The 60948-nt window shown below is 42.7% G+C and overlaps 2 protein-coding genes across 9 annotated transcripts in view; one reads left to right on the top strand and one right to left on the bottom strand.

Moving 5' to 3' along the window:
• Positions 1-738: 738 nt before the first annotated feature.
• PCYT1B (phosphate cytidylyltransferase 1B, choline) lies at positions 739-32094 on the bottom strand. Of its 2 annotated transcripts, none has more exons than XM_069035391.1 (8): positions 31925-32094; positions 20133-20232; positions 18687-18803; positions 15373-15524; positions 14371-14449; positions 11115-11257; positions 8743-8931; positions 739-3725 (listed from the first exon to the last, which is right to left on the bottom strand). In XM_069035391.1, exons 1-8 carry the CDS (start codon positions 32024-32026, stop codon positions 3519-3521), a joined length of 1089 nt encoding a protein of 362 aa, XP_068891492.1. In that variant the 5' UTR covers positions 32027-32094; the 3' UTR covers positions 739-3518. The 2 variants fall into 2 exon arrangements, with proteins under 2 accessions (XP_068891492.1, XP_068891576.1); XM_069035475.1 differs by lacking the exon at positions 739-3725 and adding an exon at positions 4045-4573.
• A 13639-nt stretch (positions 32095-45733) lies between these two features.
• POLA1 (DNA polymerase alpha 1, catalytic subunit) overlaps positions 45734-60948 on the top strand; it is a 188026-nt gene continuing 172811 nt past the window's right edge. For 4 of the 7 annotated variants that reach the window (XM_069034547.1, XM_069034969.1, XM_069034884.1 and 1 more), the window contains exons 1-12: positions 45734-45811; positions 47265-47389; positions 48370-48466; positions 48944-49024; positions 49795-49910; positions 50164-50226; positions 51656-51754; positions 52628-52823; positions 53033-53222; positions 54124-54302; positions 57751-57863; positions 58334-58450. In XM_069034547.1, coding sequence (XP_068890648.1) covers positions 45781-45811; positions 47265-47389; positions 48370-48466; positions 48944-49024; positions 49795-49910; positions 50164-50226; positions 51656-51754; positions 52628-52823; positions 53033-53222; positions 54124-54302; positions 57751-57863; positions 58334-58450 — 1407 coding nt within the window. In that variant the 5' untranslated portion in view covers positions 45734-45780. Of the gene's footprint in view, positions 45812-45907; positions 45928-46324; positions 46676-47264; positions 47390-48369; positions 48467-48943; positions 49025-49794; positions 49911-50163; positions 50227-51655; positions 51755-52627; positions 52824-53032; positions 53223-54123; positions 54303-57750; positions 57864-58333; positions 58451-60948 lie in introns of those variants that run through there. The other 3 variants (XM_069034628.1, XM_069034801.1, XM_069034718.1) reach the window with 3 other exon arrangements.

Genomic DNA, 60948 nt, shown 5'->3' with positions numbered 1-60948 from the left:
TGAAATTTTCTTATTCTGTTATTAAAAATATCTTAACTAGGAAGTCCTGAGCTGCCATTTGCTGGCTCAGCTTCTCCCTGCCTGAGGCAGGACTGTTGAATAAATAATCTTTACAGCTGCTGCAGGTACTAGCTTCTTACAGAATGGACAAATGGGAAAGAGCAAAGCAGAATATTCGGACACCAGACTGACTTGGCTCAAGGAAGAGTCAAGTCCAAAAGCCAGTGTCAGCATTTGTCCCTAAGGCTCATGTTTGCTGCTGCAGTTTTCCATCTGGCACAGCCATGCATCATCTCGGCACCCATGAGAGCAACTCAGTTGCTGCTGGGGGTGGTTTTCAGCAGTGGAACCAGAATGGCTGCAAAAGCATGGTCTCTTTCTTCCACTTTGAAGCAAGAATTCTAACAGTGGCTCCTGACTGCACTGTGCTGGACAGAGAGTAAAGAAGGTCTCAGACTTGTTGATGTCTAATGCTCCACCCTTCCAGTGGGGACAGCATTTCCCCACCTTCACCCACATTTTTCTGGCGGCAAGGTAAAGGCAAGGAGAGGTGATTCTGTCTGTGCAGAGAGCAGCAAAACTCAAGCAGCAGAATTTTGGGCATGTTGGCAGAGCTGCTCTCGTGGCTTTGTGGGGTACCATGGATGGGGATAACAGGTACTGTGCCATCACTGGGGGTTCCTCTGCAGGTTGTGTTCATGTGTCCGAAGATGCTGTAAAATGAAGGGGAGAGGCAGCTGTGGCTGTCATACACTTTATTTTTCACTTGGAGCTTGGCTGATAAATAGGACTCAATTAAAGTAACACTTGTGAAAAGTAAAACCCAACCATGACTCAGAAGTGCAAAATTGCCTTTCATGTGTCCAGACACCATGAGGTTCTGGTTTGCTGGAGACAGCACATGAATGTACCAGCAGGGCAAAGGCTTCAGCTTACTGATATCCTAAATGCAAACAAGACACCTGGTACAGAATATGGCTTTGTTGCTGGGTAGCCACCTGTGACCCTGAGAAACAGCTTCTGTTAAGAACTGGTCACTGGTGAGTTTTTCTCTAGTTACCATTTACAAGTCATGGTGCTGTCTCCACTCAAACCACTGAGCAAGGGCTGCTAAACAGTTAGTGCTATGAAAGTAAAATGAACAAAAAACAATGGTAAAAGCCAAGAACAACAAATCCTTGCCCACCTCCATTGCATTTGGACATGGCTCGTCTATCAACAGCACCAGTAGAAGCAGGCAGTTCCTGTGGTGGTGGAGTGGTTTGTGATGGCAAGACTTAAGACTTGCAAAGGATCAGAAAAACTAACAAGTGCATCCCAGGTATGAAATTACAGTAACAGGTTGCCTAAGGCTGAGAAAGGTTTTAATTGCATTGTCCCATTGGGCGCACAGCTGGCGGCAGCTGAAGTAGCTGTGGCTGTCCCTTTGCACATTCCACCCTATTTCCTGCTCACCTGTTTTTGCAGCTCTGTGAAGGAACTAGCTTGACTCTGGAGGACAAAGTGTGGCACGAGATGCAGTGTACTCAGTCTTGTGGTAGTCTGAGAAGTGTCTGGCATAATGTTCCCAAAGAAAAATTAGTTACCTCATAGTGGGGGATGGAAGAAAGCTGTAGGGAGTGAGCAGAGTGTGGGGCAAATTTGGTGCCTGGTACCAAGGTCTGTAATTTACCTGCCCAGAGAGTATCTGGAAAGGAGTTTATCTACCAGTGAGTCACCCAGCAAGGCAAGAACAGCAGCCTGGGGGCACTGCTGCCAGCAAGCACAACCACCCCACATGCTCAGGCATCTTGGTCCCTCAGTTTTTTTCCAAGAGCAATGTGGAGCCCTCCCTCCCGCAGCATTTCTTGTGCTGCCTGTGCAGGGAAGCAGCCAGTGCTGACTGGTGCTGCCTACAGCAGCCAGCGTGTCCTGGTGGGTTTGCAGTTCCAGGCAGCAGTGGCACAAGAGTGATTCTGTGGCTGCAGCCCCCTTCCCGGACTGCTCGAGGCTGTGCCCAGCAGGCTGCCCATGAGATAGGGGCCAGTGGCAGCCTTTACCTGCTGGCCTGGCACCACAGCTGCTGCTGGGCTGGAGAGCCTCAAAGGTGGCCATGTGCTGAGGCAGCTGTGCCAGGCAAGCCTGGGAGCCAAATGGCAGCAGTGGCACAGCCCCACCCCAGCGCTGGGGGCTGGGGGTTTCCTGCAGCTGTGAGGCAGAGCAGCCCCAGGGCTCAGGAATCCTGCCAGCCCCTGCAGCCACTTCAGCAGGTGTCAGCTGAGGGACTGAACATGGAGCCAGATGTCAGGCAGGACTCGCTTTGCCCAGTAGGAAGATCAGCATTGAGGGGAGAGCTTCACCTGTGCTACCCTCTGTGTTTCTGCTTGCGGCTGTACAGGTGTCATGGATGGAGAAAGAAAAGAGTTGTGCCTAATCCTGTTCAGAAAGTTTCCTTTGGTTTTTTCAAATTTTTTTCCTCCATATTAGTGTAGAGGAATAGGTTTGGGATCCTCTGCAGGGGCAGTGTGTCTGTGAACACATCCTGTTTAGAGTTTGATGAGAAGTTTGTTTAACTGGCTGAATACCATGTGACAACAGCACTGTTTGCTTATCATTTGCTGATACATAGCTGGGAGCAGCAGGTTTTCCTAGGAGGCCACATCCCAAGGCCTTGGGATCTTTTTAGAAATTCACCAGTAAAAACCACCAGCATCTTCAAACTGTCTTATTTCTTACACAACCACATTCCAGCTAGGGCTGTCTTTTCATTTCCTTTCTTGCCTTCAAAGTGCAAAGCCAGGGAGCAAACCAGAAGTGATCAGGCAGCTGTTCAGGCACTAGGAACGTGGAGAGCGATTTGATAAAGCAAAAAGCCAGACTCTTTACATACACCCCACACAGAGGCTTGGTCAACAAGCAGCACTGAATATATTAAATGGATTTCCACCAACTTGCCTGGAGAGCTCTTCATTTCAGTGCATGATTTGGGCTCTGGGGCAGATGTTATTCAAAAGGAAAAAAATCCAACTTTATTCCCTGTTTCTCAACATACTTGCTGCAGCAATGCGGTTCCTTCACGTGCCAGAAGAGCTCAAGGTCAGCAGGGTACAACGGCATCTTCCTCCCTCTGCAGGCTGCAGCCGGCATTTCCCTTCCCTGTGTGCTGGGTCCGGATCAGGAGCCTGCTGGGCTCCTCCTGCCAGCCCCCCTCGGTGCAGAGCTCCCACCGGCCTGGCCTGGAGCAGCAGCTGGAAAGCAGCAAGACAGGGGCAGGAACCTGCACATGGGTGTGTTTTTCTGTCAGTCCCTGGGGCTGTGTCTGGCAAGTGCTGCCGGCTGGGCCTCCAGCACCGCGAGAGAGTGGGGATGGGATAAGCTCTTCCTGAGATCTCCCTTGCTGTGCTCCAGTTCATTTTTGACATCGCCCAGAGCACGATCCCTGGTGTCAGAGATACCCCTGGTGTTCCTCATGCTTCTCCCCATCCAGTGGTTGAGTTCATAGCTTGTTCTTCTGTCTCATGGTTAAAAAAATATATATTTTATTTTTCATCCTCATCTCCCTCGCTCATGCTGCTGAGAGAGGCAGAGGCAGCTTTTGGAGAAGAGGGAGGGGAGGTCTTATTGATGACCCAAGGTGGAGATGGAGAGCGGGATGGAGAGCGGCCTCGCGTAGGACTGCTGTTTGGGCTCTGCCGGGGAGAAAAAGCCTGGAGCATTCGGCCACTTCGTTCCTGGAACATCTGCTTCTGCAAAAGCAAAGTGAAAAGATGCTCTTTGAGTAGTGCACAGAGAAGGCTGTGGGCAGGCAGGGGCTGTACTGTGCCTCTCACCCCAGGGAGTGAGCCGGGAGCCAGAGCCCTGGAGCGTGGCTGGTTTGCCTCTGCTGTGCTCATGATAACCTGGTCCTTGCGTGCAAGTTTTTACCTCAGCTGGGCCACCTCCTGTGTGAGAACACCCTTTGTACTGGCCCGAACCACACAGGGGGGACTTCCTTTGTATTTTTTTGTATGTGTTCATCAGCCTCTTGTCTCAAAAGGTCAACATTCCTACTTCCCATGGCCTTTTCCTTCTAGAATGTTGGGAAGGACCACCCATCTCTTCCTGAGCTTCCTGGCTTTCCCAGCTTTTATTCCTCCTTCCCTTCCCAAGGGAGACAGCCTGGTCCCTGCCAAATACTGGCAGCCACTTCCCCAGCTCTCTGGAGCAGGCATGACCCAAACCCATAAACTGAGGGTGGGAATGTCAGAATTCGGATGTCTGTTGAAAAGAGAAAACACTTGCAGGCTCTGTGTTCTGCTTGGAGCTTTATTGTCACTTTTGCTTTGTCAAGCTGAGTGGAGGCCTGCCAGAGCTGGTGGAGTGGAAGAGACACCTCTGCATTCAAGCAAACTGCTACAATAAGGCAAGTGCCTCTACTCATTAGTAGCAGTGTGGCCTTGCGTCATGCTGGGTTATGGAAGATGTGGCATGTGCTGCAAAGGCTTCACATGGAAAATGCCAAATCCGAGTGCCCTGCTGCTCCTCCTGGGGATGGGGAGCAAGAAGTCTCAACCTTGGCTGAAGTACTGGCAGTCAGGTCACAGGCGATGCTTGGCTGAAAGGAAGATCCAGCCCCAAGAAAGTTACGTTACCACTCAGGTCTGAGAGGAAAATACTTGTGCAGAGTGCATGGAAAGGTTTGCTTGTTTGGGCAGCTGCAAACTTGACCTCAGCTAAGTTTTCATCTTGTTCCTATTCCCTTTCCTGCTACTGTGACTGCTCTGTGCTGACCTTCCCCCCAGCCACAGAGCATCTGGCTGCCCATCTTGCTCTTTCTCCTCCTCTTTGAAACTCAGTATTCCCTGCCAGTGGAGAGGGAGAGGCTGGTTTGCCCCTCAGGTTTCTGGGTGTTCGCTAAATCCCAGGGCTTTAAAATCAAGCACAAATACTGAACTTAGCTGTTCTTCTGTGAGCTCCCTCTCCTAATTTACATCTTTATCCCATTTGCCTTTATTGACTTAGTTTTAGAGGCTGGATGTTGCTGCAGTGTGGAATGGCAGAACAGTTCCTGCCTGGAGCTACACTTACCAAGGCTCGTGCATAAAACCCCATGGTGTGTAACCTACCCCTGCACTACTGCTAGGTCAGAATTAGTAGAGACTTCCTAAAATCTCAATAGTTAGCAGATGGTGGTTGCTCCTGATAAATGGTGCCAGGAAACATTCGGAGGGGGAGGATTTCTGCAGCTGAGAGCTGCAAGGATGGCACCAGGGCTGGCAAAGCCCCAGGGCCCATTTGCAATTCAGTGGTAGGGGTGCAAAATTTCTCTGTAGATCACAGAAATGTGAGGTTCTGTGAGCTTAAGTTGTTTCACCCTCTCACTGAAGATAATCTCCGATAAAAACCCTCCATGTTTTATATGAAATATCTTTTTCCTGGCCAATTGAAATACTTTGACTTCCTTCTGTTACTTCAAACAACTCAGTGGCACAGTGGTGCTTCATGGGGGAGTACCAGTGCTGGGGGACATCCAAGTGTCCCATCTTGGCTTGGCCTGCACCATCCCAAGTGGCAGGGGTTACTTGACTGTACTTTAGTCACAGAGGGCAGGGATGGAAAGGGGAATCCCACCTTCCTGCTAAGTCCCTCAGCCAGGCTGCAGGACACCTGCTTCCCAGGTCTTCAGTGAAGAGTTTGTTGCTTGAGCAAGCTGACGCACTCACACCTTCAGCAGGGCAAGTGCCCGGCCCCTCCGCGTTGCCTCCTGCATTAGTGCTGGAACCACCAGGCTGCTGGCTCAAACCACAGCTCTGCAGGAGGAGGAGGTGGTGTCATCCACCTGCCTCACAACACCTCTTTCTCTCCAGCTGTGCTCCTTTGCAGGCCTCAAGGAGCTCCTTGGGCCATTGGGTACTGAAGAAGCAGAACAAGTGTTAATGGCTTCCTTGGAGTGCTGGAGGGTTAGACAAGGCTGGATGCACTGAGGACCTCTACCAGAGGTAGGAAAATCATTTCAAAGCCTTGATTCAAGCAAGTTCAGGTACACCCAACCAGTTTAGGGTTTGTTTTTGGCAAACTCGCTACTGGGAAAAAACATTTTTCCTTTTTCTGAATTTTATTGCCTATATGTTGATACCCCTTTGCTTTCCAAAGAAAATGCCAGCTGGGTGTTAAGAGAAGGCTTCTGCTTTTGAGCTGCTGATTGTTCCAAGGCCATTTTAGGTCCACGCTGCAGACAGGTGGTGTGGCCTAAACACTATCCCCAGGTTCTAGTTGCAACCTGTCTCATCTGAGCCCCTGCTGATGTCTGAGGTGATGCAGCTATTTGGAAGGCAACCTTCCCTGAGTGCCCCTGTGTGCTGGGCAGGGGGAAGCCAGCCCCTTGAAGGGATATCTCATTTGAAGGGACATTTCTGAGGGAGACTGGCACAGAAACCCTGGCCTGTGAGCTGTGCTTTCTCTCCACTGCCCTCAGCTGTAGGTGCCTGCTTGTACATGTCTGAGAGGAGGTGGAATGGACACCTGCACCCTGGAGTGGTGTCTCTGCCATTAGGCCCTGTGTGCCAGGCTGCGTGGTGGTCCTGTCTCACATCACAGAAAAGCTTCATGCCACATTAATCATTGTTTTTGACCCTGCTGTGACTATCTTGCAGAAAACATATGCACAGGGGATTGCACAGGTGGGCAAAATTGCCCATGAATTATAGACATCTAGACATTTGAAAACTGACGTTTTGACCTCTTTCACAAACGGGTGGTTTTTTTGTGGGTTACATGGCCCTTACTTTTAGAAAACTGATGCTAGCATAAAGTGTATTATAATAATTATTTGTGAAATAATAATAGCATATTAATGGCATGCAAATTACTGATCTAGAAATCCAGCATGCCCGTAACGATTCCTGTACTTTTAATGTCAACATTAAAAGCAACATCTAACTAACAGTGATAAGGCAAATTAACATTAATAACAGTTTTGACACTAATAGTAAGTTATCATTATTTTAAAAGTCTTTCCTGTTGCCAGGGCTCAAACTGATTTTAAAAAAGCTACACCACCTCTCAGCTTGCTGTCACTGATGCTCTTCCTACAACACTGTGAAGAGATTTCACTCCTCTTGTTCTTAGCAAAGGTCCCTCTGATTACACCAGATTTCCTACTCTGTGGTCAAACACTTACTCAGAAAACAAGAGTTTCTAGATTTTAAAAGACCTTTGCAGAGCACCTTTTCCTTAATTGAATTTGGTAAAATGTTTTATCAGCAAAGGTTTTTAAAAATGCCATTAGTGTGCAGTGTTGAGTGGGTAAAGTCAGGAAATGGAGTCAATGCTTTTAAATTCTTCTCCTCTCTCTGCACAGCTAAACTCATCTCACCTCCTGTGGCTTTCACGTGCTTTGTTAGCATCAGCTTCAGTTATTCAGCACCTATGGCCACAGGACCATCCCACATGGGGAACACACACAAAGCTCTATGGGCAACAAGTCACAGAGGAAGCTTCATGTGGATGTGGACAATGCAGGAAGACCTGGGCATTTCATCAGAAGAGTTACCTTCTTGCCCTCCCCCAGGAACGTGACAGTGTCCATGAACAAACTGTTAAATAAGCTCATTGTTCATGTGGCTGGGGCCTGTGTTGTTCACTGCCTTCAAATGGACACAAGCAGCTGTAAGACGACAAAGTCTCTGCTCTGAAGCCTTCACAGCCTAATTTTAGGTTTTCCTCAACTGAGTGTAATCAACATGGCAAGTCAGTGCAAAGATGAGAACTCCAGTAACAGACAGGTACTGCATGACTTGGTGGCACTGAGTTGTGACACAGCACTGATGTGAGCTACTTAATTCACAAAAGCTCTGTGACTCTTCCTATGTGTTTGTTTACAAACAAAAGCTCTGCTGAGTTCATTCCAACAGAAGGAAATTCTTTTTCACTGAGAGTTTGCAAACAGAGCAGCGTGTCTGAGATGGTGCCTGCACTGAAGGGTCTGGGCTTTCATCCCAACACAGATAAATTCTACGTTCCAATTAAGCTTTGTTACTGGTTTCAATGCAGCAAAACAAAGTCATACAAGAAAACAAAGCTTCTTGAGGTCTGGCATGCTATCAGAACTGGCAGATGGGGGCCAGGACTCTTTTGGGGCTCTGAAGTGCCACCAACTCACCAGTCAGTGCATGAGTTTGGTTTGAGAAGGTTTCTCCCCAGAAAGATGCTGTTGCAGATTCTCAACTGCCTGTCCAAGGCACTTGGGGACCTTTAAGTAAATGGGTCTGTGAAGCCAGCACATACCAAGCAGAGCTTTGCAAGTGCTTCAGTCCCACCTGAGCCTTCCCTGCTGTCAGTAGTTTTTGAAGTTAGAAAATTATAATTGTCTACTGCTGAATACAGAGCATAAAGAGAACTATTGAAAAGCTTTTCAATGGTCCTGTTTTCCCTCACTACCTCCAGTGTATATCCCTGACGTCAGAGTGGTTGCATTTAATGCTAACAGGGCCAACAGACTGTACTGGCCTGTTTGCTTGTGTGGTGCTGTGATGCAGCTCTGCTGAACACAGTCAGCATAACACCTTCAGAAAATACAGATATCCCAAACAAGCAACAGCCAGAAGCAGCAAATCCTTTTGTTGCAGTATTGGTATGCATTAATGGCTTCAGCAGCCAGGTCTGCCATTATCTTGCTGTGCTGGCTTTTGAGACTAAGAATGCAGCAGAAGCATCTGCTCTTGACCTGTGTTAGAGAGGAGAAATAAAAACAACTCAGACTTCCTGGGATGGCAGAATACCTACCCAAGCTCCATCAGGTCCAAACAGCTCTAAAAAGTTGCCAATAAATTCCCTGGACTTTTCTTCCCACTTCTGAATGAGGTCATGGCTCTTCTCTTCCACCTTGTAAACAAATTCTTTTGACTTTTCCTCCACATTCTTGACTTTTTCTTTCATTTTGTCCACTTGGTTTTGAAAGCGATATTTCTTCTCCTGTTTTAAAAGTGTGTTCAGAGATTAATAAAAAACTTGGAAATAATCAGCCACAAACAGTTGATAAGACAAAAAAAAATTGCATTAATGCATCCTAATAAATATGGCCTTGATTAGCTATTCCCATGTTATTTTTACAAATGCAAGTTTAACGTTTGTGGAATTTAGTGCAGAAGGTACATATTGAAAAGACTTCCTCTGTGACTACTGTGTTTAATCCACTACATGAATCTTTTCTGTATTCTCAAACTGAATGCACCTTGAAAATGATATGAATCTTGTGAAGGATATGAGTGAGAAATGAACAGCTCAAACAGTAGGCAAAAGGCAAATCTCCCTAGGTTTACTAGCAAATGCTGCTGACTTGCCAGTCTAGATGTTAAATTGGACCAAAATGTAACTTTGGGTGGATTTCTGCAGAGCAGAAGGAAAACTCTCATCAACTCTGAGCCTGGCTAATACAGGCGCTTCTGGCTGCAACACAGGTGTGTGTATGTCAGTGGCTTGTGGCCAACAAACTTCATAGAAAAGAGAGCAACTCCTAATTGCTAAGTCACACAGAAAAGGAGAGACACAGAAGATAATATTACAGAGCTCCTGGCAAAAGCTTCTGAAATACTTCAGGATTAAAGGGGTTTTGTCTTGAAATGCTTGTGCGCTCCACAAATTTTTGGTACAAGCAGATAAACAAGACATGCTCTTGAAGGTGTGGTGGTCTGTGTAGAAGTACAGATCACTATTGGCTTTTAATTCTCTGTTAACTCCATTTAATGGCCACTTGAATTTACTTTAAAAACATGCACTGTAGTGGGGTTTATTCTAGCTCACAAATCACTAAAAGCACAGTCTTTGCAGGCCACAAGCACAAACAAAATCCCCAACGTCCAAAGAAACCCAACTCACTCTGCACCTAGAACGTGATCAGCCCTTCCTTTAATGAGGAAACCAGTGCTCTTCTGCCTTGTGAAATCATGGGCATTTAATTTTGAAACACAGTCTCTGGTGCAAATCAGCATTTCTGCATTTAAATTACTGTAAGCTAAATAACCACATGTCAGGAGGTTCTTCAGAATACAACAGTGTCTGAGACGGGGTGGGGGAGGGGGGAAGCACAACTTATGCAACAGTACCTTAACCTCACAGCTGCTAAATAATAAATTTGAGAACCTTCAAGGCATCCAGCATGCCTTATTTTAATGGATATTTGCAATAGTGATCCTTCTGGGTGGAGTACTTACAAGCAGGGTTTTTTGAAGGTGTAGAAGACTTTATAAAAAAGCACAGTGAAATAAATATTTATGCCCTGTGATCTGGGGTTTATCTGCCAGACTTCAAAATAAGAAAGAGATAAACAGGAAAGAGATAAACTAAACTCTAATGAAATAACACAATTCAGTCCTTCACAAGGAGGTTTCCAAGATCCAGGGAGGGAAGGTGAGAGATCCTGCTGTGAGCCATCTCAGTCACAAGGGAGATTTCAGTTATGTGGGTTATCTTGAGGTTTAAGTCAAGACTGGAAACCGACAATGAAGAAGGGTAAAGTCTAATTTCTGTAAAGTGTTTACTTCTCACTGGAGGGGCAGGTCTGCATGTGGAAGATGAATAATCTGAGCAAGTCTTTCACATGGCACTCTTGCCATTGTGGCTTCTGAGCTCTACAGCAGTATAATTTATGCACCAGCTTCCTAGCATACTTCTTTCTTTTTGAAAACCATTTTAGCATTCCGTAGCAATCTCACTGCTTTGTGATTGGTTTTGTTAAGAGTTTTTTTGGGGGTTTTGTTTTGTTGGTTTTTTTAATCCTATCACGCTTGAGAGAAACTCTGGATTTCAAAATCCATGCTCTCTGGGCTGCCTTCTTGGAATAGGAATAAAGAAAGAAATTGTGTGTTGGGTGAGTGGTTGAGCAACCTCTGGTGGGAAGGTGGGCTCCTTCCTAGTGTGTTTTTGTCACCTACAGCTCAAGGAGGAAGGGGGAGCAGCAGCTTTGTGAAAAGCGTAAGATGGAAATGAGGCTTCTAATTAATAGGAGCAATTAAAACTACCCTCAGTGTACCAGTTTCTTTAAGTTCTTTCCAGCTATTTTAAAAGCAGCAGGAGGAAGATATTATTTCTCAACCTTTACTTTACACTCAGGATGCTAGGAGAGAGCTTGAGGAGCAAATGCAGATCAATGTACTCACATTTATAAAACTGACATTCAGCTCTTTGGCGGTGTATCCTCGCTGGAGGTTGCGCCGGGCATACACGTCATAGTCCCGCACGATCCGTGTGATGATATCCGATGTGGAGATACCTTCGGTTCTCTGCGTAGGTACAAACATTCCTGAGCAAAGTGGGAAAAGAAAGCCTGCTGATAAAGCTTGGCAGGACCAGGCACTGCAGTAGATAGCTGAGGATGAACACAAAAATGCCTGACCAAAGGTAAAAGGCTTGCAGTTCTGCCTTATTCCTAGTTCTCTCCTGTCCTTTCTGTCTGAGTTTGGGGAAGGCAAGATTGCTATACTATTAATTTTTTCTAAAGTCTTTAGAAAGACTAAAAATTTCCCTCTGTACAGTGTCAGCTGTGGTGTGGAAGTTATTAGACTGGCAGGGGCTCCCAAGCCAGGAAGGCCAAGTTTCACAGTTGTGGCAATTCACTGAGCAGTTCTTTCCATAAGCATAGCCTTTATTTAATGTTACATAAAGGAGCAGGGACGTTTGCTGCTCTCCTTTATTTCCACTCCTGTGCTGCACCATTTGATAGACTTTGTTCTGCTGAGTAGAACAGACCAGTGTCTGGCCTTGACCAAAGCCAGGAAAAAGATGCATTACAGTAACTGGAAAACACCCTGGAGGTTCCAGTAGTTTGTAACAGGAAGGTGAAGTGTAATGGTAATGTTTTGTGTCTACCCAGCCATGTCAGTGGCTGCATAACCATCCTCCCTGCTCTGACAAATCAGTCCCCAAGAAATCTGGCCATTTTTCAATACTGCTTGTATTTTCCTCAACACAACTGAGATATATGTGACTTTCTAATTGCTCCTCACCAAGGCAGAAGCACCTAAACTGTTAACACAATTCACAAATGTAATAGTAGCAGAGTGCTGGCACACCTTGCTTTAGTAGTTATTGAGAGCTACAAAAAATTACTACTATCACTTATATGGAATTGCAACATGAAGCTGCTGATGACAAAGAGAGAGAGAAGACTGGAGATGGTTTGGGAAAAAACAGGTAGTGCTTTGTCTTAAAATGGTGTTAGAGCTACTGGAAAATTAATCCTCACATGTTCACTTGAAGTAAGCAGGCATTGGTAGCTAATTTTACAGGGTTAGAAAAAGACTCGGAGAAGGAATCAAGAAGCTTAGCAGTCTCTTGTGACTAAATGCTATGTGATATTTTTTTCTTTCTGATCTCTAATTAATACCCTGCTAAAAAAATAGATTACTTTAATCATGAACAGACATGTTTCCCCAATCGTTGCTTTTCAGGCTTGCAGCAGTCACTCAGGAAACTATTTTTGGAAGTGGTGAAACCCACTTTGAGCCAGAAACCTTCATAGATAGGAGTTACAAGAATACATGAACAAAATTTAAACCCCACCTTTGTTAAGCTGAAAGTTGAACTGTAGGTGAACATTACCTTTAGCTATTGACTTTGCTTTCATATGCTTCATGTATTGGACTGATCCATGTTTTCCAAGCTAACTGTTCACAGACGTGCAGAGGTTTAGACAGTGCACTGTTACCCAGCTCACCATCACCCATTCACCCTCCCACCCACTGAAGACAGTGGGGAATTGGGAGCCCACGAGAATCTACCCAAGGAGCTCCATGGTTCACATCTGCTTTTCTGCTCTCCAACAACCTGATGTGGGAAAATGGGAATACTGGAACTACTGAAAAACGTGCAAATGTATCAACAGTACTGGTCTATTTAAAGCAAAACCCCTAGGACAAAGGAGAAATTCATTATTGTAATAATGCTACTCTGGAGCATTAGGGACTATTACAGCACTAGATCTCAAAACTCATCACAAGTAAGTTAACATTATTCCCAGTTGCTATGTAGCAAAATTCAGCCATACAAGACTCAAGATGCTTCTCTGGTATCTCGTGGTGACAGCCACAACAGACCCTAAGTCCCTGAAGCTGCAAGTCCGTATTCTCTTCTGCAAAGTTTGAGTTTCTCATAGGGTTATGTGTGTACCACACCCATGCCCAACGACAGCAGAGAAGGGTGTGCCAGGTTTGAGCACTCTCACACCCAGTCTGGTGTTTGATAATTAGGCAGGATAATTGATCCAGTGACACCAAGAGCTCCTGTCATGTTGTCCTGTGCACTCAGCACCTTACAGAAGTAAAGGAAAATAGGTGCCTGTCCAGCATGTGTGCAGTATGTTCCCTGGTGACCCAGTCTTACCAGAGGGGCCTTTTTTCACTGCCTACTGAAGGAAGCTGGCGTTGGCTCTGAAACTGTAGAACAGTTGTTCCCAAAGGAAGGCTGTGGGTCTGATACCACAGGGAGGTTCATAAGTGGAAAAAGATCAAGAACTGCTGCTATAAAAAGCTCATTCCTTCAGCTCAGGTCAATACCTCGTCTATAGCTGTCATTGTATAGCTTGGGAAGGTCACTTTGCATGACATATTACCATCAGGCAGATTGCTCTGGAATTTTTTCAAGCCTCCAATATACATGTTTATGCAGAACAGAAAGAGGCTGGATTTGCCAGGGTTCAAAGCAGCATCTCCAGGGAGCTGGAGAAGAAGGATGTGATTTGTTCCTCCTCCTGCACTGTTCACTGTGTTAGGATAGCTACTGCTGGCAAACAGTGGCTTAACGTTACCTCCTCAAATTTAATTCATCTTCATTGAACCAAAGAGATACAAACTCCTAATGAGTTCAGCATCTTCATGTTCAATGTAATATGGTAGTCAATAAAACTGCTAAATAGTCATGGCAAGTTAATTACTCTTGATACTGATTTAAACCCTCTGGCAGTGTAATGAAAAGGACCTTCAGTGCAAGTGGATCCTAATGGCTCCTGAAGGTTGCCTTTGCTTGCCCATATTCAGGACTGGTATGTGTCAAAGAGCCATCAGTCTGTGGTTATCAAAAACTAAAGTTGGCTGGGCTGCTGTGGAAACTGAACTCGTTTTCATCCATTCAAAAGTCTCAGTCAAGCACCACAAAATTGTTTTAAAAACCCAGATGGGTATATTTTGTGCTCAGTCTGAATGGTTTCCTTGGGATTATGGTAGGAATTCAGCCAAGGATGTCCCTTGAGGTTTTTTTCAAAGTGAATTTTTCTGCTCAAATCAGCAGTACCTACCATTAGGGTGTAAGACAATGTGATATTATCTCTACTGCTTCTCTCCCAGCAGTTGTGGTTAAAAGACAGTAAAATTTGAGCTGAGGCTGAAAAGGAAGGTGCTAAAAATGTAAAGCTGCCCTTACCTGCCTCCTTTATATGTTTGTATACATCATCCGATCCAGCGGAAGAGTACGGGATGTCATCATGTGCTACGAAGTCAATCTGCCAGTGAACAGAAGAATAACCACATCCCACCATCACTGAATTTTGGTTCACTGGGGAATTGTTATAATAACGAGAGTTATCTCTTTCCTTGACTTCAGCTAACTTGCTTTTGACATTCTCATCCTAAAGCCATCACCTAGTATATTGGACTAGATTTGGGCCTGCAACTGTTGTGTTGTATGATCAATTATGAAAAACCAGAAATCTTCTCGCCAAAAGCACTGCCACTACCACATCACTCTGACTGGCTCAGTGTGATATTGCACTACAAAACCCAAGACACATACTCCTGCTTTTATTCCTACTGCAGAAGCAAGTGGTGAAGCCCTGGCTTTCAAAACCATGGAGGCAGGATAATTGATTTTGGATCCTTAGGGCTGTGCATGTATACATGTATACCTAGCACTGTCATGCTGTCATTTTGTCACCCAGTGATGAGGACACTAAAATACATCCTAGTTAATTATGCTTTTGTTAGGATTCATATTATGTTGCAAGGCAATCAACAGCATGTTGAGCACTCTATCCTGCCTTTTAGAGGGCACGTGGTATTTTTACATATTGCACCTGTTGCCATTAATAAGAAACATGCCTTTAATTCAGGACTTCAGTCACTAGGTGACAACTTTTCTGGTTCACCATCTCCTTTTCTGAAAGTCAATTTATCAGTAATTTTTTCACTGTTATTTTACCTTTCAGAAATCCCAGTACAGAAATCATTTCAGCATATTGAGGAAAAAAAGGCAAAATAAATATAACGTTTTCTGACAGAGATGGAGGCAAGGAATGCTCTGTACCTGATTTCAGTGGCTGGAATTAACTGAATTAACTAATTTGCTCCACCTAACAGAATTTCAGACTTGCTTATTCTCAACTGTCAGTCTACAAAGGGGAAGGGTGAGACAAGGGGAGAAATGTACCTTATGTTTTTCAAGGAACTCAGGTGTCAGTGTCCAGGGTGCATCTCTGATGACCTCATCCACATAACGACAGTGTCTGAGGGCTTCATATCGCTCAGTTTCATTCATCACAGTGAAGCCTTTGAATTTATGAGTTAAATCATCACTGCAAACTAAAATACAGATGTATGAGCAGAATGGCTCCACATTCAGTAAAATTAGCACGACCAGGAGCTGATTACTCCTAGATAAATCCACTAAGCACTTAATTTTTAGCTTAGGGGTTTTTGGGGTGTTCCAGGACATCTAAGAGCTCTGCTTGGGGTTGGCAGATACAACTGTGTAATAATGAGAGAATCTTCTCTTTCTGGAGCTGCAGCCAGAGGCCAAGTAAGATATCGTAGGACATCTCAGGTGGTATCCTTTACATGCCAAGATAAAACAATCTCCAATCTAGTGGGGATTTCATGAGCTGTGTTATTTCAGGGGTGATGACCAATGCTTTAAAACCAATCAAAGAACACAGCATGGACAATCACAGAGTGCTCACTAACTCCAGGTATCACAAAATGGTCGAGGCAGGAAGACCACTTGACATCACCTAATCCAAACCCCCTCCTCCCAGCAGAGTCAACTACAGGTTGCTCAGGGCCATGTCCAGTTGAGTTTCCAAATATGGAGATCCCTCAGCCTCTCTGGGCCTCCTTTTCCTGGTATTTATTTTTATGTAAACAACACTCTAAAAGGTGAATTTGCCAACAAAGGTCAAAATCACAGTGGGAGAGTTTCTCATTAAATAAACTCTGATGGAAAACAAGTCATAGAAAACTTTATAGGAATCTGCCTCTGACCTTAGCTTTGAGTTCAGCAGGTTTCACAGAAAGAGAAGTACAGCTTGTGCCATGTTCAAATGGGAAGTTGCAGAAGGAAGCCCCAAGGAAAGGACTGGGAGAAGGCATATGCTCTAGTGAAATGAGCAGAGTTAAACGTCCAGAAATCTTGCATCTTTAACTCTGGATGTACCAGTACTTTGTCACATTGCTTTTAAAATGAGGGGCAGGAACACCCACATTACCAGAGGACTGTAAAAGTTAGGTATTATCTTTCTACCCACATAATGTTGTGTAAAAACTGGTGACCTTCCCCACAACCATCTCTGTCCAACATTATAGCTACAATAGTTATTTGACACCCCACCTGGAATAATGTGATACCCATTTATAGCCAGTGGTTATCCTTCACCACAGGTCAAACCTATGCCTTTGGATCTCACTTGTCTGTAAAAGTACTTGACAAATGATAAATGCAACATTACTAGTGCTGCAGCGAAGTGTGAGAGTAGCCCTATAGCCGCTGCTTCTTTCTAATCTGAAAACATCAACCTATCAGGCAAGCTGCGGACAAAGATGCAGTCTTTTTTTGAGATCTGAAATGGATGTTCTTGCCATGATGGTCATTAAGGACTTTTAAAGTAGGAAAAATGTGGAAAGGCTTTGATAGCCCTGAAGCTTGTGCAAAATTCAAAGCCAGATAATAACATACGCATGAATTTCAGCAAGCAAAATGCTACTCTATCCTATTATGTCAGTTGTGATGCCTGCTGACAAGAAATTTAATGGTGATCAAAGCATTTTCAGTAGAAAGATCCCTTCAGAGAGTGTATTTGTATTTATTTACAGCCTTTATGACATCTTTAGGCTACCCTCTCCTGGAAGAAAAGGTCTACCAAAATTACTGGAAAACAGTAATTTTTGCTTGAAGAAAGCAAAAGAAGAAGAAAGGTTTGATTTTATTTTCTGGTTACTACTTGTTCATGTACAATGCAGACACAGTATCTTTCTTTGTAATTCTTTTGAATCTGTTATCCTGCTCTAATGACTGACTGGGGAAGGTATAAATGTCTATTTTAAGAAGGAAAGTGATCTTAGGCCCAAGTAATTGTCTTCACAACAAGAAATAGAAGAGGTTGGTTGTGATGCCCAAAACGACATATGACACCGGTGCTTTTGCAGTACAAACTGTATGTAGGCGTGGGAAGGTGCCCATTTTTTAAACATGCTAACACACAGCGCCTTGTTGGGAGCAGGTGCTGATGAATGCTGGCTGCTTTGTCCTTCATTCCAAAAATAAGGGCAAAGTGAAGCTATGGCATGAATTTCAAAGGAGCCAGGCTTTTGTCCCAAAGCTCCTTCTTTATCTGGGGCATCCCCTAATCCTTTAAAAACTACAATAAAATGTACATAACTTGCATTTTTTTAAACCTCACAGTCTTGCACCTCCACTTCCTTCTTCTGCAAGTTGCCTGGCTCAGCAGGAAAACCAGAGAATCCTTAATGTTTCCTTCCTAACAAAGGGACTTGTCCTTTACCTCACAGGAAGCTCCATGGGAATTGACACAATTAATAAACTTGAGTAAAACAAAAAAACAGGTTTATAGTAAGATTTTGTTTTTCCTCTGTGTTGGGTCTTTTTCCCCCCCTTTCAACTCTTTGGGACAAATATGCAAAATAATGCACCTTTATAGTATCTGAAGATTGCACTCACGTTGACTGTAAAGCATTTGAGCAGCTGAATGAAGGTTGCTGTGAAATGTTTCTGCAAGGAATAGCTCAACCCTGGAGGTGCAAGAAAAATGGAACCAAACTGCACATTTATGAGGCTTCATGAGAGTAGGGCTTGCACAGCCAACTAGGCAGGAAAGAGCAACCCTCCAGTGACTCCTCAGGCACCGGCCAACCGCTGAACAGCTGTTAGCCAGGCACATAGCAAAAGAAGAAGATATTCATAGCAAAAAAAAAACCAAACAAAGTAACCTGCCCGGGGACACCTGTGAACTGAAATCACATTCCACTCATGACCTACATCTGGGTTTTCAATGATAACTGGCCTAGACTTAGCTTCTGTGATGATGCTGAAGGCTGGGTCTGGACCTGGCAGGCAGAGGTCATGGGGCTGTGCCTGGCTGGTGAAGGGACCAATGAGCCAGAAATAAATAACAGTTGTTCTCATTCACTCATCTCCATCTTTGAACAATTTTGAGCAAATAACTGAAAAAGGTAAATTATTCATATGAAGCTATTTTAAGCTCAGAGCCATGCAGGCACCTGCTTTAACGAGAATGGGAATTGTGCCTGTGCTGCTGAGGGCAGAATTTGACTTTCACTTTAATTGATGCAATTGTAAGATGTAATTCAAGGCAAACCACCTATAGAAAGCCCCTGAGTGAAAGTAGCATTCAAGTCATAGTGTATAAACAGCTGGGGGTGGGAGCACAGCAATAACTCTCTGATAGTGAAGCACAGAAGCAAAAATTCAGTGCAATAAATAACTCTTACCTCCTACTAATAAGTAGCTATTTGGGAATAGAGTTTTGGCTTGCATAAGAGCTCTAGCATGGCCAGCATGGAAGAGGTCAAATATCCCATCTGCATACACTCTGACAGGTCTGTCAACTGTGGAGAAAGAAACACAACACTGATTTTTCAGACCCCAAACAAGTTGCACTTAATTCTACTGGATGGCTTTTTGTTCCCAGATCAGATGATTGCAGAGATTTACCGCAGTTCTGATATTCAAAAGCACCACAGGTGAACCTGCAATGTTTGATACTGCGCATTACTTGTTCTTTGTACTCTGCGGTTTTCTCTCAGACTTACCCTATTTATTATCATCCATCATCCCCATATTCTAATTTAGCAAAAATGTCATCTTTCTGCCTCATTCGGAGTTCCACCATATGTCTTGTTCTTTTCTCTCTGCCTTTCTAATCAGTTATGCCTTATGGATTTTTTCCCATCATCTCCCTTTCCCTCCCCTCTTGCCTTGACTAGCTTTTTTCCACAGCTTACTGCTGTAACAATTTATTGCTTACCTCTTCTACATAAACCTTTCACTTCCCTTTTTTCAGACTTTCCCCAAGTTCTTCTCTTTAATGAGCCTAAAATTTCTTTTTTTCCTGCTATCACTCTTGTAACTCTTTCTGTACAGCACCTTCAGCAGCAGCCTCCATGTTGAAAAAGGACTTGCTTTCTCAAATGACATGCTTTGCCACCTCCAAGCAAAAGCACTGCAGAGAAGAAAGCAACAGAGCTCCAACCTCCATGGATTGTGTTTCAGTGACAGCAGAGAAATGTCTCTGCAGTCAGGATATCCAAGGATCCATGGGAGAACGTTGTTCCTTGCAGAGCTGACTGGAAAGATGCAGCTTGCTCCTATAATGTCTACATACTTTAAAAGCTTATTTTAAATAAATAAAATAAGTAAACAAAGGCTTTTTAATAATGTCTTGAAATAAAGGGGGTGTTGAAGGATGCATATATGGGACTTCATGTGAAGTCATCCTGCTTCCCCAGCCAAATCACAGATGCCCGGATAAAGAAATTGGCAAATAAGCTTTAAGGCCACTGAAGGCCTGATGTGATCAACAGAAACATGAGTGAAAAGAGTTTTCCAGCACACAGAGGCAGTATGAGACAAGAATCCAGAAGGTAGCTACTACATAACACAATTTTCAGGCTGGCTGGAGTGGGCTTGCAAGCCTTCCTTCCGACCAACATCCACAAAAACATCAAACTCTAACTTGAAATGTTTTCTCTTGTTGTTTCTCTAATAGAATATAATGGCTCTGTAGTTGATGGATTCTTCTCCATTACCCAACAGCACAGACATCAGGCTTTTGCTTGTGAATAGAAGGCAAAAATAAGCATTAATTAATGTTTGTATGGAAGAACCAGTGCTTTGGGAATGCCCACTATCCTGTGGGCACAGCTCTCTCCACATACCTGGTGTTCCCAGCCGGGCTTGTGCAATGGTTAACTTCTCATGGGGGGCTTGGCACTGACAGCTTGTTTCATCTGCAAATGGAGCAGGTGCCGTCAGCGTCTGCAAGGAGGAAAGAAAACGAAGAAAGTAAATTTATTTTCACCACCAAGTAGTTATAAAAGAACCATTTAACTGTGGCAGAATGCTGTAACCAGACTTCATGCTAGTTTGCTCTCTGGAGATTTTTGCTTTTTGGTCACCCCTGAGCATGCACAATTCACACAAGGTAAAATGGTGAGGAAAATAAAGCTTTTCAAACATGCCATGTAACTGAATTCTGTCTCTGTTAGAGAAGCTTGATCATCTTTGAGGTGGGTGAAGGCACACAATTTTTCTGTTTGCAGAACAAAGTCACGTTGGATGGTGTGACCAGCTTAACCCTTCTCAGCGACTCCAAAGGCCCAAGATGAAAAATACATTTTGTTACCTGTAAGTAGCAGCTGGGAAAACTAACTGGAACTTAGAAAGCTGCAAATGAGCCACCTCTTAACAAGCACCATTTCCTGCCACTGGCATCTGTACAGATAATTGGGAGTAGAGGTTGTTTAGTTGTGGTTTTAATCAGACTCTCCTATAATTTGAGAAGCCATTCAAAATAAAGGCAAGGATGCAACCTTAAGTCCCATTTAACAAGAGCTGACTGAGCTGCAACTCCTTTTGGTCTGACACATTCTGCTATAGTACTAAAATACTCTAACTGTGATCAGAGCACCACAAGGGTACTTGCTCTGAGGAGCTTATAACCTAAAGATATACGAGACAGAGTGAGGATGTGTGAAGACTGACGTGGCATTATCTGTCAGAAAACTTGATTACTGAAATTGTATTTTCTGCCCATGCCTATGTAGGAAGTTATCACCCATCAGACCCTCAGATATTTATCATCTGCCATATGGTCTTACAGGAAAAAAACACACTTCTGCAGCTTTTGGCTTGAAATCTTTATGAAAACATAGCTGAGTTTTGGTTTGCTTGTTTTTCAGATGAAGTGGTGGTTAAGAAAAGCCGAAGGAAATCTGTCAGTTTGGCTCCACCATGATTTAACTGGGAGCTCATAGCTGTGCAGCTGTGGCTCTGCTGGGTTTTGAGAGCGACCATTTGATGTACAACTGTCACACCAGTTTGAATACCCATGGTTGATCGTAACAGAATCTCTTTTTTCCTTTACATTGTTTTTTCAGATTTTTGATGCTGAATGATTAATCACTGAGCATTTAGCATTCTTTAGCATCCCTGAGACACTTTAGGGCATGTCATGCCTAATTGCTGCTGGTTTGTTGCATGGAAAGCTCAGAGGACAGCAGTAAAACAACAATGAAGACTTAAAGATTCATATACAGCTCTTTCTGCTGATTTGCTATTCATTTTGTTTACTGAAAGTAATTCAATTTTATGTAGGCTTCTTTTTTTTTCTTTCCATTTTTCTTTCCTTTTTTGTTTTTCCATACTCTCAAATGTTGAAGGAAATCACCATCATTAGCATCTTCATGACAAAAATCACAGCATCTCTGCACAGACAAGGTTAAAAATGGAGAAACTATGACCAAACCCAAGTTTTTGTCTGGGTTTCATGGATGGGAACTGTTCATCAGGCCACCCACGCTGCACAGTGTAGAACATTACACATAATCATACAGTGCCAGCTCTTTCCTTTATTTTCTAAATACTGTCTTTTTGCTTCTGGCTTTGCTATTGCTGGGTGCTAATCTGTCTTTTTATCTCCAGGCAAGGTCAAGCTACATGGCAGCCCATACAGCCTGGTTCCTGCTGAGATAAAGAGGAAAGCAGAAATGTTAAAACAATAATGGCTATGGTCTGAGGCCTGCAACTGGTAATCAGCTCCTAGCTTGGCAGAGGCTGTTTCCTTGGAGGTTATTTGAAGAAAATAGGCCTGGTTTGCAGGAAGATATCTCTTTTTCCCCCCAGGCAAACACAGTGGTGCTTTTCATCCATGTAACCACCTTTGCAGCACTGAGATTTTTCTTTCAGTCTCTGCTCAATGGAGAACAACCTCTATTAGCTTCCCATCAGTCCAGCTTTTATAAAATGTTCATCATTAAAGCTCACTTTACAGATCAGGGCTTAGAACCAGACCTGTCAATATTCCCTTTACTCTCTGACCTCTCAGTTACTGGATACGAAAATACATCAAATGCAATAGATTAAAATCAGCCATATTCTATCAAAGCCATATAGAGAAATGCATAAACACCATGTGCTGACAGATCAAAGGAAATCTACAGCAGTAGCTTCCAAATGACTACTATTTTATCTGTCCTAAACAAATTATTGGTAAGCTTAACAAAAAAATGAGTAAAATGAGACCATTTGGTTTGTATATAAGCCCATAAGAAAAAATATTTCAAGAAATTATTAAAACCCAGAAATAATTTATCAAACCTTTTCAGTTTGCATATAATTACTGGTATTCCTTCCAGCTTCTTGACAGAATAACTAGAATTGTGAGAAGACAGCAAGTAATTTATATAGCAGCTTTTCCATTTTGGTTAATCCATTAAAGTACTTTTGGAAGTCCGCTATAGTTTTGCCAATAATCAGATAGTTAGACAAAGACTTTGTACTTCTGTCTTTCTCTGACAGATTTTTCCCTTCATCTCTGACGTCCTTATATTCCAGGCATTTACATTTTGCAATTAGTCAAGCAAGTGAAATTAGCCTTGTATTTTGGAGCAAGGTAAGCTCTGGAGACCTGCAACATCCTGTAGTAATATGTGAGAGAAAGCTTATTACATGTCACAAATGGAGAAGTCATTGTAATATTAGGACTTATTAATGATAGTTACTTTAGAAGATGATAAAAACCTCTTGCAATAAGAGTCCTGTTTCCTGGAAATGAAGACAGAATTCAGTAAAATGAAGGTATGTGAAACCATCATATTTAGTAACCCTTGCATATTAGAAGCTGTTCATCCTATGAGAAGCTTAAATAATGTCTTGCTTTCTAGGAAATTTGCAAAAGATCTGAATGATGTTCAATAAACTTCAGGACATTAAAAGATGGAAGGTAGATAATGGGGGCTTTCCCAGCAAGCACCTCACAGCTCCATTTGCACCAGCAACATCTTTGGAACCCACAGCTCTCTCTATTTGGTGAGACAATAGCCAAGAGGAGAGGGCACAGTGCAGTTGGCAGTCCTGAGCTGGTTCTGGGGCCAGGACACTTCATGAAGAAACCCTACATGAGAGCTAGAAGCAGCTTATTTTCAGGTGTATCTTGATGCTGCCTTTTTATTATCACTCTTCACAGTCTCTTAGCCTGCTGTAGCCATTTAACTTAGCTCCTAGGCATAAGATAAACACTCGTGTTTCTAATGATTAAAAGGGAAGTTGTTGGTGTTTTGTAGAGGCAGAGGAGCCCTACCACTGAAATAAGAGGTCAAGAACACCTGTTCAAGCACCTTCACACTCTCTCTTTTGTTTACAGCCTGTTGTGTTATTTTGCTTGCTTTCTGTATGTTCAGTAGTTGGGTTGGGATTTTTACACAGCAGCAAGGAAGACAGAAACATTCTTTTAAGTAGGCAAATGTAGACCCACCCATGTCATAGTGCACCTACCATTATAACTCTGCCTGCAGGGTGACTGCAAGAAACACAGCTAATGGAAGGAGCTACTGCCTTTTTTTTTTTTTTTTAAGTCATGCAATTACACTGCCTTCTCTCCTCTTGGTAAAAAGAAAGTTGTATTGTCATCTAAGATTTTGCCACCGACAAAGGTCAATGAAATTTCAGATCATGAACCGGTACAGCTACAGAGGCAACACTTGATAAAGCAGGCTGGACCTGTGCTCATAGCAGAATCAAACGGGCAGGGAAGTTCTGTGGGAGGTCTGATGCTGTAACCACCTTTTGTCTCAGAGGCTGTATTTAGACCAGGTAAGTGATTTCAACAGGTAAGTGGAACAAATCACGTGGGTAAGGTCTACTCATATGAGGAATGATTATTTTGGGAACCTGCTCCTGATGCTGGGAAACAATAATTATAGAGCAGGAAACACTGACATCAGTTTCAAGGAATATTTAAGAAAAAAAACCTATCAAAACTATTGAAAAGTAACTAAAAATATGTGCCAGGTTTCTGAGGTATGAACTTTTCGTAAGATGAAGGACTACCAAAGCCTTCTCTTAGAGGTTCAGGGAGCAAACATTGTCAAAAATGAAAACCCATGTTTTCTCCTACCTGTTTGGGTCAGCAACCTTGACCCAAATAGGTAAATTTATGAGCATTTACGTTGTAATTGAATCTTACTGGTAGTTGTCTCCTGGTAAACTTTTCACAAACAGTTCTAATATTAATGCCAGAATCAAAAAAAGTCTAGCCTGTTCTCCCACAGTTCTGCGGACTCAGGGAGGTGGATGTGAACTAAAAATATGGCAAACTAACCTTTTAAGAACAATAACTTTAGCATTCTGTTTGCATGCATTTCAAATTATCTTAGTTGCTCTTTCTGGGCTTTATCTTCAATCAAATACACTTTGTTCATCATTAGTATTAAGTCAGTAATGATTAAGTGCAAAATGCAATTAGAAATTGAAGATACTACAGAGGAAAAGCAGCTTCCACTGCATTTTCAAGAAGTACAATGATGTATCTATGTAGAGATTCAGAGATTATGGAACTAGAACAACTATTATGTAATCTAATATTTGCAAAAGGCCAAATAATTTTGTGACAAGATTCCTGCATGACAGCCATGACTTTTCACTGAACTGGAACACATTATTTAGAAAACAAAATCATCCTAGAGGAAGGATGGGCCCCAAGTCAAGCAGAGTTCAAGTGAAAGAGTTGCCAATGAAGCACCTCAACCTCCATGAACACCAGCTGGAAGCAAAATGTGGCAACTTATCCACTTAAACCTGTTCCCCTGGCACAGCTGGAAGGAGCACTTGTGTGCCAGTGATCCAAGCAGGACTCACTGAAAGAGCAAACTGCACCTAGGGCACTGTGCAGCCCGTGAGCCTGGATGTTCTCCTGTCCTGATGGCTACAGACAGGAAAGCTGCCAGATATCCCATCACTGGGGAAGGATATGCAGCATTCCAGTGTAAAGATGTTTGTGGCTCCTTCAAAGGGGCACTGGTTGCCAATCATCAGCCTGCAGACACCATCTCAAAGAGCCAAACTCGCTGCGGGGCATTTGCAACTCAATGCCCAGTGGCAAGTGCTTGCTGGTCCAGGAGTAATGCTGAAGGTTGGCCATGGTCAACAGACCAAAAATGTGTAACCACTGCTCTAGTGCCACTCTGTGTTTTATTGATCAATTCAGAAACAGGAGATAACGTCAGCTCCTGCATTTTGAATGTCTAACACGCATTTCTTTTTACTTGTACATTACTGTATAGAATCACAGAATCATCAAGGTTGGAAGAGAGCTTTAAGATCATCCAGTCCGACTGTCAACCCAGCACTACACTACCACTGTAACCCCCAAACCACTGAACCACACCACCCAGTGCCAGATCCAGATGCCTCTTGAACGCCTCTGGGGATGGTGACTCCACACCTCCCTGGGCAACCTACTCCAAAGTCTGACCACCCTAAGAGTGAAAATATTTTTTTAATATCTAATCTGAATCCCCTCTGTCTCAGCTTAAGGCCATTTTCTCTGGTCCTCTCACTACAGGCACAGCAGAAGAGACTGGCTCCCACCTCACTACACCCTCCTTTCAGGCAGTTGTAGAGAGTGATGAGCTTCCCACTGAGCCTCCTCTTCTCAAGACTACACAAACCCAGCTCCCTCAGCCATTCCTCACAGGACACATTCCAGACCCTTCACGACACTCACTGCCCTTCTCTGGATACACACCAGCACCTCAGTACCTTTTTTGAAGTGAGGGGCCCAGATCTGGACACAGTGCTCAAGGCATGGCCTCACCAGTGTTGAGTAAGGGTGACAATCACTGCCCTGGTCCTGCTGGCCACACTATTGCTGATATAGGCCAGGATGCCACGGGCCTTCTTGAACACCTAGTCACATGCTGGCTCATGTTCATCTGGCTGGTGAGCAACATCCCCCAGGTTCCTTTCTGCTGGGCAGCTCCCAAGCGACTCCTCCCCCAGCCTGTAATGTTGCATGGGGTTGCTGTGACCCAAATGCAGGACTCAGCACTTCCCCTACTGAGCTCCTGCTGCTGTCCTCAGCCCATTGAAGAGTCTGTCCAGATCTCTCTGTAGATCCCTCCTACACTCAAGCAGATCAACACTCCCACCCTACTTAGTGTCATCTGCAAATTCACATCAGCTATACACCTGATATATGGCTAAAAGAACCCAACTCTGCTTTGAGACAGGCAAGGGTTAATCTTCTGAAAGCAACTCACTTATATAGCTAAGCTATTGGGTGAATTTGGCCCAATAATCAGTCTACTTGTGCTTCTTTGTGGAGATACATTTATCAATTACTTTATGTCAGATGTACGACAGCATTTTGTATACCCATTACTCAGAAACAGAGCTATGAAGAAGCAAAAAACCCTCAAACCTTTTCTTCCTCCTGCACAGGAAACACGTTTTCTGCAGTTCCTCAGCTGTCAGCAGAAAAACCCTGGGAAGATCTATTTTCCCACAGGGAGTGCAATGGGCTTCTCTACAAGATCCCTGATTCATCCAGTGCCTTTCTCAAGAGGTTTTCACCTTACACCATCTGTTTATATGTGTGTAAAACAGGAAAGCAGATTACATGGAAACAAAAGACACACTGGGATAGACAGTTCTGGCTGTACTGAATGTTTGTGCATGATTGTGGATGTGTGGGTATACATTACACATATTCCTGCCTGTGTAGTCAGTATTTCCCTCCTAGTTCTGTATTTCTTCTGCTCCACATCCACGCATGTGCTGAGTTCTTTTTACATTTTATACATATGTTATATTACAACGTTGTCTATGTTCCTGAGGAGGGAGCAAAGAGAATCTATTTACAATGGATTTCCCCTCCTTTTTAAAGATATGATACAAACCTTTGTAGTAATAGCAACAGCACAGTTTAAGAAGTTGGTAATATTATCCTAATAAAAACTGTTTCTAAAATATATTTTCATTTGCAAGCACAGAATGCAATATACAGAATGTGATGTTTTCTCCCTGTGTTTATGTGTCATTTCTGACTCCTGAAAAAATATCTGCAGTTTTGTGTATCTGACAAATATTTAGTGCAACTTGTATTTGCAGAAACTAGCATTTCAGAACATATATAAACTGCATGTCCTCTGATGTAATACAGGGAAATCTAAGTAGATTTTTCATGTCTGTGGGCAATTTTTTTTTTTTAAGTGCAGCAAAAATTGCTACATGTCCCTAAGCACAAACCTCACTTGGCACATTTTAATGGGTTTGTGCTTTTATATAGTAGCCAACATTTATGAAAATGAAAGTTAATCCAAAGCAAAACTGAACTTCTAAAGGACCAAATAAATATTTAGTCAAATAAAGTAATTTTGGGTTCCTTAAATTTAAGATTATTTACATATTTATTTATGCTTAGTTCCACAGTGAAGTAAACAGATGGCAGACCCCCTGTCATAACATCACGTGGGAAGCAGATGTATGGGACACTTTTTAACCACAATAAACCCCCCCTACATTAATCATTGGCTCCTCTGATTAAAATTGCATATACCTTCCAGTGATACAGGAAAGATGAATATGAACATCTATGAAAGCTCATGGGAATAAAATACTGAAATGATTCTAGAGGTTGCATCAGGATCTCTTAAAACATTCCTTGCAAATACGAAGGGATGAAAGTACAGGAATCCAAGGCATGCACACTCTCCTCACAATTATTTCAGATTTTGTGTTTGAGTTCATTGCTTAACAGCAGCAACAAGGAAATTGTCTAAAGGAGTAGAGTGACTCCTTGAACCATTATACAGCTCCAATGTGTGAAACACTAAAATGTTCTCCTCTTCTCCTCTATAAAATAAGTGTTTTCCAAATGTACTTGAATAATTTGGAAAAAAAAAATTCATGTACTTTCATTTCTTCTAAAATATCAAGAAAATAAACAAAATGGCTAAAGCATCTGATACCCAAAATTATGCAAGATCTGTCGTCTTCGGTTGTACCTGAGTCTCGTTCTCCAAAGTGTTGTAGATTCAGTGGCCCCAAGATACTTAATACCTAATTCCTATTGACCTGTAAAAGCCTGTAGCCTCTGAATCTCACAACACTACAGAAGTAAATCTGGGCTTTGGAGCAGTGCTGGGATTGCAAGGGTGAACCTCAAATGGCCCTGACACTTGCAGTGCCTTGGCAGAACATGTTTTATCTGCCATATGGATAGACCAAGTATCCAGCTAGTCTGTCCTTGCAAGGATGATGGAAAAAAGCCCCCAACAAACTATTTGGGTACCTCCACACAGGGCCCCAATGCCACTTCCTGTACAAGACATGAGATCTGGCCACAGTTCCAGCTGCCTGAGAACAGACATCCAAGGATAGTATGGATGCCACATACCCTTGAATAGCCCAGTATTTCTGGGATAGCACTGCCTAGGGCAGAGCAGACACAGCAAAAAGCACTTACCTGCTTCTTTACGTCATCTTAAAGATAGATTCACTTTAAATTCATGAAAACTGCTGCTTAACTCCTTAGTTAAACTAAGAGCTTGCCTTACTTAGGGACCTTTTTAGTACTGATGCATGCAGACAAACCCTAAGGGCAGGATTCCCAGACTGAGATCCACAGCACCGCAGCACTCTGCAGCTTACTGAAAGTTATCCAGAGACAACTGCCATACCGTGAATGTGTGACACGGTATGACCAGAGGTCATGTTTATCCCACTGAAAACAGTGAAGGCCCCCATGACCAAATCATGGGTATTCTGGGGCTCAAAAATATGAATGGGACTGCAGCAGATGAGAAGGTGGCCTAATGCAGTAGTTTGGTCCAGATGAGAAAAGGGATACATGCAAAAGAATACAAAACAGGATTGGAGAAATGCTATTTGTGAGGGGTTTTTTCTTGACTACAAAACTCCTAAAATCACCACTATGGATAAAACCTGTGACTCTGATTGGTTTGTTTCTCTGTTGTGCATCAAGACCAAGATACGTGGGTCACTCAGAGACACATTCTGGCATTAAGATACATGGAAGTTGAGAACATAAAGAAGGCAAATATTAAGTCAGAGATGGAGCAGAGGAATTGACTGAAGCAACACAAATGCTTATTAATGCTCCAGCTGGTTAAGAAAATGCACTGAGTGTCTTGGGAAATAATTAATGGTAATTTATAATTACAACAGTACCAGGCACTGGAAAACATCAGGTTTCAATACACATTGAAACTTACCCAAGAACTGCCTTCAGTGACCCCTGTTTTCCTGATCTTTGAATGACACAGATTCTTTAGTCCTAATGCAACAGTTCCTGACAAGCTAGCAGGCTTCACAGCCTAAAATCAGAGGTTTAATGGCAGATATCCAGTAAAAATATTCACAGTTTTAAGGCTTTAAAGAAATAATTCCTGTTTTAATTAAAAGGATGACAACGTTTTCAGAAAAGAAGCAACTCCTTTTCACCTTATAGAATTTGAGGTGATTCTGAAGTCCCATGTCTCAAGAAAAACTGCTTCCTACAACTTAGCACATATTAAGAACCTGAAAGCCCAGATAATTAATTTTAGAGATATGTAAGAACCAATGAACAGCATTAAAAAGTCAGCTGTAAATATCACAGACTTGTCACCAGTTATATCATTCTGAGGTACCGAAGCCATCCTGAGGTATCATCTTGAGGTCCAAACACTAAAATGTTACCTGAGACACCCACTTTCTTTTACACTAATAATCTAGGTGACAAGGTTACTGAGCCACCACTGTACATGTTGCCTTCAAAGGATGAGATCAGAGCAACTACTGAAGATCTTAAAAAAGATCTGATAGGAATTTGATGTCCATGTTATCAGATCGTCTGTCAAGGGGTGATTCACTTTAACTCTTCAGAATACCTGCCCTTAATTTTCCTCACTTCAGACATCGCCTGGCTACATTTGTTTGCCTCACTCCCTCTGCTTTGAGCTCAGTGTATTGCATTATATTTCACCAGGCAAGATTTTTTTTTTAGCCTGAGGATAACACAGTTCTGATGACTGATGAGGTGTCACTTCATAAGGACACACTTTCCTCAAATATTTATTCAAAATGTCTCCATTGTCCATTATTGGTACTCAGGAAGATCTAAAAACTCATAATGAATTCCTGTTTCATTCATGTACCTTAATTTTAAGGTGACCTTAACTGTCACCTTAATTTCCACAGAAATTATACTGGAAGGCATGCTACTGTAAATACTGGAATCATATTGTCACTTCTTTCTTTAAAATCTTTTAAAATGTCACACTACACAGAGAGATATATTCAAACAGGTTGTTATATCTGAGCTTTTGACAGAGAAATCTTAGACAGCCTGTACGAACACACTGCAGAAACTATACCTGAGCTAACTTTCCCTATTAAAACTGCTCCAAAAGCTTTCCATGAACAAATTAACAATCTTCTTTAAAGCCGAATCTAATTATAACATGAGCAAGAAGAAAACATTAATTTAGGTCAGCTCCAATGACTGTTGCTATTTCTTGTCATATCAGAACAATGTCTCAACTACAGTGTTGAATTTAATTACTGAAGTTTGATGTTTAAATATGTTTTAATTAGCACTGAGACTGAATTCTGGTGTTAAATGATCAAATTTCCAGTACTAAACTGTTGCATACATCATGGATTGTCACATCTTGACACTGCCTCCCCAATTCTGTGATTGCATTTATGTATTGTTATTATTAATTTTCTACCGCCTTGCTAATAGTGCACACCATGCTGGGGTAAGGAGAGATCTTTTCCGGTGGGAATAATAACAGATTTAAATAAGAAGCAAGGAAACATTCGAGATATTTTAAGTGAGCACATGAAAAGAAGGGCAGCTCTCAGAACCTGAATTCTTGGGGTACAGCAGCCTCGTAAAGTTGCCTACACGGTCTGAAGAGGTCTCTAAGCAAAGAACATCAGAGGAGTTATTTCAAGTATCACTCTCCCGGCCCTCCCTCATTCTCCTGTCCCCCCAAAAACCGCAGCTCTCCGAGACTCTCTTCTTCCTTACACATCCTGAATCGAACGGGCAACTCCTCGCCGGACTTTTAAAGTTGAGAAAAGCGGGATTTGCCATTCCTGGGCGTAGTAATCCGGCCGAGAGCCGGCCCACAGGGCAGAGCACGGCCCGGCGGTCGGTCACTGAGGAGTCCCCGGGGACTGCCATTCCCGGCGGGAGCGGCACCGGGAGAGGCTGGGACCGGCCATCGCTCCCCGCCGCCGGCTCCTAGGAGCGCGGGCCGCTCCTCTGCATTCACTACTCGAAATAGGGAGCTTTTTAGATCGTAACACGGCTTTGACACCACACGGCTCCCGCCGCCGCTCCCGCCACCCGCGCACATGCGGCAACCGCGCCGGTACCCGGGCGCGCCCTGACTCGTCGGGAGCGCGGGGGATCCGGGTTTTTAACGCGGGGATCAGGAATCCTGCCTGGCTGTCACCGCACTGCCCCGAGTTCCTGCACGGCACGGCACAGTCCATCTGGGACAGCCTTCGCTCGCCCCTTTCCTGGCGTTGCACAAAGGGACCCGCCGTGAGGCGGCACCGGCCGCCCGGGGGCTCCCTCCCTTGCCCCCGGCCCAGCGGCCCCGCAGCGCCCAGGGCGGCTCGAGCGGGCGGGCCGCAGCCGGGCCCGACTCACCAGGCGAGGCTGTGGGCAGGTGTGTTCCAGCTCCTCCATGGTCTCGGAGGGGGATTTGGGGATGCCTGTTCCTGACTCAGCACCGGCCGCACGCACTGGCATGGCCGCCGCCCGGGCCCGCCCGGCGCGGGGGGTCTCCCCGGGAGCCGCCCGGGGGCTCGGCCGCTCGCGTCGCCACGGCAACCGGCGGGCCCCGCCCCGCTCCGCGCGTGGGGGGCGGGCCCGGCTCATTTGCATGCGGGCTTCTGGTTGGCTGCTGCCCCGCCGCGCCACCGCGCGCTGCCCACGGCGGCTCCGCGGCGCGGGCCCCGCCCCCGCGAGTCACAGGAGCCCGGAATGGGCCTGGCCGGGAGCGCGGGGGCTAGTAGCCCGCTCCAGCCTCCCCGCGCCAGCAGGGCCATCCCGGAGCACGTGGCGCAGGACTGCGTCCAGGAGGTTCTTGAACATCTCCAGAGGGGGAGACTGCACAACTTCTCTGGACAATCTGTGCCAGTGACCGGTCACCTGTACAGGAAAGAAGTTCTTCGTCATGTTTAGGTGGAACTTCCTGTGCATCAGTTTCTGCCCGTGCTTCTTGTCCTAAGCTTGGCAACCCCTCCAAAAGGCTCCATCATCTTGGCACCCCCTTTAGATATTTATACACATTAATGAGGTCCCTTCTCAGTTGTCTCTTGTAGAGGCTGAACAGGCCCAACTCCCTCAGCTTGTCCTTACTAGAGAGATGCTCCAGTTCCTTAATCATATTTGTTGCCATCCAACTGGACCCACTCCAAGATCTACATGTGTATCTTGTACTGAGGAGCCCAGAACTGGACACTGCATTCCAGATGCACTCATCTCACCGGGGCTGAGTGGAGGGGCAGGATCACCTCCCTCGACCCGCTGGCAATGCTCTCCCTAATTCACGTCAGGATCCCATTGGCCCTCTTGGCCACAAGGGCGCTGCTGGCACAAACCCCGAACCGTGTCCCAAGCACGGCAGGCGCGGTCAGTGCCGGGGCGGTGCGGGCGCTCGGGAGGCAGCGGCGCCCCGAGAGCCGCATCGGCATGTCCGGCCCTACCCCGGGCGCGGCTGCACAGCCGGGCCGGGCGGCCTCGGCAGCCCCCTCGCAGCGAGCCCGTGGCGGCTGGTTCAGAACCAGGCGAAGGCGGGCGGTGCTGAGCGGACAGCTCCCGCCTGCCGCACCGCGGTCCTGGGGCAGCGCCTGCGTAGCGCCCGCCCGCCGGGCTGCCTGAGAGCGACTGCCCGCTGCCCTCCCCGGGCAGGAGCACGGGGCTGGGAGTACCAAATTCTTGGTGCTAAAGAAAGTAAACTGCTTTTTAGTGAAAGCAATTTTAACAGTTTTGGCAAAAGCGGCGTTCTGTTCTGCCGAGAGATTGATACAAGGACATGGCTGTAATAGTAGCATCTCTCTCTAAATGCAGAGAAATGCTTCTATCATAGGCAAATTCAGAGTTCCCAGGCCCTTCACATGGAATCTGGCTGACACCTGCCCAGGAGCCACGACTACATCTTCGGTTGTGCCATGCAGCTGCTTCAACACACACAACTGTAGCTTCTACACGGCTGAAGTGAAATTACCATACTTCTTACTCCTAAATAGCATGAGAATGTGACCAAGGTAATATAAACCCAAAAATTTTTAGAACAGAGAGGCTCCATTCTCTATTGTTAACACTGATAGAATCGAAAAAGTGGATTGCAGTAGTACTTAGCTTCACTGGGCACTGTCAGTGTTGGTTTTAAAAATCAGACTTCATCAAAGGACATGAGCATCTAAGGCCATTCAGACCTGTGAGGAGTTACAAGAGAATTGTGTCTCAGGGTCTTCCCCCTTGAGACCTGAATTTCAAATGTCTTTATCTTCTGCACATCTTCAAGGAAAACCAAGTGTAATACAAAAAATGTATGAGCTATGTGAAAGGGAAAGAGGTAGATAAGTAAATAAGAGATGAGAAAGAAAGTAGAAAGAAAAGAGAATGTGAAAAGAAAGAATGAGACAGCAGTCAAGAAAAAAGGAAAATACATGTCAAAGGAGGTGACTAAGCAAGAAAAACAGTAGCCAAACTAAGTGAATCTCACAGCTGAATCTTTTCCTTATAACTAAGTTCCTTTATCAGTGTTTCTGCAAGAACTACTCACACATCATGGAAAGCATACTCAAGGGAAATTATTAAACCATGATTAATGCAGCACTTGGTCTGAAATTTGTAGCTCATTTTCTCAGGAAAAATATTTGCAGGAGTGTTATGCTGTTAGAAGAATATTTGGACAGCACAGATGAGCAGTGCTAGGGCTGGAGCAGCCATAGGTAGCAGGCAGCCCTTTTATAAACCCAACCACATATGCCAGCTCTTCAGAGACCAGTGCTGGTGTCCTGAAGGAGTAGCACCAGGTATGGACATATCCATATCCAGGGTCAGTGTCCAGCCCTCCCTGACCAGGCAGGTGCATGGGAATAGAGATGAAAGGGAAGCGGACTTTTCTTGAAGTTAGATGATTGCCAATATACTGGAAACGCAAATTCCCTTGCCTTCTATTTCTTTTGAGTATGGAAGGCCGAATTTCATCTTTGCTTTCATGCTGAGAGTGTGCTATTGACTCCAGGTGCATTCTGATTCATCTTCTCTACAGATAAGCTTTTCCATATACATGTAACATTAAAGAATGATGTCTCTCTTGCAGTAGTGTTATCACCTATCTAAGCTGGGCCAGAATTTCAAAGCGAAAGCGGAATACTTTTCGTGCTGCTTATTTAATTTCCACCTCTGGTGAATACTTTGTGTATTCTGCTCTTCTGTTTGAAGAGCATGAAAAAAAATGTTGTGTACTTCATTACAAGAGAGAGAGGAAGTTGAAATAATGGCAGAGAGAAGGATGTAGGCTCCATCATGTCTGTCCAAATGGAATTTGTCTGATAATCTTAGTCAACATATTTGGTATCTTGAATAAGGTATCCTAAACTGCATCATCTTCTAGCTGTTGGGGCTAAATGAGCTTTCAAAAGGCTGGAGTGTGTCTTCTTTACTCTCTAAAATAAATAAATACAAATTAGGTTTGATTGGAAAAGCTCAATAGATGGTCTTCTGTGAATCCTTACAAGTCCGCCAGCTTTTAAAAGAATAGTGGAGCAAGAGTCTCGGGTGGGGAGGTTCACGCACCTAATTTATTTTCTGTAACCAATATCCTGTGCCAAGATGATCATGGTCTGGGCAGCTTCCTGCTACTTCTTCACAAGTAACGGGGACACATCGCCATGGCCTTTAATGACTGAGCTCTTTGGAACAGCCGCTTGGGTTGAACAGACATCTGATGCATAAAAATCTTGTCCCAGGGTGTATAAACTACAGGCAAACAAGCCAGGAAACCATGATCCCAATCTTCCTAACACTAATTTCAAGGTCTGAATTAAATAGGCACCAAACAGGGAAAAAACCTCAGTTGTTAGGAAGGTTCCACCTGACACATTGTGGTTTGGGGTTTTTTAATACAGAACTTCAGTTCTCAAACTGCAACAATAAATTCTCAAAGTATGAAAAGATAAAAAAGGTAATATGTTTAGATGTTACATTTAAATCCTCTCATTTCTTAAACTGAAAGTAACATCCCTCTCTGAACTTCATGGATCTCAAGCACTAGTTAGCACAGCAGAAGTTGCATTTAAAATGGTCTTTGCCTGAGAGAGGCTGCAAAAGTCTTCTGACCTATAATTGAGTCATAACGAAGAGAAGCAGACCCTCGGATAATTTCTGTTCAAAAGTCATCAGGAAACCATGAAAAAAACTGTGTGGTTAAATAGTGTTTGACTTCAAAGCCAAGCATCTACAAGAAAACAGAATAAATTATCGAATATTTAACTGATGAGCTTCAATGAATTTTGCTTCAATGGATATTTTTTGGATACTGAAGGTTTTAACTGCAAGACTTTGTAAGGTCAGTTGCAAGACTTTGTATGATAAAGGAATGGTTTATGTCTGGAGCAGATTTATTAAAATACTGTGTTTCTATGTATGTATCTGTGTATGCATGAATCCCTGTATTTATGTATCTATGTATCTATCAATGTCATGCTAATTCTAGACATGCTAGAATTAATAGTTAAAAATAGCAGAAAAAGATACCTTATTGCTGAGATGATCAATTAGTTAAATCATATATTTTTAGACTGAGATTAAAATCCCACAGTGGTAGATATTTTTTTCCAACCTGTGTAGGTGGGAAAAAAAGGTAGAGAATGAAAGGTATGAATTAAACTATACCCTATTGGTTTTCATTGCCTCTAACACCAATCACTTTGCTGCTTCTATGTAATGTTGGCTGATACTGTAGATTTAATTAATTCTGAAGATGCAGTTCATCATTCCAGTGGAACGCACAGTGCCTATAAACTATCCTCTTTTTGTCAGAATAAATCAAAAATATTTACTATTTATTAAATAGTCTTATAAAGTGTATGCAGATTAAATCCAAAAGTTTTTCTATGTGCAATTAAAGTCCATAAATTATGAAAAGTAAAAACACGGGATTTGGTACAGTGTGATTTTATACCTGGTTCTTTCCACAATTCCATAGTGAAGATGTGATGTGATGTTTAATAAAATCCATGTTCTCAGGATACTTGTATAGAATCAAATTAGTCAGTCTTTATGTAAGAGTTTAACTAAAAATGTCATGTTAATTATGATATGGTTTACATGTAAACCACCTGAAATACACAAATTCTTGAAAATAGTGGCCTTTGGTGATGCCATTCATCTGTGATTGTAGCACTGTTTTGAATAAGTGGGGTTACCCACTTTGGGGCAGGTTCTTTGTGTTCTTGCTCTTTCATGAACTACTTTTTATAAGCACTTCTGAAGAAAATGGTGAGAAATCATGGCTGGGTTTTGACCAAGAGGGTATTTGTCTTCCTTTCATTCTTCCAGAGTCAGAGAGATGGTCAGAGTCCAATGGTGGGAAATGTTAAGTTGGTCTGTCCTGTTATTAGATTGTTGTGGGGTATGCCCAGCCCCGACCCTGGAGGGACATCTGCTGAGATAAGGAGAGTGCTCAATCTCCCAGCAGGACTCTCCCTGGAAAGGGAGCTACTCACAGTTATGGCAAGAAGAAGACAAACCCAGAATCCTCTGGGAGACCCTATGCAGATCCTTTGCAACCCATTGGCCCTCACCCTCTGATACCCACCCCCTGTATCCCTATAAAGCCAGCCCTCTGCCCCTGCGAGATGGAGAGATTTTTGTCCCTGGCTCCCCTTCGCCGAGCTAATAAAGCTTCCCCGTGTGGAATAGCCACACGAGCCTCTCGTCTCTCTCTCCCTGCTCTGGCCTGGAGGCTGCCCTGCAGAGCTGGGCTGAAATCACGAGCTGACAATCACTAAAGAGCTGACAGCCTCTGCAAGGGCCCTCCTGCCAGCAGCTGAGGGAAGACACCGGGCCTCGGGAAGGCGATTCCTTTCGGGACCATCTCTCTGGACCAGTCACAGCTTCCTGGGTCAGAGCTACTGACCCCACTCCAGCTGCCATAGATTGTCCTTGCTAGTTTTAATAATCAAGCTTTTACTTACTGAGTAAATGTTGTTAGGGAAGGGTTGAGGGATTCTCAGCAGTGAGACTTTCCTGATGGATGCTCAGAGGTTAGAAAGCACTTAGATTAGCTAACCTCTGTTGGTCCTTCCCTCCCCAGAACCCAAATTATCTATTTAATCCACCCAACACTGTTCACTCTTACCAGAAAGTTTTTCTGAATGTCTAATCTGAACCTCCATTGCTGCAAACTATTGCCACTGCTTGCTTTTTCTACTGGACACAGAGAACAGATTTACTTTCCTTGGCCTTTTGTATGACTACTGTGGTTAAGATTTTGAAACAATAGTTTGAGGATTTGGAGTAGAGAGCTGACATTCAGCAGGCAGGTTGGTACTTTTGTTACATGTTTCATGACTTTTCTAAACTGCCCCAGTTGCAATAATTTCTCATAGGTTACATGTTATAATGTTTTCATTTTCAGATGTTATACTTTTTTTCATTATCCTCCCTGCTCTATTTTGGGTTCTTTGTAGATTTCTTACAGAGTGGTGCAAGCACAGGACTACAGCTGCAACTTTACTGCTACCAAGAAATACAATGCTGAATGCTACAGTTCTCTCTACTTTATCTATCTCAGTATAAACTTTGTCTAAATGATTCATATTCTCTACCCTCCTTCTTATTGTCACAGATAAAACATAATTTAAGAAAAATCTCTTTACTATTTACATTTAAACTGTATTGTTATCCCTCCTATCCTTTTTTCTCTTCTTCTGGCTTTCCAGATAAGCACTCCAATCTCCTCAAATCCACACAAAGCTAAGACTACCTTTCTTGAACATATTTGTATTGCACTCACTTCTATCCATTTTCAATCTCTCTGGTGCCTTCCTTTTCCACCAGCTCAATTTCAAATTTATTGGACTGATCATCAGTATTCTGTCGCACTATCTTTTCCAGGATTACAAGTTTCCAATACTTTTTTTTTCTCTCCACTGTTCCTGTCAACCTTTATCTTTCCATTTGTCAATATTTCATGCCAGTGCCTTCCCAGCTTTTTTCCCATACTATTCCAGATGCAAACCTGCCAAGTGAAACATAAAAAATCATACTGTAAACTGCATTTGAGTGATTTTTACAGTCACATTAATATTTTGGGTACCAAAAACTTAATAACTGGAGAGTCTCATAATCTGGGTAAAGACACGTACTTTATTTAAGGCAAAACACCTACTTTATGTACTGTAAAATGACTATCTGGTAGCTAGTTATTATCTGTATGCCTCTTCCCGTAACAGCTTCTTCCATTTTGCCTAAACTAAGGCAAATCAAGTACCAAGCCTAACTGGAAAGACCTTTCCTCTCAGGTTCACAGTTACTTTCCTGTTAGTGTCCACAGGAAAAATCAAAAGCTGGACTTGAAAGAAATGAAAAAGTGACTTGCTAGTGTTGGAAAGCAAGATCAGATGCCACTGGAACAGCTAAACACAAGGAGACACCATCACCAGACCTGACCTGATTTGTGATCTGACTTGTGTTTCTGCCTTGCTTGTGGTGATAAGGCAGGTCCAAAATCTTGTGTGATGATCTGGACTCTCAGCTGGGCCTGCCAGCTCACCCTGCCTGGGTCTGTGGGATGTAGCCCTGGGTGTCAAGTCCCCCACCCCCACCAGCCATATCATGTCATTGTCTCCCTGTCCTTACGGAGCAGCTGCCCCTTGCTGCACCCTGATAGCAAGATCAGACCTTCCTGAGCTGGAGCCTGGCCCATGGCTTTGTGGGATCCTCTCCTGCAATTCCTCCTGTGCCATCAGCCTGACTGGACTTTGGTGTCCTCATTTTACTAGCCGCCTGTCCTGAGTGAACCTCTTCCCAGAACCCACCTGGCAGCCCCTTGGGGCTGTTCTATAGCGCTCCTGCCACCCTCTAGTTTCATCTGCTGTGGCCCCTTCCCAGGCCATTGTCCCTGCCCTGGTTGAGTGTCCATAAAGCTATCCACTGACAACCCACAACAACTAAACCCCCTCCCCCTTCTGAGCTCTCAGGTGTGAGGACACACCTTGTTTGTGGGGAATGGGAGCTGTTGCCAAGGCTGTGAGGGCACTGACAGCCCTGACCAAGCCTCACCTGGGTCCTCTGCCCTCTGCTCGTGGGCTCTGAGTTCTGGCCTGTGCTGCTGGTCCTTGCTGGAGCTGAGATGTAGGAGTGGTGGTCTCCATCCAGCTCAGCCACAGCCATGTCCCTGGCTCCCCAGCCTGACCTGGAACCTGCCTTGTCCAATGGAGTTGCTTGGTGATTCCCCAGTGGAAGTGGATGGGGCTTTGAGCAATCTGGTCCAGTGGAAGGCGTCCCTGCCTGTGACACATGGGTTGGAACTAAATGACTTTTAAGGTTCCTTCAAACCCTGGTGATCACTGGGCTGCATCTGACCCAGGTTACCATCACCAGAGCTGATCCTGAGTTGTGTTTGTGGTTTGTTTTGAGACCAGTCTCATCACCATGGACTTGTCCTAGCTGATCCTGACTCCCATCTCCAGGCAGCCCTGCTCACAGTCCTTCCCTAGCACCAGTCCAGCAACAGAGTTGTCAGGATTACAAGAAGACTTTGCAGCATCTCATGATGCTGTCCTCCTTTCTGCCAAAGGGATGTGAAATAGTGAATGCTAAGAGTATTCATGCATGGAAGCACATTTGATCTTCAGCCAGGTCTTGAAATTTAACAGCCTCTCTGCAATAATGTTCTGCTTATACAATAATTGTTCATTTCGGTGCAATTGCAAAGAGAGAGCGCTGAAAGTAGTTAAAACAGAGACTTTCATGCTGTGGCAATAACTGTATGCTCTTGAATACCATTGGTATCAGACTTAATTCTTAGACATTATAATTATGTGAGGGCTCATTTTCTGTGAGTTTGCTCTCACTTGTCTTCCCTATTTAATGTATATTATAATATTTTGTACTTTTCTTCTAGGCTTGAATAGGAATATTGTATTAGGCAAGCAGGTGATGAGATTCTGCTCTCTGTTCCAGTTAGCATAATTTCACCAATTCTGGTCCAGTTACCAGGATTTGCTGTAATTTAACTGCAATCAGAATTGAATTGTGTTTGTTTAAGAAAGAAAATGTTAATTCTCTGAATGTTCATTCCATAGACCTTTTTTCTATCATAATGGAAATTAGTACATGTTCTTTTTTCTATTTCACGTTTTTATTTCAGAGCCTTAACATCCTAATAACAACTTCATTCTCTTCATCCTGATGTTAGGAAGTAACTCAGGTAGGAAATTAAAACGACATGTGCAGTGAACAAAAGGCATTCAGAGGCCTGGTAAGAAAGGAATTTACGCTTTTAACATAAATGTCTGCATTATCATTATTGATAAACAAAAGGAGAAGCATTTATTTTTTTCATACTTGTCAGTTACCTATACATGAAGAGTTTTGAAAGCAAAGACATCTTGTAAAGTAATAATTTGAGATTTCTTTTAATTTATGAAATCTGTGCTTTTTTTTGAGTTTAGTCCTCTGAAAAGTTAAATAATTCATGTTGAAATGTCACGTGAATAGCACTGTTTAGTAAGCAGCTGCAGAAGTGGTCAGAGCTGGATGAAACTAGAAGGAAAAACTTGAAGTTAATCTAGTGATAATGTGCATTAAATCAGACCAATGTAATGATTAAAAGTAAGATAATTAAATACTCCATGTCTGTAGGAAACATACACATAGAACATATACACTCATATCTTGAGCAGCATGCACACACACACAATTCTTCACAAAGACAGTCTGTACTTAACAACTATATAATAATGTTTAAGCATTTTGAGGTAGACATAGTACAGGTGAATTTGCTGTCATTCATGATTTACTGGCCTTGTTTCTATACCACCACTCTTACTTTTAACGGATTCTTTTCCATCATCAAAAGCATTACCAACCATAAGCTTAATGTGTAACATCTGAATCTGAGAGTTTTAACTTTTTGTCCTACTGCTTTTGCAGCAGATCAAGCACACTCTAGTCATTAAAAGGAAGACAAAAATAATCCTCAATACAGTAATTATTTTGTCCATTTAACTTAGTTTTGGTACTATACCCCATTTGTACTTTCCTATGTCAATGTAAACTACTGTTTATATTATCTTGGAACGCTTGCAATGAGTTTACAGTATTTACTATTAATAACTTACATATTTAAATTACAGCTTTGAGAAAACAAAACAGAAAATACATCTTTGTCACCTTTTGTTGGTATCTGGGAGTTTCCTGAGCTTCTTCTTCCGTACTGTGTTTTTGGCTGCCTACCATCTTCATTACTGTGTTTATCTTGCACTTTTCTCTGCAGATATCACACTTGTCTTGAGGGAAACTTGTTGGCTCTGAACCACCAGCAGAATTCCCACTTCTTGTTCTTAAAATACAATTGAGCAAAGTTGTTCTTGTATGATTGTCCAAAGGGAGGTTAAAGATCCGCTCAAAGTAATCTGCTGTGATGAAGCCTTTAGCAGAGGAAGTCTCAAATCTTGCTGGGTTATTTTTCCTTCCCAAAGTAAAGCCCATCCCTTGCTCCCCCAATCTTTTTTTTTTTTTCCTACAGCATTTAAATATGTTTGTTATGTTGTGCTGTTAGAAACAGATGCATTCTTGTTATGGCCAGAGATGAATGTCAGGATTGAACTAGTATCCATGAAAAAGTCTTTTGTTTGATATGCACTGTCCCACAGTGGAGCTATGGCAACAACTTCAGTTTGGGAAATTAACTGTATCACTGTGTACTGGCTCAAATGACGGCACCACCTGAATGACAAACATGCCACTGTTCATGTGACAGCTGACAAAGAGTATTGTTTAATTTTAATCAAAAACACTGAAATCCAGTCAATTAAAAAATTCAAAGCATGTGAAGGCTAGGTATATGTGAAATGCAGTGGCACTCTATTTTTATTCAAACTGAAGAATTTAGAGATATTGTTATTTTATAAATGTTTATGTATTGTAGCTTAAAAATTGAGTAACTTCTGATTTTGAATCCCACATCATGCTTGGTGATGTGATCTTGGTTTGTGCACATGTTTAAAAAAAGAAATAAAGCAAACTGCTGTGAAGGAGAGGCTGTCTGTAGGTGTTGTGGTTTAACCTGGCAGGCAGCTAAACAGCACACAGCCACTCACTCACTTTCCCACCTGCCCCCTGAGTGGGATGTGGGAGAGAACTGGGGGAAAAAACCCAAAGTAAAATATGGGGGTTGAGACAAAACCAGTTTCATAGGAGAGAAAAGGAAGAGAAAAGAACAATAATAATTAGAATATACAAAGTAAGTGGTGCACAGTGCAATTTCTCACCACCCACTGACTGATGCTCACACAGTTCCTGAGAGTGGCCTCTGGTCAGTTCCCCCTGCACCCCGTTTATATACTGGGCACAACATCTTATGGTATGGAATATCAGCTGGGGTCAGCTGTCCTGGCTGTGTCCCCTCCCAGCTTCTTGTGCCCTGCAGCCTCCTCGCTGGTGGGGTGAGAAGCTGAAAAGCCCTTGACTTAGTGTAAACACTGCTCAGCAATAACCAAAACATCAGTGTGTTATCAACATTATTATTTCCAGAATCCAAAACACAGCACAGTTACTAGGAAGAAAATTAACTTGATCCCAGTGGAAACCAGGACAGTAGTTCAGAGAGGCATTCTTCCTGTAGCTGTCAGTGTTTCCAAGGATGCAGGTTTGCTACAGCTAAGCTGGCCTATTAACTATGTACTGCTGAGAGAGGGGTCTCATTCTCCCTGGGGATGGGCATTCTGGCTGCCAGGCTGTCCAGCCTCTCTCAGCACCAGGGAGCTGCCACAGGTGGCTGGGGTCATTCTTCTGTTTCCACCCAAGACTAGGTCCAGCAGTGGGATAATGTTGTACTAGCACCTGGGTATGTAAGTTGGGAGGATTGGGAGGTTTTTTATCTCTCTCTTACCAATGCAAAGGAGTCCTGGTGGAGAAAGAAGGAAAATAATTTTCATTTTCAGAACCATATAAATCCTCTCCTCGGGAGAGTTGAAAACAATCAGTATATCCAGACCAAATACTATTAGTTCACATTTCTGCAAAAGCATATCAGCCCTAAGGAGAGAGCCCTGTGGTGCCACCTGCCTTTGCAAGAAGCTGGAGTCAGTGCCTGTACATTTTCATGAGCAGTAAATGCTTCTCTACAGAATTCTGCAAATGAAGGTGGTAGGTTCTTTGAGTAATGACTGGCCAGCACTGACGTTTTTGGACAAAATATTGAGGTTAATCTGTAGTGAAACAGCATGAACCCCGTCAGTTTCCCTGGGTTTCTGAATGCACACACAGACAGATCTGAACCCTTTTAGAAGAGAGGACTTGTAAAGCTCCAGTTGTCTTAATTGAAGCTGTTAAAAACTTTTCCCATCTATGCTTGAAACTGAAATATATCCTTTTATGGACACAGTCCTTGCTCCTCAGCTGAAGGCTGTTGTGTGAGTACTCTTGACAGATTTGAGTGAAGGTATCTCTGTAGCATCAAAATGAACAGAACATACCCCACCTCCCCACCTTGACCAAGTCAGGGGTATGCAAGGACAAAGGTCTGATGGGTCTTTTCTCAGAACCTTCCACACACCACTTGGCCTCTTGAGATATCAGAAATCCAGTCTGAATCTACTTTTTTTTTTTTTCATTTGTAGCAAGAAAATAAAAAGGAAAAGGGACTTGGAAAATAAGGAGGGCATCCAATATTATATATATATTAAAAACTCTATGTACATATAACTATGTAAAATGTATTTATATAAAATATATACACACACACAGAGGTATGTATAAAACCATATTTTGTCACTAAGCTGGCCAGCCACTACTGCCTCCGAAAGATTCTAGGGAGTAATTTACTGAAAGAGTTCCTGAATATTACGATAGAGCATAATACGTACTTGTAAGAGACGGTCCGAAGATCCCTCATCTGCCTCACGATCATCGCCGAGGACAGAGACTGAACACAGGAGTCCTGGCCTGGCTGAGGTGGGATGTCTGCCAAGTGCTGCCTACGGGTGTGCCCGCTGGGAACTGGTATGCATTCCTGAGGAAAATTAGTGCAGGTAACAATGGACTGTGCCGTTCTTGCTGCCCAGGCGGGAAGGACTGCACTGAAGCAGAAAGGAACGACCTGTCCCGTACACCTGCACACCTGTCTTGTGCGTCTGTCCTGTACCTGTTTTCCCAAAACAACGGACCCCATAACAACAGCTGTAGATTTCCCCACCTCTTGGCCAGTTGCCCCTCGCTTCTGAAAAGGACTATAAAGGGACTTTCTGAAATAACCAAGTCCGAGATCTCCCCACGGAAAGAAGACGAATCTATTGGCGGAAGACCAGGAGGACTTCGTCTCATCCGTTGGTAGCTCTTGCCCCCTCTCTCTTTCTTCCTCTCTACTTTGTGTTTCTTTCTCTCTCTCTCTTTCTCTCTTCTATTGCATTACTGTGTTGTGGGCACTTAATAAAGGTGTACTGTTTTGATTAAAACTGAAATCTCCTGTGTCCCTTTACACTCTGAGATCAATAAACGAACCATCACGACCCCCGCTTGCATTAGCGGATCGTGACACTACTTTAAATATGCAAAAAAGAATACCATGGTTTCTACATATGTTAGTCTTGTCATGATCACTGTCCAACCTTCAGTGGTTACATGTCGATGGAAAGAAACCGTGTGGGAAATGCCCGTTTTCCCCAGCAGGGACTGACTGACCGCTGACAACGATGTTGGAGGTGATGCTTCACCCTCACGCCTGGCTCCAGCTTTTATCCAACTGGCATAAACCACCGCCTCCTCCCAGCTCAAGAGATATATTTTATATCTAACATTGAGACATTATGTATTTACGACAAAGCATTTAAACATGGATTTACCCCAACTGCGGCACCGGACCCGTACGGGCTATGGGCCCCTGCAGCAGATGGAGCCCTGCTTAGATCCTTCAGACGCAACTCGCGGGTACCGCGGGCCCTGGCGCCGAACGAGCGCCTGCAAAGACGCGGCAGCAGCAGCGGGCCCGACCCAGGCCTGGGTCGCGGCCCGGCGGTGCAGGCCTCTCGCAGGAAGCGTCTCCGCCCGCCTCCGGGCTCCGTTCGCGCTCCGGACGCCGCGGGGGCGGGAGGCGGCCGGGCCGGGCCGGGCCGGGCCGAGCCCTTCGCGCGGGCGGCGCTCCCCCAGCGTCCGGGGCGGCCCCGCCCCCGCCCCCGCGCCCGCTGATTGGATGCGGCCCCGGCGGCGGCGCGCGGGGCTCCCGTCTCGCGCCACTTTCGGGAGCCTTTGGCGCGAGCGCCATGGCCGAGAGCGGCGCTCGGGGCCGGGACGGTGAGACCCGGGGGCGGCGGGGCGGGCGGGGCCTCTGTCCTTGTCCTCCTGCCTGTCCCTCGGAGGCGCCGGCGTTTCGCTGTCAGGCGGGGGGCGACGGGGCAGCGGCTCTGGCGGTAGGGAGGGCGAGAGCGCGCGCACCGGGCGCGGGAGCGCGCGTGCGCGGCGGGCGGGCGGCCGTGGTGGGGGCGGACAGCGCAGCGTGAGGGTCCCGCGTCCCTCGGGAGGGGCTCGGCGGGGCCGCGCCCGCGCTGCCCCAGCGGGGAGACCCTCTCCGGGCGGGAGCGGAACGGGGGGATACGCCCGGGGGGCGGGCTCGGGCCGCACCGGCAGTGGAGCCCCGCACCGGCAGTGGAGCCCCGCACCGGCAGTGGAGCCCCGCACCGGTGGCTCTCCCGGGTCGCGTCTCCGGCGGGGCACTCTCAGCCCTGGGGGCAGCGGCGGGCGCGGGCGGTCCTGGCTGGGGCTGAAAACACGCTTGTCCCAAAGGAGTGCGTTGTGTGAGACGCTGGCGTACAGTAAAGGCGAAGAATTGACAGAAGATAAACGCGCTCAAAGCGGTCTATCTTTGCACTTCTCCCCCATGGGCCAGCAGGCAGTGTAAATGCCCCTTTTACCCCAGCCCTGAGCAGTACGAATCCGGAGCTGTCCCAGCTACACTGCCTGGGTGCAGCTCTATTCACAAGTTGATGTCCTCCCGCCACCGGGTGGGGACTGCCCTGCTCCTACGGCCACCTGGCCAGCCTTCGGTCTCCTCTGCCTGCACGGGGTATTCAGCTCCTCGCACTGAACCCGCAGCCTTGTCCCTGGGCTGTTTGTTTGCTTTTATAAGTTGGATTGGGTCCACTTGATCCCTGTGGTCAGGTAGGTGTTCCTGCCCCAAGTTAAGAGAAAGAAAAAGGTCGGGAGAAGTAGAAAGCAGCTTGCTGGGGGGAGAGCATTTGGAAGGGAAGGAAGTGGAAGAAGAAATGGGGTGTCAGCTGTCAGCAGATTACTAGTTTGTCTGAATCTGGTCACACTCAAACGTTGTGAAACCGCCTAAAAACATTACTGCTTTGTAGCAGTGTAGGCCTTCTCTAAGTCTGGTATTCCTGAGTTGTCATGGAGACATGCAAAATAAAAGGAGCTGGAAATTCCCAAGGAAGGAGGGGGGTGATCCTTTACAGGGAAAGGTTGATGAGATTTGAGAGGTGCTTTGGAAATCTAGGTGGTAGCTTCATGCTGAATGTGAGCTGGCATGAGAGGGCTGTTTGATCTCCCTGTCAGGCCATGCCTTCAGTATCATTCCAGAACTGGCTTAGGAAGAGCCATCTGTGACTGTGCTTTTAGCCAAGTAGGTTTTGGTTTTAAGCAAAACTTCAGTAATCTATTAACGCATCCCTGAATGCTTAAGTACCAAAGATAACAACAGCTCATTGCTAAACTCATTTCTCTTGTTTTTAATTAATTACAGCTATGGATGAGTCTGGAAGTTTTGCAGCATCACGTTCTAGACGTGAGAGGAAGAATAGAAGAGGCCAGCAAGAAGCACTTGAACGTCTGAAAAAAGCCAAAGCTGGGGAAAAATTAAAATATGAGGTGAAAATTCATCTTTTCTTCTTAGTTAAAAGAATATGAGCTGAGATGCTTAATCACCATTTATAGATATGTAAAAGTTGTGGGAAACAAAATAAGCCTTTCAGATCAGCTTTTGTGTTTTTAATGGTGTGTTTTTCTGAATGTAGCTCTATTTTTTTTTCTGCTTTCTAGTACAATTTATTTGTTTCTTTCTGTTTTCAAATCTAACTCAGTTTTGTTAACTGCAAGTCAAACATGCTTGCCATTGCTTGAGAACTATGCCACAGGGAAGGACCGATTTTTAAAATTGCATAATTAATGTTATGATGGAAACTACTTTTTTTTTTAACCTCAAATGATTTTAAACTTTAATTTCAGAGCTTTACACGAATGAATCCCATTAATATTGCTATGCTGGGTTTCCACAAAGAGACCAAAATTTAAGTATTTAAGTGGTAGAACTGAAATCTGTCAGTGTAACATTGATAGTGTAAACTGTCCAATGGTGCTGCCAACAGGAAGTGACTTCCTCATTGAGGTGAATAAATGTAAAGTAACCAGAAGTCTGTAGATCATTAACATGCAAATTTTCTCTGAGCACTCTTCTTGGGTACATCAAATCCCTTTCATTTTCAGTGAGCTCAGATTGGTGTTTGAGAGTACAGCCAAGGTCAGAAGTCTCCACTGCTAGGTTTCTTATATTTCAGAATTTTTTTTGGTGATATGAAATGAGCAATAAAGCAAGTAATTTTCAAGTGAAATCTCTGTCAGTGCTTCAGTAGATTTTGAGTTTCAGTATATGGTGATAATTTTAAAAATGGATGACTTGTTTTTTATCACTGCCAAAGAAGAAACTTAACAAATAACTGTGCTTACTAGTTGTGGACAGTGTAGCAGTGTAGGAAGCCTACATGCATTCTTGGGAACTTTTATATTCTAACTGATGATCTATAGTATTAATGGTATGGAAACTGTTAATCCTCAGTATACCTTAACTGTAGGTTGAGGAGTTCACAGGTGTTTATGATGAAATAGATGAGGATGAATACTCCAAGATGGTCAGAGACCGTCAGGATGATGACTGGATTGTTGATGATGGTAAGTTAAGATTCATTTGGAGAGTTATTTTGGTTCTAGTGTTATAACTCAATTAGGCTTCATAATGTTCATGGCTTGAGGCAAGTTATTATTAGTACATTCTTAAAATTTGTTTTAGGAGACAAGAGAAAGGCAGTCTTTTAATGGAAATTAATCTTTGCATTGTTCTCATAGTAGTCTGTTAGTATGGTAATGAAAATATTTTTCCATGAAGACCTGTTCTTGAAATTTTATTTCCAGTTATCAGTGCTACAATTCTACCAAAAAAGTACTGTTATTGATAATTTCTAATTAAACATGTAAGAATGTCCTTAGTCTAACAGAAGATACAGCTGAGAGTGCTGTAGTTTTTAATACTCACTTTTGTAACTTTTGCTCTATATTAAAGGGGGAATATATGTTTAAATATGTAAAAAATTCAGGAATATCAGGACAGAATTTAAACTGCATTTTTTTTAACAATTTGCTTTTCTACAGATGGGATAGGTTATGTAGAAGATGGAAGGGAAATCTTTGATGAAGATCTGGATGATGATGCTCTTAGTTCCAATAAGAAAGGTAACTTGCATGTGACCACTGAAGAATGTCTTCCAGGGCCTTTTAAAAGGTACCCAAAATGGGCAACTTCCTGCCATCAGTATATGTGGTAAACATGGCCAAAGGACAGATTACTCGAAGCTCTGTCATTCTGTGCCTGTGGATTTTGTTCAGCCCCCATGATGCAGAGGATGGAACTGACAAATGGAGGTCACATCACTATTAACTGCTTCAGCACTACCGGGGCACTTCTGCTCACAGTCTTCTGTGGAATGGGGATTCACTTCTAGAACAAATGCATCTGGGAGGGGTCTTGGTTTTCAAAGCCAGTGTCTAAAAGATGTGTGATCTCTCTTGACCACTAAAATACTTACATGCTTATAAGAATCTGGGATCATATGATTTTTCCAGCTTTTTAATGGAATCTGGTGGCAAACTGAGAAACTGAGTCTGATGTTGAGAATCCCAGCATAGTGCCAAATTCCTGGGACACTTTTTTTTTCCCCCCTGGAGATGCTTCCATGTAAAGTATCTTTGTCCTTTTTCTGGAGTATGCAAAAGGCATTTCTGACACGACTAGGAAAGTCAGGGTGCTGAGAGGGTTTTTCATTTTTTGTGTGTGCATGACAGCTGCTACAAAGCTGAAAGATGATTAGGCTTCATTTCAGCCAGCAGTGTAAAGGTGGAAGAAGTAGACTACCTTGGCTATCTATCCCTGCTAATAACTGGACCTGTAAACATTGAACTTTTCTTATGTAAAATTCACAATTTAAAATTTTTTCTTTCTGTAGGAAAAGGTGGCAAAACATCTACAACTGGTAAAAAGAATGTGAAAAAGTCTGTGGTGTCAAAGCCAAACACAATTAAGTCTATGTTTATAGCTAGTGCTGGGAAGAAAAACACAGATGTAAGTTTTTATGTTTTTGAATTTAAATGTTTCTGACTTGTTCACAGTGTTTCAGGGAGGGGAGGAAACCAAGGGCTCATTTTAGTTTCTTATGTCTAGTGAGGCAAACTTCTATTATTATTATCTCTTGTGTATGGAGCGTTTCTGAAAATGTTGTGTGTCTTTTGTGGAAACCCTTTAGTGATTTGCTGCTGTTCTCCCGATTGGGTTTGCACACATAACTGAGAACTGTTTGGCTAATCTTACCTTACAGAAAACTGTGGACCTGTCCAAGGATGATTTACTTGGGGATATTCTTCAAGATATTAGTGCTGAAGTAAGTATGTTAATAAAATCTTTTGGAAACAACTTTAATCCATTAATTCTTCTTGTCATGGAACATACCGAGAAAATACAGTTTTTTTTGAAACTAGACAGTCTAAGACAGATTTCATCCATAGCACATCTCATTGATAGATTCCACATGGGTGTGCAGTCTGCCTGTTGTCTGCACCATGCAGATGTTGCATGACTGCATTTCTTGATAAGGCAGTACCACTATGACCTGATTACAGATGGTTTATGTTAAGATGTGGAGCCTGTGCTAATGCAGCCTTCAAGGTTTTAGTCACCTTGGAGTGAAAGAGGACTTGGCTGCCTCTGAATCGTGTATATCTGTCACCACACCTCAGCCAGGGTTGTGTAAGACATCTCCATCTGATGTGTTTGGGTTTAGGGGAGGAGCTGAGGGAGCATAGGTTTCAGCAGGTCATGTAGCCTGAACTGTCTGCCTCCTGCTTCCCACAACTTGCTGCAGAGAACCAGGTTAACCCTCCCTTGGAGGCAGGAGTGCAGGATGGCTGCTGTGACAGGGTTGGATTATCTCAAATATCTAATGCCCTTTTAGCAAAATTTCTTAAAACCAAAAGGAGTGCTCACATGTAAACATTGAAACTGCTGTAGTGGTGAGATACTGAGGTGGAATATGCTGAACCATAATAAGCTTAATGTGTTTTTTTCAGGGCAGTAAAGGGTATAGGCTGTTCCAATGTGAAGCTATTCTCTTAGTTTTGTGCTGTTACTATTTTGCTCCTCCCTACGACATCTGATTAAGGCTATAAAGCCCCCTGAAATCATTAAACAAATGCATTTTAATGCTGCCAAATTTTGTGGAACATTGATTAGGGAGAATAACACTAATAATTACATTATGGCTTCTATTTACTTAAATACTAGTTAGCTATTGATCTTTTTGTTTTGTTGTTTGTGAAATTTCTTTCATTATTAGCTGTTGATAAGGTTAAGCATAAAATATCTGTACATGTAAATAAGTTAAAATGTGTTTTCGTCTATTGTAACAGTGCTGAAAGAGCACTTCTGCCTTTTTTGAGGCATATATGTTCAGTATTACAGCTTCAGCAGACATGAAAAACATAGCACAAGTTACTCTGATACTTGTGCAATAAAGGCACGGTTAGCTATTAAAATTCCCACTGTTTGAAAACTGTTTCACTTATTGAACCTTATGGCAGTTTTTCTCAGACTGTTTCCTCCCCAAAAAATCTATTGTCTGTCTTCATGGGCTGATTGCTCAGATAAAATTATTTTATAGGGGTGAGTTTTGTATCAGAGGAGTGTGTTTTCTTGGTAAACAAAAAATATTGGTGGCCTTCTTTCTCTTTGATGGAAAATGTTGCTAACCAAAGCAGAAGAAAACACTAAACAACTCTTCCTTTTGTCACTTTCTCTGTTCCTTCAATATTCAGACAGTTCAACTAAGTCCACCACCAATTATAATGCTGAAAAGGAAAAGATCTGCTGGAGTTCCACTCAATCCTTTCTCTGTGCAGTCCCAAACTTCTAAGGTAAAGGGGGGAAAAAAGTGTTCTCATTAATAATAAGCACTAATCTGTGTTTTTGTTGATCTGAATAGTGTTGACTTTTATTCCTCCTCCTGGAAATTAACTTTCTCCATAGCTTCCATAGCAGTGTTACAGTGTAACTTCATGCATTTTCCCGCATCCCCTTTCATGTGAACACATAAACAGTACAATTAGTTTTGTATGTTTAGTATAGTAGGAGTTTGGAGCTGTTACATTTGACAGGTGAAACTGTTGGTACAATGTTAGGTGCATCACATGAAGGTGAGTTTCTGCTTTGTCTCTTTTCCAAAGAGTAGAAAGCACCCTTGTGGCAAGTAGAGTAGGATGGGAGGTGAAATAAGCAGGAGTGTGGAAAAGGATAAGAAACCAGCTGTTTGCAGAAATGGAAAACAAATGGAAAATTGAAGCTATGGATAGACATTTGCCTTAGTGGAAGATTTTGGAGTGAAAGGAGGGATGGCTTGCTAAGGATGGAAGGCTAGAAGTTTGTTAGGAGGTCTGGTAAATGGGAAGGACTTTATAGCTGGAAATACAGTGAAATATTTGGTAATGGTCATAGTGGGAAAAGGGAGTAGTGTAGATACATCTGATATGTGGAACCTTGTGTGACATCAACTCTTACGGTGAAAATAATCACCAGTGCTACTCAACAGCTGCATTCAAAACTAGAAGTGATTGGGGAAAAAAGGGGAGATGTAGGAAGAGAGGATCATGTTGCAAGATATGTGGAACTTTTCCTCCAGCCCTGGTTACTAGTTCTGCAAATAGCAAGTGCAAGGTTTTGTTGTTTAGTTTTTTTTTCTTCTTTGCTCTTACGAGGTTTTTTTTTTAACTCATGGTGGAAATGTTTTTCAGGTAGTCACCCCTATATCAAAGAAAGCGCCTGCTCATGTCAGAAAGGAAGCTCTTCCTCCAGCTTCATTTCATCCTAAACATCCCAATTATACAGCAAAATCTGTCAGAGTCTCTGAAAATGAGGACACGAAGCATGTGCAGAAACCTGTGGAAAATGAGGGAAGAGTGAAGGCAGTAGGAGAGAAAGCTACTAAAGGTATTGAAAGTAAATCAAAACCCAGTTCTGGAAACTGTTTATATATGGCATAGTAGTGTTAAAAACACTTGTTAAATTATACTAGCTTAACTTAAATGTGGTACTTTGTTTCTATATTAATACTGTATATTATATTCATGCTTACAGTATGCTGTCTCTGCATACTGCTATAGTATGCAGCTTGTCATTTTAATGATTCAGGCCTTTAGTTCTACCTGCAGCACTTCCAGATGATGATCAGGGAATGATGGATTTTGATGAGGAGGACTTTGATGAACCTATGGAAGCAGAGCATGTGGAAACTATACCTGAGACAGCTGAAAGCTTGAAAAGAGACGATGAAATTGAAAAGAAAGAGACAGAGCAGCTGGAATCAGAGAAAAAAGAGACATCTGTCTTGTAAGAATCTCTTTTTCTTCTTTTTTTTCTTCCACTAAAAAGGCTTTCAATTTCTGTAAACCTTAGATTTATCTTCATATTTGTCTTTGCAAAAGGGATAATTGTAATACAGACAGAATGGTGATAATGCTGTGCAATGCTTTTTTTTTTTGTAGTTAGATTAAGAATAGTAACATGCTGATAGCTACCTAATTGAAAAATATTTGATGTTTTTGGGATTTAGTGTATATGACAACGTGTATTTCAGCACGCTGAGGTGACTCAATGTGGGTGTTGAATAGTGAACTTTGGTGTCAGTAAGCAAAAACAAGGAATTACTAAGGTTGCTTATTCTAAGTGAATGTGAAGGTCTTTCGTAATAGATGTAGGTAAAAGTTTTGTTGCTAAAAGTAATGGTGAACAGCTGTGTCTTTGGAAATAGGAAAACAGGGATTTCCCCCCCCTTTTTTTTTTTAATTGTTTGGAAAATCTTGAATCATATGTTTCCATAACAAAATATTTCAAAGTGCAAAATATTTGAATGATGAAAAAGACCTAAACATCTAATGACTGGAAAGGTAGTTTTGTTGAAATAATCTGTTGTTCCCACTGAGCAACTTTTATAGATGGATGGATATATTTGTTATGTAAAGACTTGAATGAACAAAGCTGAAATACCAGGTTACTGGTTTTTAAAGCCTGTTTGTGGTGTATCAAGAACCATACTTATGTGTGGGTTTCTGTCTTTGTCACTTCATCCTTCTTTTCAGAAAAAACCTGAGGAAACCTAGCTGTTGGGAGTGTTGCTTGGTTGTGGAAAGAAAAACAAAATATAGAGAGAATATAGGCCTGGAAGAAAGCAAAATGGTGATTATAACAAAGGCACAATTTTATTTGTTTCTTTCTTCTGCAAAACCTGCAGGAATTGTTCTCTCCCAGGTCTCTCATGTTGGGACAGAATTGATGAGGATGAAGCTGATCTAGTAGCAGCAGAAGTTCAGCTGGACCCCAATCTCCTTCCACTTGTGAATGGGGAAAGTGATGATCAAGTTTTAAGATTCTATTGGCTGGATGCTTATGAAGATCAGTTCAGTCAGCCAGGTAACTGTTCAGTTAAAGGCAGAAAATGCCAATCTGATTCTTTTTGTTCAGTTGGGATTTTCAGACTTGACTAAATTACATCCAGATACCCTGTTTCTCTGTGCTCTAAGACGTTCGTCTCTTGGTTTTCTGTACCTCTGTCTGCAGGACAGGGCACTGTGACTGGGAGGAGAATGTCATCTCTTGGCCTAGTATAGAAGTAGGGAAGTAAAAGGGATCTACTAACACTGTTCAGTGTTGGTGACCCATTGTCCTTCTTAGAATTTTATACACTCCACGAGCAAGCTGAAGTTGTTAATTTCTTGCTCTGTGGTGCGGCAGCTGAGCATGCTTTCTTGTTTTTGGAAAAGTAACTTAAAATTCGTGTGCATGAATAGAAAGCCTGTACAATAGCAGTTGCATGATTTTATACAAAGGAAAGGTATGTCTGTCAGGGGAGGAAGATGGTTGAAAAATACAAGGTCTGTCTTGTATTTCTTATCCCCTAATTCAAGCTATCTAAATCTTGAAGATTGTCTTTGAGTTGAGATTGGTAAGATACCCTGTGCAGTTGACATGTGAATCCTAGCTCTCATAGTCTTCAAATTGCATCATTCTGATCTCAGCTCTGACAAAACAATTTGTGTTCACATCTGTTCTGAGCACTCCCCATCCATCCCCTCATTTCATCAGGAGTTTTAGGAGCTTGGGTTTCTAATTTGTGCTTCATGTGTGTTTACCAGAAGGTTCTTTCACATGTTGTTGGAGGTTTTTTAGGGTTGAAGTTGTAAGCATCAGATACATTTCTTTGTTAACACCTTTTGTTGTGAGTTGGGATGCCAAACTTAAATATGAGACTGTGATGGGCTGAACAGCTTGGTGATGGGAGTGGTAATAATCATAGATATCTTGATGAAATCAATGGCTCTAATATAAAATTGCTACTTTTAAAGAACCCACTATTGTTATTTTTCCTTTTTTTTGTCTTTTAAGTCAGTGATTGCTGAATGGAACATAATTATGAAAGGATTTCTGTTCCTCGCATGCAAGGAGTGTTCTTTTCTCATTATGACTTTTTCAGGATTGAATAATAAAGACTGCACCTGTTTTCAATTAGTAATGTAGAAGGGAAAATTTTGATATTGCTTTTTGTTTAACATGTTCATGATCTTTGTTTATGCCTCATTTGCTGGGATGTCAAATTCATTGCCTGAGGAGTAAATACTATAGCATAATCATAAGACTCTTTCAAACTTAATGATTTTTTGGAGGCTTACTTTTCATAATTCCCTTTATGGTCTTAGGCAGAGAACTCAAGAATTGTGATCCTATTACCATTTTAAAGAAATAACGAATAAAACCTGCCCTTTTTTTTCCCTTCTGCAAGACTTTTTCCCTGTGTCTTGACTTTGCTTACCTTTTGGTTCATTTGGTAACATGATCTTTCTTTTCACAGACTTTGATTTCTAAGCTTTATTTCTATTTTTTCTTTCTTTTTCTTTCCATAGTCTTGCAGGGGATAGGGCCCGATACCTCTCTGTTGTTTTTTTTGGGTTTTTTTTTGTTTGTTTTGGTTTGGTTTTTTTTTTGGTTTTTTTTGTTTTGCATGAAATGTCTCTGAAAACTCTTTGAAGTTCTGCTTTTGCTGCCTGTGGGGGTGGTAGTGTGTGCCAGTGTTCAGCTGGATGATCTCAAAAGGTTCCTTCCATTCTAAGTTAATCTGATTCTGTGAAGTCTGGTTATTAAGACCACTTATTTGTCCATGCTAGAGTTGATTGAAGTTTGTCTTTGCAATCCTGGCAGCTTTTTAGCCTGTCTTTGACTGGCTTATATATCCTTTCTACCTCACCTGCTTATGTGTACTCCTCTGACAGATTAACTACTCCATGCTCTTAATATTGCCAGGTGTTCAGGCAATCAGCTACTGTTTTGTGGTCTCTCACAGTTTCATCTTTCTCTATGATACAAACCTATCTGAGGTGGGTTTTTTTTTTTATCCCTTAACAAAAAAGTAAAAGATTGCTGGGGACAAGAACTTCATCTTCCCTGTCACTTAGATCTGCAATTGGAGCTCTTTCTCAATACTTTTATTCGAACTGTCTAAATCTTCAAGATTGCCTCTGTATTAAAATTTCTTAAGATACTTTGTGCAGCTGAAACTTGTATCCATGTTCTCATCATCTTCAAAACCGCAGCATTCTCTGTCCTTGACAAAAGTAGTCTTGTTCACATCTATTCCAAGCACTCAGAAAATGATTTTTCATAGCCTGTCACTTTGACTCTGTCATCCATCTTAGTGCATCTTCACTGATTTATCTTTGATCTAATGGAGTAAGAAAGGTGCCTTTATGTCTGATACATCTCCTGGCAAAGATGAATTATAACTTAACCAAGGACTTGTTTGTGCACTGCAGGCCAAGGAGAAATGCAGATTCCAAAATCTTCTATGCATGAGACATTGTTTCTGAGACAGTCTCAGCAGGGATATTTCTGTTTTCATCAATAGTAGTACGCTGTAGGAGGAGTGTCTTCCATGTAGTCAAATTCCAAATTATTTGGAGCTTGATGGGACCCTGGTGAAGCCAGGTTTCTGAGCTGTACTTGGACGTTTTTTGTACTGGTAATTTGGAAACTATATGTGACAGTCAGGTGGCTTGGTGCTTGGTTATTCTAAAGTTTGACATAATTTGATTAGCAGTTTGCAGCGTTTTGTGCTATTGCCAAGCTTTCTGAGCTCAGAGATGTGCATGTACAGTAATGACATTGTCCACAGTGAAGTCAGTTGCCACTAGTCCTGCTCTGTATAATCTTTCTGAGTGTCTCCCTTGGTTACAACTGCTGTCTTGGCATCCAGGATTCCTAGCAATGTCATGCATCTTTTGGTGTCCTCATTTGTTAAAAATAGTCCCTTGAAAGCTGATCAGCTTCTAGTTGTTGTCTTCAGAATGTATTTCTACAGGTTTTATTGGTAGTAGAGTCTTGGTCTCACGGTACTGAAGCGTCGGGAAAAGGAGTTAATTGTACTGGTCTAGCTGAAGAGAGAAAAACTGTAGATAACACATGTTAGAGGATTGATTGACAGCACAGGCATTCTGATAATTTTCAGCTTTCACTGACATCTCTCTCCTTCCTCCATCTCTCCAGGGATTGTCAAATGAATATAGGCAGCAGTGGAATATCAGAACAGAGTTTTGAGACTGGCTGTGTAATGCCATTTTGAATTTTACATATCAGGTGTTACTATAGTAATGGAGGTAGAGATATGAAGAATGATCCAGGTGTCTGTTTGTAAAGCTGGTGTTTAAAACAATTTAGAATGTGCTTATACATCGGAAAGATTTGTTGTTCAAGGACCAAAACCAGAAATGGTTGTGTTTCAATGCAAGAGTACATTATAAGCTGCTTTAAGCAACATTAGGAATGATTAATTTTAAAACTGCATATTGAATTCTTTGCCCTTCTCCCTTAGGTGTGGTATTTTTGTTTGGCAAAGTTTGGATTGAATCTGCAACCACCTATGTCAGCTGTTGTGTGACAGTGAAAAATATTGAGAGAACTGTTTATCTGCTGCCACGTGAAACAGTAAGTGTGACTTTTAAGCATGTCAAACATAAGTACCTTTCATTCTGCTTATGGCAGGTTGTGAGCTCTAGTAGTGTGTTTATGGAAGCTGTTGGAAGCCAGTGTTGGCTGATGTAGGTGGTAAAGTTAAAAACAATGTGTACACAATATATCACATGTGAGCTGCAGAGTAGAGCACTGTGACTTCCCCTGACCCTAAGTAACAACTGCAGGCAGATTTTTACCCTTAGACTTGCTGTTTAGCAAATAAAGTGGTCTTGAAGTATTACCAGAAAACTTACTGCTTTTTAAACATTCTGTTCAAATAATATTTTATACATTTGGGATTTCTTGGCTGATTGCATTATAGTTTTTCTTAGAAAAAGAGATACATGATTCATAATAGCTAAGTAAAATTCAACTTATTGTCATTCAACTTATTGTCTGCTGGCTTTTTTGTTAATTTGTAATACCTCACTTCTGTTTTTGAGGAAATCGACCTATCTACTGGCAAAGAGATGGAGACTCCAGTAACTATAATGAGTGTTTTCAAGGAATTTAATGACAGCATTTCACCAAAGTACAAGATCATGAAGTTCAAATCCAAGGTTTGTTTACAAGCATCCTATTTGGTCATCTTCTGTTCTGGTTTGTAGGGTGGGAAGGCTGTTGAAACATTGTCCAGTGAGGGAGGTAATGCTGAAATGCAAATATATAACTTCTGACATGTGTAAATGTACCTGCTTATAAAAACCATCCAAAATATCTATATTCCTTTAAGAATGGTGAATGTGCAACATGAAATTTAAACAATGCTTTTGAAAATACTCATTCACTAGCTTCTTTAAAACTGGGTTGAGTGTCAGACTGGCTTGCTGAGCTGTTTTTGAGAATGCAGAACACATGGAAGTTCTGATACCTAAAGCCTTAGTATCAGCTCATGCTGTCAGAGTTTAAAATGAAAGATTATGTTGTCCAGCAGATAAGTCAATAGTCTGGGATTAGACTGTCTTTGCATTTGACCAGATACCTTCCTGCACTTTATCTCTTGGCATGTCTCATCCTTTTTCTCACCCCCTGCAGATTTGTCTTTTTAGAGTGCATGCTGCTCAGAGCATGGATTGTCATAGTGTGGCTGTGCAGGAGGTAACAAGTGAGGGCTGTCATTCCGTCTTGAAAGCTGTTCTGTGGCTAGAGTTACGGGCAGTAGTCTTAAAGTGTTATTTTGCTGTGCTTTGTTTGCTCAACAAGTCTTTAAAATGACATTGGAAAAACAAAATATTGCTGTAATGGAAACTTTGCACATAAATTAGTGTAATACTTGTCATGAGTCTGCAGGAAAAGAACTGATACTGTTGATGGTGTTGCAGATTTGGACTGAATTAGTTTGCTAGTATGAGAGCTTTATTGTCCATTTCCATAGAGAATTTGTCTTCCACAGGGAAGGGTGGAGGTAGGAAGCTTATGTGGGGAAATGTGGCAAACATTCAAGTTAGGGGAAAAATCTGTTCTGACTGAAGTGCTCAGAAATGTTCATGTTTCTTGAAGTAACATGTCATTAGTCTGGCAAAGATGATTTTCATTAGTTGTAACTTTCCCCATCCTGGCAATCTTGTGATTTCACAGGATTCGTTCCTGAATAGTTAATCAGTAAGGGAGATGACAAGTAAAAATGCAGGAAGAATAGAATTTAACAATATGTAAATGAGGAAAATAAAAACAGTTCGTGTGGTAATTCAGGTTGGAAAGATCCTCAGGAGGTCATCTTATCCAAAGCTAGCTAGAGCAATTCTGGAAGTTTAAGTTGCTAAAGTGAAAATGTGAGCAGTGTTTCTCAAATAGCAAAGACATGCAAGACATGACATTTTTTCAGCAACTTGTAGCTTAGTGCATTACTTACAGAGTTCAGGGAAAATGGATGTGACATTACTACTTTGTAAAGCTTTTCTTTTCCTCTAGCTTATTTTCTCTCTCAAAACTGATGTAAATTTACGTTTTTCAGTTTTGTCTGTTATTTCTCTTGTGTAGTTGATTATAACATAATTACATGTGGAATCAGAAAGGGGTGAATTTAACAATAGATAAAAAGCAAGTTGCTGATAGCTCACTGTTCACAGATTCTTTCAGGAATGAGGGAGAGAACTCAAAGGAAAACAATTCTTTATTAAAAGAGAGGATGCAAACTTGTACTCTAGAAATAGAAGGAGGGAGAAAAGCCTCCAAAAAGATGTAGATCTGCTAACAGAATCTTGGGAAACCTCCATCTTTTCCATGGTCTGCCAAGTAAGAATAATGTGCATGAGGTAATAGAGTAATGTAGTTTAACCTTCAAAGATGGCTTTTAAAAATCAAGGTAAAACCTGCCAAATTTTTACTGAACTTACACAGAACTCAGGGCAAAAGACCCAACAGTCTTGTCAGGATACACGGCTACAGTACATGTGGGGTCCTTGGATGTAACACAGGTGTAGGGAAGTAGGAGCACTAAGACACTGTAGGGATTTTTCTCCTTGAATATTTTAGCACTTGGTCACCCTCATGAGGAAAGATTAACTCAAGTGACTACAGGTACAAAAGATGGCAATTAGAAGGATGAGACAAAAGGAGAATCGGTTATACCAGAGATAACTATGAAAGAATTTTTTTTTTTTTAGCTAGTAAAGTGAAGAATAATGATAAGACCTGTTTGCTCTCTAGAAAAATTAAAAGGGGATGAGCAGCAAGAGAGCTATTTAAAGGACAGTTTTAGCAAAAGAGCGAATTTGTAATTTTTAATTCATGAATTAATTAGGCAGGATGGTTGGTGCAGGGAAGCTCTGAAATAACCAGAATTACCTACCAGAATTGTTTCTGAACAGTAAGAATTCAAATTATGTTGAATTCTTCAGTAAACTGAGTTTTATTAAAAGGATAAAAGCTATCCAGCTTTATTTTGCTTGTGTAATATTCTGCTACTTTTGATAGTGCATTCTGGGAGGGTTTAATGAGAACTGGAGATAGTAGGAAGGTATGGCAGTAGTAATATGGGGGGTAAGAGAAAAGACAGGATAGTAGAACAGGGCTGTTAGTGGGGTCTTTGGAGGATTTATTCAAAGAAAGTATTACA

Source organism: Aphelocoma coerulescens, chromosome 1 (genome assembly GCF_041296385.1).
Source record: "Aphelocoma coerulescens isolate FSJ_1873_10779 chromosome 1, UR_Acoe_1.0, whole genome shotgun sequence".
NCBI lineage: Eukaryota > Metazoa > Chordata > Aves > Passeriformes > Corvidae > Aphelocoma > Aphelocoma coerulescens.
This window is presented reverse-complemented; position numbering and strand designations above follow the sequence as displayed.

Bases quoted from the DNA above. Each gene is read 5' to 3' on its own strand.
- PCYT1B (XM_069035391.1), bottom strand. From the start codon at position 32,026: ATGCCAGTGCGTGCGGCCGGTGCTGAGTCAGGAACAGGCATCCCCAAA. The intron at 14,450-15,372 runs GTACATTTCTCC...GTTCACTGGCAG, and splicing joins AGTTCCTTGAAAAACATAAG to ATTGACTTCGTAGCACATGA. The intron at 3,726-8,742 runs GTAGGTATTCTG...TTGCTTTTGCAG, and splicing joins TTGGACCTGATGGAGCTTGG to AAGCAGATGTTCCAGGAACG.